We start from the raw sequence: 72,089 nt of genomic DNA, 5'->3' as shown, positions 1-72,089 counted from the left end.
CCTTTAGTCGAGCAAATCGACCCCGGGACTTATTCTTTGTAAGCCCAGTACTTATTCTATCAGTCTCTTTTGCCGAACTGCTAAGTGACGGGGACGTAAACACACCAGCATCGGTTGTCAAGCAATGCTAGGGGGACAAACACAGACACACACTTATATATATATACGACAGGCTTCTTTCAGTTTCCGTCTACCAAATCCACTCACAAGGCATTGGTCGGCCCGGAGCTATAGCAGAAGACACTTGCCCAAGATGCCACGCAGTGGGACTGAACCCAGAACCATGTGGTTGGTTAGCAAGCTACTTACCACACAGCCACTTCTGCGCCTATAAGAACAATTGTTTTAACATACGTACTCCAATGCCTCTTAATCTGTAGTGCACTTGAGATCCAACGAAAAATTCCTGGTACACTTTTGCATGGAATTAACACTAAATATTGAGGGGAAAAAATATATTAAAAATTATTTCTTACATTGTTTTATTAATCATACAAGTGTAGACGTGGCATTCCGTCGGTTACGATGACGAGGGTTCCAGTTGATCCGATCAACAGAACAGCCTGCTTGTGAAATTAACATGCAAGTGGCTGAGCACTCCACAGACACGTGTCCCCTTAACATGGTTCTCAAGGAGATTCAGCGTGATGCAGAGTGCGACAAGGCTGGCCCTCTTGAAATGCAAGTACAACAGAAACAGGAAGAAAGAGAGAAAGTTGTGGTGAAAGTGTACAGCAGGATTTACCATGAGCCCCCCCATCCTCCCTGCCAGAGCCTCATGGAGCTTTAAGTGTTTTGTGGTGACGTGGTGGCTTCTGTACCTCAATGATCCTGAGAGCTATGCTAGTAGTGTATAAGCTCCTAGCAGGGCCTCCCATATTGGATAGGTAAAAGGATAGAGACCAGACTAAGATGGACTGTCTCTTCCCAGAGGTCAAAACAGTTTGTATATGGCCAACATCAAGAAAGAAAAGCATTGATAACAATTCTAAACCAACAAGACCTGGAGAGGAAAAGACAGCCCAGAGTCAAAGACAGGGTTGTTGATGGGCTTTTACATCATAGGAAGTGAAGGACTTATGTATAATGAAGGAGATGGTTCCTAACTATGAAAGAAAGTGCCCTCAATGAAATTCGGAGGTCAACATCTGTATAAATCACCTGCTAAATTTTCAAATGTCTTGTGTATTTTCATTGCTCAGCTTATAGATACAATTTCTTGAATATGTGCAAGATGAACTTTTCATTTACTTGTAAAAATCTAATTTTGAAGATTGTTTTTAATGTAAGAAAATATATCTATGTAAGTATCTATGTATGAACATATAAATATAAACAATTGCAGCGTGAAAGTGTTTATAAGCCATTTAAGAAACACACAAAAACCATTAGATTCACTTCAACATTTAAATTTAATCTGTCAAAATATTTTCGTCGCTTTAGACCGCGACCTGTTCACTGACAAAATTCTGTGCTCTCTCTCTCTCTATATATATATATATATTTACATAAATACAAACATACCTGCATATATACATATGCATGTATTGCTGATATATATGCAACCATTGCTGATACCACCACATGTAATTGATAATCTATATGCAGACACATGCGTGCATACCCACACACACACACATTTTGAGTTTTATCTGTCCTATTTGTACTATCAAACCAATATATACATATATACATATATACATATATATATATATATATATATATATATGCATGCATATGTATATATATATCTATATGAAGCAATGTGGTCGATGCTGGTGTTGTGTAACTGGTACCAAAGCACCTTTCAAGTGCTGGGCCTCATGGAGGCAATCACAAATGACCAAGACATTTGGCAATATAACATGCTTGAAAAGAAGCCCCATCAAGTCAAGTGAAATTGTAGGCATGGCAGATGGTGTCACACAACTGGTACCTGTGCAGGCAGCATGTAAAAGTACCCGTTACCCTCTTGGAGTGGTAGGTGTTAAGAGGGCATCCAGCTGTAGAAACCATGCCAAATCAGACTGGAGTCTGGTGCAGCTCTTCAGCTAACCAGCCCTGGTCAAATCGCCCAACCCATGGTCAACAGACGTTGAGTGATGATGATGATGATGATGATATATATATATATATATATATATATATATATATATATATATATATGCGTGGCTTAGTGGTTAGGGTGTCGGCATCATGATCCTAAGATTGTGGTTTCGATTCCTGGACCAAGCGACGCGTTGTGTTCTTGAGCAAAACACTTCATTTCACGTTGCTCCATTCCACTCAGCTGGCAAAAATGAGTAATGATGTGATGGACTGGCATCCCATCCAGCTGCAAAACACATACGCCATCGAAACCAGTAAACCAGGCCCATGAGCCTGGCTAGGTTTTAAAAGGGTGCATTTATTTTATTTATTTATATATATATATATATATATATATATATATATATATATCTATATATATATATATACACACAGTTTTAAAAAGCTAAAGCATGAAGTATACAGAAATGCACTGGACATGAGGTCCTATTCATGATGGGAAATGGGGAGCGTGGGGTGGAACAGTGAGGGTGGTGGCAGGAGGAATGGAAACTAAGTGGTTTCTGAACCAACAAATGGAACAAAAGAGAACTGATGAAAGGGTCAGAACAGATTAAGTGGCATTTTTTAGTTACCCTCCAAGCAATGTCTAGCGAAAAGAAGGGATTCACTGTCGCTGTTGGTTACGCCGAAAGCATAGTGTCGTGAGATTGCTAAGAAGCAGAAGGAATCTGTGAAAGGATGCAATGTATGGGGAAGAGAAGATGTATATGATGGGTGACTAAAGACATGAGCAAGAGAAAGAAGTATACCTACCTAAGTGTGCCTGCCACCCGACTTTGTACCCGCTTAACTTTCGGAAAAATGGATGTTTTTTAACAGAATTCCCTACAAATATCTTTCAGATGGTCTAGATACCAACCATATTAGAATTTAATGTGAGAAAAAAAAAGAAAGAAATTAGTGGGTGCTCATACATACACACACACACTAAATATATATATTCTTTTGTGACACCTTGGGCAAGTGTCTTCTACTACAGCCTCGGGTCGCCCAAAGCCTTGTGAGTGGATTTGGTAGACGGAAACTGAAAGAAGCCCGTCGTATATATGTATATATATATATATATGTGTGTGTGTTTGTTCCCCCAACATCACTTGACAACCAATACTGATTTGTTTAAGTCCCCGTAACTTAGCGGTTCGGCAAATTGAACCGATAGAATAAGTACTAGGCTTAGAAGGAATAAGCTCTGCGGTCGATTTGCTCGACAAAAGGCGGTACTCCAGCATGGCCTCAGTCACAATGACTGAAACAAGTATATATATATATATATATATATATATATTATATATATATATATAATATATATATATATACACACATACATACATACACACACACACACAGAGCAGAACCAAGGAGAGTAAAGGTGATGAAAGAGAAACAAATCTTACTTATGACTTAGATAACGGAATTGCTGTTTGTAACGAATCCATATATATATTTACACAACAGTAAATAACAAATAGGTGTCGTTTTCCTTCGATCAGGCAGTGTAACAACAAAAACGACGACGACGACGAAGAAGAAGAAGAAAATGTAGAGGGAGGGGAAAATAAATAGTTTTACCTATGTACAAGGCCACAGATTATTTGTTTTGCTTTGTATCTCAGAAAATAACAAAAAAATTAGAAATTTACGATATCATGACGTAGAAAGCGTTCACCAATGACACGAGCGACGCCGCAAGTGGAACGATTCTCACAAGGAATCGAAACCGGGTCCGCCTATCTCTATCTATCTACGTGCAAAACACACGTTACGTGAAAGGTACAGTCAGAAGATAAGGGAGTTTATTTATAAAGGTTCGATAGGTCATACACAAATTGAAGCTATGCATATACAGAAATACTATATATATATATATATATATATATATATATATATATAGTTTCTCTGGGAGTCCCTTTTTAAAGTAGAAGGAATAGCTAAGGTTTTTTGGCTACTATTTCTAAACTTCGGTATGTGGTAAAACAAATCTTTGCTGAACCCTATTTATTAAGTATTACTTAAGTTTACCGTGAAATGGTCCTTTTTTCATGCCGAATTCTACTTGGTGAAATTATTGATTACTTCTTAATTAATTAATTTTACTTTTTGTTATTATATATATATAATATATATATATATATATATATATATATATATACATATATATATAAAGGGCTTTGTATGATTGTGTATAGGGGGATATATATTATTCAAAGAAATTCCAACTCTGTTTTTTTTATGTTTTATTTATATTCTTTATAATATAAATGTAGAATATAGAATATATAGTATAAATAATATATATATATATATATATATATATATATATATATATATATATATATATATATATATATAGTAAAATGAAATGAAGTATTGATTGTCTTATTGAATAGATGAAATATTGAATATAAAATATTAAGGGTCTAGTATACTTTCTTGCATTAAAGCAGCCTTCAAGGTCCCAGGTTGTGACAGGACTGTCACATATATATTAGGACCTTACATATAATATTAGGTCGACTTCGCCTTTCATCCTTTCCGGGTCGATAAAATATAGATACGAATTAAGCAATGGGATGGATGTAACTAACTTACAGATTTCCACGAAATTACTATCCTTGGGCCAAAATCTGAAACGATTATTATTGATATAATAAAGACCATGGGTAACTGCATTTCATAAGGCTTTTTGTGATGAAACATCGCAGTGATTTGTGTTATAACAATATCCCTAGTCTTTCAATGATTGAGTGCTATACTACTTGTTGAAAACAATACCAGTTTATATATACATACATATATACACAGCTTATATATACATACATATATAGAGCTTATATATACATACACAGCTTATATATACATATATACACAGCTTATATATACATACATACATACACAGCTTATATATACATACATATATAGAGCTTATATATACATACATACATACATACACAGCTTATATATACATACAGCTTATATATACATACATAGTGTTTATATATACACACATACATATATATAGAGCTTATATATACATACATAGTTTATATATACACACAGTTTATATATACATACATAGTTTATATATACATACATACATACATATATATATAGAGCTTATATATACATACATATATATATACAGTTTATATATACATATATATATAATACACACGTACTTGTGTGTATATATATATATATATATATATATATATATATATATTGATACTTTACGTAATTTTTGATAGTAATAAACTAAAATTACAAGAGAATTCAATTTCCCCAAATTAAATGAACAATAACATCGTAAAACAAAAAATCATTAAAAAACAATGAGAATAGAACACACATACACACACACACGTGTACATACATATATATATATATATATATATATATATGTATATATATATATATATATATATATTGCAAATACAATACATCCACTTAAATTAAGTGTTTTTATATTTACCAATTAACTCTAAAGAACTGGAAATTGTAAAATCCCAAAATTCGACCGAAGTAAAAACGGGTTTTTTTTTTTACTTCCTTATTTTTCCTTTTTTTCTGTTTTTTTTTTTTGTCTTCGATGTTGTGAAACACAAAAAGAATTAATTAATCAACAAGATATATATTTAAGATTAGTGACAGACCTCAATAACGAAAGAAATCAATGTGACACTTGTGGTCTGTCAATGTACGCACCTATATATATATATATATATGTAAATATATATATATATATATACAGGCAGGCGTGTATGTTCTGTCTCGACACACAGACGTGTGTATATATATATATATATATATATATTATATATATATAGTATGTATGTATGTATATCCTTGTGTATACACAGAGACGACGCAGGTGCGTGTATAAAACTGCGTGAGATATATAGAAATTAGCGTCGTAACCGGATGTTCGAACTGAAACCATGTAACTTCCGTTATTTGTCACCACAATTCGCAGTTCTCTGCTCCTGCTTTTCTTTTCCTTTTCTTTTTTCCTTTTCTTGTTTCTTTTCAGCATATTTATAGATTGTGGAAGGAGCGTGGCTTAGTGGTTAGGGGTGTCAGAATCATGATCGTAAGATTGTGGTTTCGATTCCTGCACCAAGCGACGCGTTGCGTTCTTGAGCAAAACACTTTATTTCACGTTGCTCCAGTCCACTCAGCTGACAAAAATGAGTAACGCTGCGATGGACTTGCGTCCTGTCCAGCTGGGGAACACTTACGCCATAGAAACCGGGAAACCGGGCCCATGAGCCTGGCTAGGTTTTAAAAAGGGCGCATTTATTTTGTGGAGGCGCGTGGCTTAGTGGTTAGGGTGTCAGCATCATGATCATAAGATTGTGGTTTCGATTCCTGGACCGGGCGACACTTTGTGTTCTTGAGCAAAACACTTCATTTCACGTTGCTCCAGTCCACTCAGCTGGCAAAAATGAGTAATGCTGTGATGGACTGGCGTCCCGTCCAGCTGGGAACACTTACGCCATAGAAACCGGGAAACCGGGTCCATGAGCCTGGCTAGGCTTTAAAAGGGCGCATTTATTTATTATATTATATTTATAGATTAGTTGCAGCAAATAGCTGAGTGTAATTATGCAGGGACGCCATCCTCATGAAACAATAGTTAAGCTATTGCTGGTATTCTTAATGCAACGAACTCTAAGATAGAAGTTTCTTTTTTTTTTTATAGTTCAAAGAATTTACATACATTCTTTTATGCATTTCAGTCCAAAGGCTGTGGCCATGGTGGGCACTACCAGTATTACTAACTTTTCAATGGCCATTCTCTTGTGATTTCATCATCATCATCGTTTAACGTCCGTTTTCCATGCTAACATGGTTTGGACGGTTCAACTGGGGTCTGGGAAGCCAGAAGGCTGCGCCAGGCCCAGTCTGATCTGACAGTGTTTCTACACTCTGTGAGTGTAGTGGGTGCTTTTTATGTGCCACCTGCACAAGTGCCAGACGAGGCTGGCAACGGCCACAATTGGATGGTGCTTTTTTACGTGCCACCAGCACGGAGGCCAGTCGGGGCGGCGCTGGCAACGGCCACATTCGGATGATTCTCTTACGTGCCACCGGCACTGGTATCACAGCTACAATTTCCATTGATGTTGATCGATTTCGATTTTAGTTTTAATTTTTGATTTTTGATTTGTATTATAAAAATATCCTTTTGGTGAAGGAGTAAGTTTGATATTATCTCCCTCTCAAGTTCACCTGGGATTTTGGACTTCAGAAGGACAAGTTGTTTCTTGAAAATATCTACCCACACTCCATGTAGACCTCTCAGATTTTTTGGCAAACTAATAAATAGTTGCAGGCCTTTGAATCCCAAGCTATTGAAGTCCCTTGTCCTCACTCTAGATGGGATGGGTGGGACCTTTGGAGCAGTGCAGTGACGTCCAGTTTGGGGAGCCAACATAACTCTCAGAGCCAAAGTTTGGTGCCAACCCCTCTAGAATCTTCCATATGTATACCTCTACATATCTCTATTGTCTTTGCTCCAGAGAGTAGTATCATAGGTGTTGCAGTTTTTCCCAGTAGTTCAGCTGTTCTTATTTCTTTATTGCCCACAAGGGGCTAAACATAGTGGAGACAAACAAGGACAGACAAAGGGATTAAGTCAATTGCATCAACCTCAGTGCATAACTGGTACTTATTTAATCGACCCCGAAAGGATGAATGGCAAAGTCGACCTCGGTGGAATTTGAACTCAGAATGTAGCAGCAGATGAAATACTGCGAAGCATTTCGCCTGTCATCCTAACATTTCTGTCTGATGCAATGCTCCTAGTGAAGCACTGCTGAACAGCCTCAAGTTCCATTATTAGTTTCACACTGTTGGGTGACCACAGTTGAGAGCAGTGGTCCAGACAGCTGAGGACAAATGTCCTCCATAGGACCAGCTTAGTTTCCTAGTCCCATGTTCTGAAATTCTAATATTCTAATATTCTAATGTTCTAATACACTTTGCTCTTTATTCTGAAAGAATGCCCTTTGTTATTAACATAGATAATGTACCCTCAATATTTTCTCCACATTGTTCTCTCAGTAGCTTATTGATTTTGGTATGCCTTAATAGTTAACTAGGTCATTTCTTTCATAGTAAACCAGATTTTCTCTTCTTTCCTACTTGCTAGCACTTTAGTTTTTGCTAAATTTATTTTAAAGCTTCTCAATTCTAAGCTTTGCTTCCATGCTTGAAATTTCTTCTCTAAATCTTGAACAGGTTCAACTATAAACACTAGATCACGGTGAAAAGACAAACAACCAACTTTCCTATTTTCAGGCCCAAGGACACACACACACACACACACACACACACACACACACACACACACCACACACACACACACACACACACACACACACACACACAAACACACATACAAACACACAAGGTTTGTTTATGTGTGACACTTTGTTTTAAGTAATAATTAAGATAAGACACAAAAACAGATAAGAACAATTATTTATAAACACCAAATCAACAAAATTTTTAATTTCACACAACATAAACTGCATTTGACAGCATTTTTTCTTGAATATATATTTCACAGTGTTTCAGAAACTCACTCAAACATAAAAAAATACTTGAATCATGTAATTTGGGATATATATTTGTGAATTTCCAACTGAAGCCCCTCATGTGATACCTTGATAAATGTTTGCTTTGACATGTGACCAAGGCCAGAGATCACAGACAGTTAATTCTAATGATCCTTCCAGGAATGCTTTTCCTGAAAGCCAGATCGACCAATTCAGCCAATCAGACTCTTGTTTCTCATGAAATAAGTTAAAAGTGGTTTCTACTTTTTCGACCATGGAAAACAGATATTTTGAAATACGGTCGAATATCAAATTTTTGGTAAAACTCGAATGGAAAGGAACACAGATCATTGAGGCTGTGGAAAAAGTTTATGGAACTCATGCTCCAAAAAAGACTACAGTCTACAAGTGGATTCTGCAATTCAAAGAAGGAAGAGACGACTTTGAAGACGACCCTCATTCAGGAAGACCAACCTCAAAAAATTATGAAAACATCGAGGCTGCTCGAAATTTAATTGAAGAAGATCAGCGAATAACTGTCAATCAGATAGCTATGTCCCTAGACATTTCCTATGGGTTGGCAAATTCAATTCTTCATGATAATTTGGGACTGAGCAAGCTTTCAGCACGGTGGGTCCCAAAAGCATTGAGGCCTGATCAACAGAATCTTCGAAGTGATCTCTCCTTAACATTATTGAACAAAATTGAAGCAGACGAAGAGCAATTATCACCGGAGATGAAACTTGGATTTACCAGTATGATCCTGAGTCCAAAAAACAGTCAAAGCAATGGCTCTCACACGGATCTTCAGGACCCATCAAGTTCAAATCTCAAAAGTCAGCTCAAAAAGTGATGGCCACGGTTTTCTGGGATTCAGAGGGTGTGATACTAATAGATTACCTTGAAAATCAAAGAACAGTTACAGGAGTTTAGGGTGAGCTGGCAGAAGCATTAGCACACCGGGCAAAATGCTTAGCGGTATTTCGTCTGCCGTTACATTCTGAGATCAAATTCTGCCAAGGTCAACTTTGCCTTTCATCCTTTCGGGGTCGCTAAATTAAGTACCAGTTATGCACTTGAGAGGCCCACTTCAAATAGTATCAAATCCTTAACTCTAGTAGAATATCTCCAGGTATTTATATAATATTTTCTATTTCTTTACTACCCACAAGGGGCTAAACACATAGAGGATAAACAAAGACAGACAAACGGATTAAGTCGATTACATCGACCCCAGTGTGTAACTGGTACTTATTTGATTGACCCAGAAAGGATGAAAGGCAAAGTCGACCTCGGTGGAATTTGAACTCTGAACATAAAGACTGACGAAATACCTATTTCTTTACTACTCGCAAGGGGCTAAGCACAGAAAGGACAAACAAGGACAGACAAATGGATTAAGTCAATTGTATCGACCCCAGTGTGTAACTGGTACTTAATTTATCGACCCAGAAAGGATGAAAGGCAAAGTCGACTTCGGCGGAATTTGAACTCTGAACATAAAGACTGACGAAATACCTATTTCTTTACTACCCACAAGGGGCTAAACACAGAGGGGACAAACAAGGACAGACACACGGATTAAGTCGATTATATCGACCCCAGTGTGTAACTGGTACTTATTTAATCGACCCAGAAAGGATGACAGGTAAAGTCGACCTTGGCGGAATTTGAACTCAGAATGTAGCGGCAGACAAGATACCACTGAGCATTTCGTCCGGTGTGCTAATGATTCTGCCAGCTCACTGCCTTGTTTTTATATAATATTTTGTGGTGCTGTCATCAACTCAGCATGTAAACCATGGTTTTCCCAGTGCAACTGTCTCTTTTTTTTTCTTAAGTCGATTACATCGACCCCCAGTAGGAAACTGGTACTTAATTTATCGACCCCGAAAGGATGAAAGGTAAAGTCGACCTCGGCGGAATTTGAACTCAGAACGTAACGGCAGACGAAATACGGCTACGCATTTCACCCGGCGTGCTAACGTTTCTGCCAGCTTGTAGTAGCTTAACATAATGTTACTGAGAGAATACGTTTCTCCAAGTAGTTGAGATGGTGCAGACCCATAATGGCGCCGCAGGAACTAAATCTTCAAAGCTCTCCACTTATCTTAGCATCTGTCATCAATCTTATAAGATATACATCAGTATCAATTTGCCGCATAAATCTGTGTATAGGAGTTTGTGTTTTGTCGTCCCACAGATAAAAGTCAACCAAAAACAAAAAAAGCACTCTCTTCACATGAAAGCGTGAAGTGGTCTTCAAACAGAAAATTAATGTAACAGAAACAATAGGTCAAGCTTTATACAAGAATATTGAAAGATATAATGGTTTTATATTCTTTGATATGGATGCCTAAGCATTTGTATATATGACTGTGTGGGTGTGTACTTGTTTGCTCATGCACACACACACACATAGACATGTGTGTGTGTGTGTTCCTATTGTTGTTTTTCTTACTCTGTTAATCAAGCAACTCAACCCCAGGACTTATTCTTTGTAAGCCTAGTATTTATTCTATCAGTCTCTTTTGCCAAACTGCTAAGTTATGGGCATTTAAACACACCAGCATCGGTTGTCAAGCGATGTTGGGGCGGCAAGACAAACACAGACACACAAACATACACACACACACACACACACACATATTTATATACATATATATGACGGGCTTCTTTCAGTTTCCATCTACCAAATCATATCACAAGTGTCTTCTACTACAGCCACTCCAAGGCTATAGTAGAAGACACTTGCCCAAGGTGCCACACAGTGGGGCTGAACCCAGAACTATGTGGTTGGTAAGCAAGCTACTTACCACATAGCCACTCCTACACCTTTTCATCTTCTTTCTTCCTTTCTTTTCTCTCTGTTTCTTCCCTCTTTCTCCTTCTTTCTCTCCTTGTTTTTATTTTTCTTCTTCTCTTGCCACTTGTATTTTTTCTCATTTTTCTATTTTTCTTCTCCTCTCACCTCTTGGAGTTTTTCCCCTCGCACCTTTAGAATTTCTTTTGAGCCTCTAAACTCCATATGTCATTATTTTGCCTTTCCCCCTTTTTCCTCCTTTTTCACTCATGCCCAATTACAAATCTTTCCTTCTCCACCTTCACCACTGCCTAAAGAACACCTTTCCCCCCTCCCTTTCCATTGCTTCCACTCTTCTATTAATCTTTCCCTTCTAATTTTCAAAAACAAACATGCTTCTCTAGCCACATTTCATTTCTCAGTCGCTGCCTCCATCAACACCTCATCCCCAAAGCTTTCCGTCTCCATTTCCACCCCACTCTCCACTATGCTTCAGCCATCCTACCCATACTCCGTACTACTTCCTCCTGCCTTATGTGTGCCACCATTCATTCTAATCTCTTCAAAATACACACCATTGACCACCTTCTCCCTCTCGCTTATTCCATCCCCTTCTCCTCTCAGTCACCCTCCCTCCCATACACACTCTGCTTTATGTTACATAATCCATTTAAATCATCTCTTTCATGAATTACTCGCTCACACTAAACAACATAAACTCCATTCAATCACACCAGATGCCACTATCCGAACTCCTCCACCACTCCCTCCCTCCCTGATATGCTCCTCTTCATCCTCACTCCAACCCCCCACACACACATCCTCCTCCCAGCCTCCAACTATCTCACTACCCATCTCACATCTGACACATCCACCCCTTCTCCAGTTCAGCCTGTTGTTATCATTCCTCCTGATCTTCCCCCCTCTGAAGTGGAGTGCTCCTTCCTCAGTAGGGGGTCTGCATTTTATCCCTCTTCACTTCATCTAGTAACGAATTTCAGACTCGTGCTGATATCCACAGCTTTGTGTGCCATATCAGGCTGCGTGCACTATTCCATGACACTCCACCTGCATCTAATGAGGAGGACTGCTTCACCGACCTGGGCTGCTGACCATCCCACTAAATGCTAGCTCCTGGCCAGTTCCAAGCAGTCGATCATCGGCATTTTGATACCTGGCACAAATCGTTAGAATACAGGTAACTCTTTCCCAATATTAAGATGCCTTCCACTCTTCCATGTCAGCTACCTTCCTCTTAACTACAACTTCAATCTCCATGCTCTCCAAAGCCATTATCTGTTCACCAATACATCTAGCTGTTCCAGAAAAAATTCACAGATTTACCCCAAAAATCCTGTAAGTTGTTAGCTTGTTCTACTCCCCATTTAACCCCCTCACCATGAGGACATCAATCTCAGTCTAGCTGCAACCAAAATTCCTAGCTGTTCACCTAAAATCCTAATTTATGCAGGACACGCAGCAGATGTTCAATCAGAGACAGTCAAAAAAACTGAATAAATAAATTATTTGCATGTATTAAATTGCATATTATGGCCAGCTGTCACAATCCATATTATGCTCTTTTAGCCAGGCTTGGTTTTTTTTTAATTCCAATACAGGATTTGTAAAGGCGGCGAGCTGGCAGAATTGTTAGCACGCCGGGCAAAATGCTTAGTGGTATTTCGTCTGCCATTACTTTCTGAGTTCAAATTCTGCCGAGGTCGACTTTGCCTTTCATCCTTTCGGGGTCGATAAATTAAGTACCAGTTACGCACTGAGGTCGATGTAATCGACTTAATCCGTTTGTCTGTCCTTGTTTGTCCCCTGTATGTTTAGCCTCTTGTGGGTAGTAAAGAAATAGGTATTTCATCTGCCATTACGCTCTTAGTTCAAATTCCACTGAGATAGAGTTTGCTTTTCATCCTTTTGGGGTTGATAAATTAAGAACCAGTTGTGTACTGGTGTCAATCTAATCAACTGTCCCCATTGCCCCCCCCAAATTTCGGGCCTTGTGCCTAGAGTGGAAAAGAATATATTACTAAATCTGGGTGAAATGCTAAGCGGTATTTCGTCTGTCGCTATGTTCTGAGTTCAAATTCTGCAGAGGTCGACTTTGCCTTTCATCCTTTAGGGGTTGATAAATTAAGTACCAGCTACACACTGGAGTCGATGTAATCGACTTAATCCCTTTGTCTGTCCTTGTTTGTCCCCTCTATGTTTAGCTCCTTGTGGGCAATAAAGAAATAAGAAACGTTAGCATGAAATGCTTAGCGGTATTTCATTTGTCCTTACATTCTGAGTTTAAATTCTGCTGAGGTCAACTTTGCCTGTCATCCTTTCGGGGTTGATAAATTAAGTACCAGTTGTGTACTGGGGTCGATCTAATCAACTGTCCCCATTCCCCCAAAACTTCGGGCCTTGTGCCCAGAGTAGAAAAGAATATATTACAAAATCTGGGCGAAATGCTTAGCAGTATTTCATCTGTCTTTACGTTCTGAGTTCAAATTCTGCCGAGGTCGACTTTGCCTTTCATCCTTTCAGGGTCGATAAATTAAGTACCAGTTGTGTACTGGGGTCGATCTAATCAACTGTCCCCATTCCCCCAAAACTTCGGGCCTTGTGCCCAGAGTAGAAAAGAATATATTACAAAATCTGGGCGAAATGCTTAGCAGTATTTCATCTGTCTTTACGTTCTGAGTTCAAATTCTGCCGAGGTCGACTTTGCCTTTCATCCTTTCAGGGTCGATAAATTAAGTACCAGTTGCATGCCAGGGTCGATCTAATTGACTGCACCCCTACACACCCCCAAAAGTTTGGGCCTAGTGCCTAGAGTAGAAAAGAATATTGGTTTTGTAAAAATTAACAACTTCCCCCTTTTCATCTGGCATGAACCGTAAATCCTCAAGTAAAATCCACATTTTTTTCCCCAAAATTTAAAGGTCAAAATCCCTAGTGCGTATTATATACGAGGTTAGAAATAAAAATTATTTTCTAAGCAATGTCCGAGTCTCTATTTGCTGTCCGGCAATGTTTATTCAGACGCATTTTGTGATGTCGGGCACGAAAATACCTTAAGCTAAGCTTGAAAGCAATGAAATCATAAAAGAATCATCCATAACTTGCAATAACCAACATTTATTAAACGTTATTACTGTTATTTCTTTATTTTCTGCAAACAAAATGCACAAAAAAGCTACACGTTTGCATTATGTTATATATACAATAATAATAAAGGATGTTACCGTATACTTTATTACAAACCAAGGACGTTATATAGACCTCCTTGACTCAAGTTAGAGAACAGGTGTGTATTATACACAAGGTTTGGGTTTTTCAGAGGTACAGCCCCCTAAAAATCCCCTGCGTATTATACTCAAGGGCGGACTATACTCGAGGATTTACGGTATTAGCAAAATAGGTGATTATGCTCATTTTCCTTTACTAAATCAAAATAGATGAACATCAATGGAATTTGTATCCTTGTGGTACCAGTGCCGGTGGCACATAAGAAAGCCATCTGAATGGGACCGTAGCCAGTACCGCAAACACCGTCCGAGCGTGGCCGTTTGCCACCTGTGTCGGTGGCACATAAAAACACCATCCGAGCGTGGCCGTCTGCCAGCCTCGTCTGGCACCTGTGTCGGTGGCACATAAAAACACCATCCGAGCGTGGCCGTCTGCCAGCCTCGTCTGGCACCTGTGTCGGTGGCACATAAAAACACCATCCGAGCGTGGCCGTTCGCCAGCCTCGTCTGGCACCTGTGTCGGTGGCACATAAAAACACCATCCGAGTGTGGCCATTTGCCAGCCTCGTCTGGCACCTGTGTCGGTGGCACATAAAATCACCCACTACACTCTCGGAGTGGTTGGCATTAGGAAGGGCATCCAGCTGTAGAAACACTGCCAGATCTGACTGGCCTGGTGCAGCCTTCGGGCTCCCCAGACCCCAGTTGAACCGTCCAACCCATGCTAGCATGGAAAGCGGACGTTAAACGACGATGATGATGATGATGATGTGTATACCTACAACATTTACGTTTGCACTGTTTTGCTTAGTTTGTTTCTTATTGATTATCAGCTGCCTTGTGCATGTATTATAGTTAAAATAATAGATTCAATAAGAAATCATTATTTCTAATATATTCATACAGGGCTAACATGGCTTATGATTAAGACACCAGATGACTAATAGACATGATGACTAAGGCATGTGGTGACTAATACACCTGGTGACAAAAGTACCTATTGACTGAAATATCTGATGATTATGCCATATTAATTGTCTTTTATCTGAATTTATATGGCAAATTTCCTTATACCTGTTGGTAAATGTGAGTGTAGAGATCATGTAACATACACACACACATATATATTATACATGGGGGTTGTTGGAAAGATAATACAGAAGCAGGTATAACTTGTTTTATTAACCGAGATAGATTTTTCAAATTGCACAGGCCGGTTGAGCAAATCTTCCGCTACACAAAGATGTTACTTAAAATGTGGTAAGAAGCTTGCTTCCTAATCACATCATTCTAGGTTCAGTCCCACTGCGTGGCACCTTGGGCAAGTGTCTTCTACTATAGCCTCGGGCTGACCAAAGCCTTGTGAGTGGATTTGGTAGACAGAAACTGAAAGAAGCTTGTCGTATGACTGCGTGTGTACCGTTGGCGATTTTATTTCCTCTGTCTTCCCTTCTCTGGATCTTTCCTTCTCCTATATTTCTGACGAAGAGCTCCGCTCGAAATGTTAAACCCTCCTTCTTTTCTTCTTTCCTGAGCGTCCAATAATACTATATTTGTTCCACGTCCTCGCGTTGTTGTGTTTTTTTGTGCTTTCTTGTTTGGATTAACTATATATATATATATATATGGATGTATGTATGTGTGTGTGTATATATGTTAGTGTGTTTGCGTTTGTCCCCCCAACATTGATTGACAACCGATGCTGGTGTGTTTACGTCCCCCGTAACTTAGCGGTTCAGCAAAAGAGACCGATAGAATAAGTACTAGACTTACAAAGAATAAGTCCTGGGGTCGAGTTGCTTGACTAAAGGCGGTGCTCCAGTATGGCCACAGTCAAATGACTGAAACAAGTAAAAGAGAAACACAAAAGGCAAATTCATTGACTGTAAATTTTAGTGTTTATTTATAAGATGATAACATAATGATAATAACGATGATGATGATGATTATTATAAATCCTCATGAGTATTATTATTATTATTATCAACAACTATTAAAACTTGGGATAAAAATGTAAAAATCTCAACAATAAAAATACGAAACAAATTCCAAATTTTTTCAAAATTTGGCAGAAAAGTGAAAATGTCTTTACAAACGCTCAATATACATGCATACACACATGCATGTATATATATATGTGTGTGGGTGTGTGTGTATACATATTTATATTCTTTTATTCATTTCAGCCATGCGGCTGCGGTCATGCCAGAACACTATATATATATATAACACATACTTTCATATATATTTGTATACACAATGCACATGCTTACACAAACTCACATTCAAGTATGCACACACACACACGTCTATATATGTATGTATATATGTGTATGTATGTATGTATGTATGTATGTATATATATATATATATATATATATATATACATACATACACACACACACATACGTAGATATATACACACATACCCCCACACATATATACACACTTTTTTTTTTTTATAAATGCACAATCATACATAACAAACAACCAAATTTTGATTGAAAGAGCAATCAATGCATTTGAGGGGGGATATAAAATATCCTTCTACATGGAAAAGGTCGACAGTGTCTCTATAGCTTCACTGAGGTCAGGTTTCATTAAAATGTGTGCTGATATAAAGTCAGTCATCAGCAAAACTTTGAAAACACAGCCAACTCTCTTCCTTATGCATGCAATGAATGTATGTGTGTTCCTATATATATACATATATATATATATATATATACATATATATATATATATATATACATACACATATATGTATTACAGCCAAGGATTCTAGTCAACACACAAGACAGCCATTATGCTCCCCCCCCCACAAAACACCACCACGTGGACTCTCGAAACTAGAAAGAAACAATTATGAACTTTTTTTTATTATTACACTTCATTTTTAAAAATATTTTTGATAAGGTTCGTTTTTTCAAGAAGAACCGAAACATGTAAAATCTCTAAGAAAATTAAAATTTATTTTATATAGTGGCGTTTTCAAACTTCTTTTTAAATAAATATATATATATATATATATATAGGTATGTTGTGTATTCCTATATATATAAGAATTTTTTGCATAATAAGATAAAAAAACCAAGGCTGTGTAGATATTAGAGCATTTATAGATAGGTCTAATATCTACACAGCCTTGGCTTTTTATCTTATTACGCAAAAAATTCTTACATACACATGCTGACATAGAACCAACGTTGAACCCTTTATTCGCAATATTACCGAATCTGGAACTTAACTATGGTCTGTCTATAGCACTTATTCAGCATTACCTGACACCTTTGGGTCTCAGTGACACCATTATCTCTTTGTTTTATATATATATATATATAGGTATGTTGGTGCAAACAGGTAAAACAAAACTCAAAATAAGAGTACATGTATATTCTTATTAATATTTAGTAGAAGCAACAGAGTGACTCAAGGTCCGAGGGTTTCATGCGTTGGCAGTTATAAGTGCCAAAGCATAAAATTCTCAGACCTTCAGCCACTCTGCTACTTCTGCTAAACATTAATATATATATATATATATATACATATATATATTTACAGGGTGGCCCAAAAGTAGGTTTACAATTATTCAACTGTCTCTTTCGCATTCGTATATAAACAGTTTAGATCTTAATTATAATAAAGATATGAAACCATTATTCTATGCTAATTTAGTTAATTTTGTCAAGCTCATTTTTCAGTTTGTAAGACAGAAATTTATATGTAATAAAATATTTTAAAAGAAATTTAAAGTGTCTACGTGATAACTGTAACCCTGCTTTTGGGCCATCCTATATATGCACAAACACACAGGCACTGACACACATAGCAATACATACATATATATATATATATAGAGAGAGAGAGAGAGAGAGAGATATAGAGATGCAGTATATATATATATATGTATATATATATATGTATATTTGGGGCTACATCCACTAGGTGGATAACCATACGCTAGAAGAAGATCACATACGATCTAACTACAAAGAAAGAATGTTCTCCAGAGAAATTTCTCTGGAGAACATTCTTTCTTTGTAGTTAGATCGTATGTGATCTTCTTCTAGCATATGGTTATCCACCTAGTGGTTGTAGCCCCAAATATACAGATGTATTGAAATTCTTTCTGATTCTTCAAATTTTTTTTATATATGCTAGGCTACTGGTTTTAAATTGATATTAATTAAATTAATATTCAATTTATCTCCCTCATTATTTAAATTATATATATATATATATATTGTATTGCATTGCATTAAAACTAAGTTGTGTACATTTGTATTAAATATATTTGTGTTAATTTACAATAAAAAGTATTTTCATGTTTGAGTATACAAAATCAGACTGAATATAAATGTACACACTGTATTAGTGCACCTTTAATTAGATACACATAATACATATTATTTAACATATCATATATAAATACATATATACACATGTAAATGTCGGATATATACATATATACATGTAAATGTTGAACATATATATATAAATATATATATATATACACACACAAACATAAATGTTGAATATGTGTATGTGTATAAACACATGCACAGAAGGATTTCAGGTGATGTATGTAAAAGAAATATAAAGTATTGTTCATATGGTGTAGTGTACATGTGTACCTGTAGTGTGTGTATGTGAGTGAGTGTAGAGTTGAGTGTGTGTATGTGTGTGTGTGTGTGTGTGTAGTTTTATTCTACTTTCTGTTGTAGGACCTTTATGATACATATATGGATTCTTTGGTAAAATACCACTGAGATGGTCAACATTTGAGACACTGTCTCTTCCAACATTGACCAGTGACCAGATTTTATCTCATTAAATATAACAAATTTGAATAAATTGGTTTTTCTTCTTTTCCTCTTTTTTTTTCTTTTTTCTTTCATTTTTCTGGAACTTTCCAGGGAGCAACAAGATATGGGCTGCTAGGTTTTCTTCTTTTTTGACTTTTTTTTAAACAAGGACAAATTTTGGCTTCTGACCAGTGACCTAGTGGTTCTGGACAATGACCAGAGCCTTGATTGTACTAGACTCTGATACTGTCCTGATGATGCTAGCCACATATCTCTGGCCTGGAACTGCTGGATACAGACCAATATGATCTGCAAAGTGATTGCTGGTCAAGTGACCACCAGCAGGTACTGGTCACTGACCAGTGTTCAGTAGGCAGTACACGTCAAACAAGTGTTTTATGACATTTGACAATAAACACTTATCACTGACACTGAGAGCAATCAATCGGTCAGTGGAAACTACCTTGGCTCAAATTTACCATTCAAAAGGCTGACAGCCAGCAACCAGAAGATGGTACTGTCGGTGGCCAGTTGAGGGTACTTCCAGTGGTCCGTGGTTAAACAGAGAGCCATATATAAACTGAACAGTAGATATGACAGAGAGCGTCATGGGAATAAAAATTTAATAGTTGTAGTTGATGTCGCTGGAGTGCGACAGAAGCAAGTTCTGACAGTCATCGTGTTTGATGGAGATCAGCTTGGTGTCGTTGTTGAGGTGATTGAGTGCCGGATTGTAGTCGACCTTCTTTGAGCTTGGCAAATTACTGAGGCTGATGTTCATGTCTTTGAAAGCGTTGAGTAGGAAGATTCCGGCAATGATCGTCATGAAGCCGCACATGTTGCCAATAATGTCCAACAGGTCCATATTGACCCACTCCTTGAAGAGGATCAGCGAGGCGACCATCACTGAAGATGTGAACAGGACATAGTAAATAGGAGTGACCACTGCTGTGTTGAATGTATCTAATGATCGGTTGAGGTAGTTCAGCTGCAACACTATACAAGTGGCGACCACTATCACCAATAACCATGACAACCAGTTCAGCAAGATGTTCATCTCTCCAGACGCGGTCTGCTTCATTGCCACACCCAGCCCTTTGCAGCCCATCACGGTGAAAGTGCCAAGCAGTGAGCAGATTCCAATGTAGAGAAAGACGTTTTTGTTACCATACTGAGGCACGTAGTAGATAATGAGAATAGTTGTGGTAAATGCCACCAAGGTCGCATAGATGAGAAACACTGAAAATAAAAAAAATGAAAAGAGAAAAATAGAGTGGAGAAATCATACAGAATTAGGGGTGCAAATACACATAAATAAGTAGTTCCTGACTGCATGACTCAATTTGTTCCTAATTAACATTTATTAATTGTTTGCTAAAATTATAAACAAGAGCCTCAAATTCTTGTTAGGTTCATTAGTCTTGGAGTGTCTTTCACTGATGAGATACAGCAGTGTTGAAATACTGGGTGTCTCAGAATCCCTTATGCTAATGAATCATCGTAAAGTTGTTCAGTGACAAAACACAACAACGATTAACATATTCAGATTCGTATGTGCAGGAAAGTATTGAGAACAAATAAGCAAATAACCAAACAGGGAATTTGGAAAACTAAAAGTATTTAAGACAAAGAAATGAGTCACAAATAAAAACAGTCAAAGATGTCTTGTTAACATTTACTTGCTGGCAATAGAATGGTACACTGAACTGATGCAGATAAGATGGTGCCAAGCAAAGGAGGCTAGAATTTGTTGACTCTCAATAATGTAATTTGGCCTTCAGCTCAATTAGGACATTCTTTTGAGGCAGGCAGTTTTAAGTTATTAAGCAAATTTTTCCAAAATTATAAAAGATAAATTTTATATTTTTACTACAAAATAATTCTCATGAAAATACACATATAAATAAAAAAAAAAAACCGGAGAACAACAACCAACATAAACTAGGAAATATTTTTTCCATCCGATCGTGGCCATTTGCCAGCCTCCTCTGGCACCTGTGCCGGTGGCATGTAAAAAGCACCCACTACACTCATGGAGTGGTTGGCGTTAGGAAGGACATCCAGCTGTAGAAACACTGCCAGATCAGACTGGAGCCTGGTGCAGCCTCCTGGCTTCCCGGACCCCAGCTGAACCATCCAACCCATGCTAGCATGGAAAGCGGACGTATGATGATGATGATGATTCCCAGGCCGATTCTCATGGCTTCTGAGGTTAACTGATTGGAAGTGTTATCATGTACATTGTTTTGCTTTGGTATAAAAGATGGGCTACAGCAAATATTCTGCTCAATACCAAGAGATTTGCTTGTCAGTTGATTGACCATAACCAGTTGACCAAGTCCCTTAGTGGCAGACGATATGTGCATTTCTGATCACAAGCAGAAGTAGTTGGAGAGTATCATAGCCATGTGTTGAGAGGAATTCTTAGGGGTTTGAATAATTCACCTCTAAAAATATGGGCGTTTTGTTCAACATCCTTAAACAACCCTTATTCAGGTACATTTTGAGCGAGATGAGCTACATGACCTGAAGAAAATTCTGACTGGACCCCCACCTGCAAGGTTATGTGTGGTTTATCTTGATACATCACCATGTCACACACATATGGTTGTGAAGCATGTGCCGTTATACCCTTATTAGATGGGTAGTCATGATGGGTATACTGGGCTTTGTATATTTGCACCCCAGTGTCACTTTGATGGCATGCGCTGCTCTCTCGCTTAATAATAATCCTTTCTACTATAGGGACAAGGCTTGAAATTTTGGCGGATGGCAGCTAATAGATTTAAATGACTTCAGTTACTGAGTGGTATTTATTTATCGACCCTGAAAAGATGAGAAGCAAAGTTGACCTTGATGGCATTTAAACACAGAATAGAAAGGCAGAAGAAATGTCATTGATTAACAATAATAATAATAATACCGATCATGCTTCAAGAACCATGTGGAGGACTCTTGCAGTTCAAAGAAATAATGATGAATTTTTTGTTTTTTTGATGGAACACCAACAAAATCCATCATTGCCTGGAACTGCAAGAGTCCTCCTCCTTCTCTTCCTCTGAAGGAAGACAGAAACTAACTTACCTGGTTGTCTGAGTTTTTCTTCTAATTCTTCCATGCTAGCCACTTCCTGCTCTTTAGGTGAATGAATAACCATTATAGTGGAACCAAGAATTGCCAAAGTACATCCAATCTTCCCCAATAGATTCAGGTGTTCCTTCAAGACCCTAGATGCCAGCAACGCACTGTCAAATAAACAGAAATAGACAATCAACGTACAATAAATAAAATCTGAAATATATATAAGTACAAACACACACACACACATATCATCATCATCATCATTTAGCGTCTGTTTTCCATGCTAGCATGGGTTAGACGGTTCAACTGGGGTCTGTGAAGCCGGAAGGCTGCATCAGGCCCAGTCAGATCTGGCAGTGTTTCTACGGCTGGATGCCCTTCCTAACGCCAACCACTCCGTGAGTGTAGTGGGTGCTTTTTACGTGCCACCTGCACAGGTGCCAGATGGAGCTGGCAAACGGCCATGAACGGATGGTGCTTTTACGTGCCACTGGCATGGGGGCCAGGCGAGGCTAGCAGCGAATACAAGCGGATGGTGCTTTTACGTGCCATATATATGCACATATATATATTCAGCATGTTGACCATTTCGACACATCCTGCATCCGTCCCACAGGATGTTGTACATTGGGTTGCACTGAATCAATCTGTGCAGGCTCTGTCACTTCAGGTTCTTGGTGTATAAAAACATCCCACTAGATATACTGTGATCTCCTTGGTGTGTTGTTCTGGCGAGTTGTACATGGATATACTTAAAGCGTACAAACATACAGGTGCAGGAGTGGCTGTGTGGTAAGTAGCTTGCTTACTAACCACATGGTTCCAGGTTCAGTCCCACTGCATGGCACCTTGGGCAAGTGTCTTCTACTATAGCCGCGGGCCGACCAAAGCCTTGTGAGTGGTTTTGGTAGACGGAAACTGAAAGAAGCCCGTCGTATATATGTATGTATATATATATATATATATGTGTGTGTGTATATGTTTGAGTGTTTATGTGTTTGTGTTTGTCCCCCAACATCACTTGACAACCAATGCTAGTGTGTTTACGTCCCCGTAACTTAGCGATTCAGCAAAAGAGACCGATAGAATAAGTACTAGGTTTACAAAGAATAAGTCGTGGGGTTGATTTGCTCGACTAAAGGCTGTGCTCCAGCATGGCCACAGTCAAATGACTGAAACAAGTAAAAGAGTATACACTGTAACTGTACCACAATGTACACTGTAAGTGCACCAATGTACAACGAACCAGAACAACATACCAAGGAGATCACAGTATATCTAGGGGGATAGTTTTCTACACCCAAGCACCTGAAGTGACACAGCTTGCACTGAGTGAAGTAATGCAACCTGATGCACAATATCCTGTGGGAGAGATACAAGATGTGTCGAAACGATTGTTGTGCTGAGTAAAGACTTGTTACTAAATCCATCTTCCATTTCTTTATCAACAATAAACTCAACAGACCTTGCAGATTTCCTGACATAGATCCAGTGAAAATTATAGCATACCTGTAGATGACATCAGGTAGCCCAAACAGTGAATGTGCTTTATTTGACACACCAATAGACATACACCTTAAAGTCCAAATAGTTACATATACCCGTTACATATAGGCGCAGGAGTGGCTGTGTGGTAAGTAGCTTGTTTACCAACCACAAGATTCCGGGTTCAGTCCCACTGCGTGGCACCTTGGGCAAGTGCCTTCTACTATACCCTCGGGCCGACCAAAGCCTTGTGAGTGGATTTGGTAGATGGAAACTGAAAGAAGCCCGTCGTATATATATATATATATATATATATATATATATATATATGCGTGTGTGTGTTTGTGTGTCTGTGTTTGTCCCCCTAGTGTTGCTTGACAACCGATGCTGGTGTGCTTACGTCCCCGTTACTTAGCGGTTCGGCAAAAGAGACCGATAGAATAAGTACTGGGCTTACAAAAGAATAAGTCCCGGGGTCGAGTTGCTCGATTAAAGGCGGTGCTCCAGCATGGCCGCAGTCATATGACTGAAACAAGTAAAAGAGTAAAGAGTAAAAAGAGTATACCCATATATATATATACACACATAATATTGAGGTTATAAGAGATAATGGTGTCGTTGAGACCCAAAGGTGTCAGGTAATGCTGAATAAGTGCTATAGACAGACCCATACATATCTTACATCTATTTTCTTTCCTCCACCTCACTCTCTATTTTGTATCACATCTAAACTAACTATGACTTAATTTTCCTCTCACACCGTCTCTGATGAAGGGATATTATTAATTAATATTCTAGAAACAGCTGTAAGACCAATCTATAAATGCTCTAATATCTATACAGCCTTGGTTTTTTTTATCTTATTACGCACAAAAGTGTTATATATATACACATATAATATATGTATCATCATCATCATTTAACATCCGTTGTCTATGGCTTGATAAGGGCTGGTAAGCTGAAAAGCTGCACTAGATTCCAGTCTGATTTGGCATGGTTTCTACAGCTGGGTGCCCTTCCTAATGCCAACCACTCTGAGTGCAATGGGTGCTACATGAATATACAGTAAAATACTCTGTCTGCATCCATGTATCATCACAGAATCCCATCAAGTTCTTGGTCAATATTTTTATTGACTAAGGCGGTGAGCTGGCAGAAACATTAGCACGCCGGGTGAAATGCTTAGCGGTATTTCGTCTGTCTTTACATTCTAAGGTCAAATTCTGCCGAGGTCAACTTTGTTTTTCATCCTTTCGGGGTCGATTAAATAAGTACCAGTTATGCACTGGGTTCGATATAATCAACTTAATCCGTTTGTCTGTCCTTATATGTCCTCTGTGTTTAGCCCCTTGTGGGTAGTAAAGAAATAGGTATTTCGTCTGTCTTTACATTCTAAGTTCAAATTCTGCCGAGGTCAACTTTGTTTCTCATCCTTTCGGGGTTGATAAATTAAGTACCAGTTGCATACTGGGGTTGATCTAATTGACTGGCCTCCTCCCCAAAATTTCGGGCCTTGTGCCTAGAGTAGAAAAGAATAATTTTATTGACGTTTTGTGGCAACAAACAGATATGGCATGAATTTTCAGCTGGTGTCAGCCTGTGGTGGGTAACTTTTCCCACAAGACAACATGAACTAAACACTGAAACCTAACATATTAGCTAGTAATTTCTGCTGCTGTTTACAACCATGTTTTATTCCACAGTGTGGAACCTACAAACAGCTGATGAGTAGACTGGGTTGTTGTGACTTAGGGGTTAAATTTTAATCTTTTAGCATTTAAACAGACCATATCCATCCCAATTGTTCTAGGTGTTTTATGTTCAAACTGGCCATATCTGGCCTGTCACACCTACCTGACAATGTCATACAAACCATAAACAATGACATCAATGAAATCTCAAAGCTATGAGATAATGTGAGATTAATTTAAAACAATGAGAATAAACAAGCATTACATTTAAGAGAGTAATCTGAATGCTAAAGGGTTAAACCCTAACAGAAAAAGTGAATGTAGTCCCAAATTACTCTCTGACATGAATCATCATCATCATCGTTTAACATCCACTTTCCATGCTAGTATGGGTTGGACGATTTTGACTGAGGGCTGGCAAACCAGATGGTTGCACCAGGCTCCAATCTTGATCTTGCAGAGTTTCTACAGCTGGATGCCCTTCCTAACGCCAACCACTCCGAGAGTGTAGTGGGTGCTTTTTATGTGCCACCGGCACGGGGGCCAGTCAGGTGGTACTGGCAACAACCTCACTCGAATCTTTTTACACATGTCACTGGCACAAGTGCCAGTAAGGCGATGCTGGTAACGATCACACTCGAATGGTGCCTTTTAAGTGCCACTGGCATGGAAGCTGGTTAGCCACTCTGTCAACGATCACATTCTTTCAAGCAAGCAATATTTTTTCTTACCTCACAAGTACACTCAGAGCCCCAAGAGGGGTGACAAGTGTCGCAGGTGCAAAAGCATATGCTGCAAAGTTTGCTATTTCACCAAGGGACACTGAAACAAAAAAACAACAACATTAAAGTCAAGGTCGGGATTACATGCGTACACACACACACTGTAAAAATTCATGTTCACTAGGACCAAGTTTATCCAGCTACATGATATATGGTATGGTCTGGCCATGCTAAATAAGTCATCAGTTGAAATATGAAGTCCAACTCAAAGATAAATTTTCAATTTCTTTCTTTCTACTCTCTGCGTTGAGCACCCTCACTCCTACTATCAGTAAATATTCCATTACTATTCTTAAACTTTCCTTGACATAATAACCTCAATCTAACATGTATATATCTGAGAATGGAAACAAAGGAAAAGGTAAATAAAGACTACATATGTTTCAAAGCTAAACAATGTAGGTTACATAACCTGTAAAACACACGAAATCTGTTTAGTCAATCCTCAGATCTGATTACCTTTGATAGTGTTTCTACAGCTGGATGCCCTTCCTAATGCCAACCACTCTGTGAGTGTAGTGGGTGCTTTTTATGTGCCACTGACACAGGTGCCAGACGAGGCAATAATTATTATTAAAATTATAATTTAGGGTATCTAAGAGATACCTCAATGCTGGAAATAGCAGCCAAAACTTGACTCTAAAACCACATTAAATGTTCATACAGCACCTCTCTCCTGGTGCTGTATGAACTTTTAATGTGGTTTTAGAGTCAAGTTTTGACTGCTATTTCAAGTGTGGTGGTATCTCTTAGATACCCTAAATTATAATATATATATATATATAATATATATATATATATATATTATATATATATATATATATATATATATATATACACACACACATATTTGTGTGTGCATGTCTGTGTTTGTCTCCAACTACCACTTAACTGGTGTTGCTTTGTTTACATCCCTTTAACTTAACAGTTCTGCAAAAAAGGCTGACAGAATAATACCAGTTCTTAAAAAAAAAATTTTAATTATAAAAAAAACTACTGGATTAGATTAATTCAACTAAAACTCTTCAAAGCAGTACTCCAGTATGGCCACATTCAAATGACTGAAACAAGGAAAAGACAAAATATATTCTTTGTTATTCTTTTATCTTTTACTTGTTTCAGTCATGAAAATGTGGTCACACTGGGGCACCACCTTGGATTATTGTTTAATTGTTTTTATATTTCTCCAACACCACTAACACGACTGAATACCGCTATTCCCCACACTATTTCAAATACCTACCCCCACACCACCACCATCACCACCACCTCTTTACAAAGGCAAATTCTATTCGATTTTCCTTTCGACACAGAGCAAGCTGTGAGACAAAACCCTGAGTTTGTGTCCAACTTTGCAGCTGTTCCTACTTCATATTGAGTTCTTCACTAAGTTGAGTTTATTTCTTCCAAAAGAACAATACATTACACAGCTAGACATAATTACTTACATAATTGCATAATATACAGCATTGTGTTACAGAGTTGCTCAGGTGAGCTTTGCTCCAACAGACTAATGTCCAAACTGGCTCCAGCTGTTACCATCAAGTCTTTTACGTTATCATACAAAACACAACTATGAATTGTTGTATTTAGGAATGGTCATTTTACCAGTTTAGCCAATAAAAACACACGCACTATATATTTGGTGTTACTTTGCTTCAGCGTTATTTATTTTTTTTACATTAATCTTAATCTTATTTCGGCCAGAGTTCTTTCGTCACACTCCTGTGATCGCATCAGCGTTCTTTTTAGCTTTTCAGCTACACAAATACATAAACGTAACAACTATGAATTCTTTTTGAAGAAAATAATGTGTGTGTGTGTGTTTTTGGTCTGATTTGAAAGAAAATTGGCTGCAAGAATTACAATACTAAATTGACCTATATCCAGGCAGAATAACAACAGGAAACAAAAGTAACCACCCTACTCAATACCAGGACATCCTTTATTATAGATATCTAAGGTCAACAACAGCCAACCCATCCTCTAACACGATAGCAACTTCACACCATATAGAGTAATAATGACAACCATTCCAGCCGATATCAAAGTAGCTTTTTAAAATGACAAGTCAAAAGAGAACAGCAGCTACAGGAGACAAGTCTTGTATAACTGTTCTTGTGCATTGTTGCCACTTCTAGTTTATATCATGGTACAATCACCATCATCATCGTCGTTTTCCATGCTAGCATGGGTTGGACGGTTTGACTGGGGTCTGGAAAGCCAGGAGACCGCACCAAGCTCCAGTCTAATCTGGCAATGTTTCTACAGCTGGATGCCCTTCCTAATGCCAACCACTCCGTGAGTGTAGTGGGTGCTTTTTACATGCCACCAGCACAGGTGCCAGACTGGGCTGGAAATGGCCACAATCGGTTGGGGCTTTTTACGTGCCACCGGCACGGAAGCCAGTCAAGGCAGTGCTGGCATCGGCCACATTCGGATGGTGCTTTTTACGTGCCACCAGTACAGGTGACCACCAAAATAGTTTATAGCAGAATAGCTGCTTATAATGACATCAGGACACAATAATTGCCATCCAGTCCAATATAAAAGTGGCCACCATCATTGCTGGAGGAGCATGGCTTTGTAGTAAGGGTGTTGGACTTCATGATTGTAAGATTGTGGTTTCAATTCCTGGACTGGGCGATGTGTTCTGTTCTTGAGCAAAACAATTTCGGGGCAGGGATACATGCTTTCATTCGAAGGTGGAACAACGCTATTGAGAGAAGCGGTGACTATGTTGAGAAGTAGGGATGTGATCCACAGAGGACCAGCTTCATTTTGATGTATGATACATATTCCAGTGTTGGTAATTATACCTGTCCTAAACAAAATAGCATTACTTTTTGACTCTCCTCATACAATATTCTATATAAGGATAGCTACCAATAACACCTATTTATTTCTTTACTGCCCTCAAGGGGCTAAACATAGAGGGGACAAACAAGGACAGACAAAGGGATCAAGTCGATAATATCAACCCCAGTGCATAACTGGTACTTAATTTATCGACCCTGAAAGGATAAAAGACAAAGTCAACCTCAGTGGAATTTGAACTCAGAACGTAACGGCAGACGAAATACCGTCAAGCATTTCGCTCGGCGTGCTAACGTTTCTGCCAGCTCGCCGCCTAAATAACAGCTATTTAAGAATATTAGAGGGCATTTTACTCAGTACCATAAATATCCTCATATAGACAAAGGATATTTACTCAGTGTTGTAGAAGGGACCTTTGATCTTTAAATATGAATACTAAAGCTTTCTTGCTTAATATCTTATTAGTGTGTAGGATGGAATATGAGGGTGGCCAATGTATGAAATGAAAACTTTAGGAGCATCTGGTGTCAAAGCTACCCTCATATAGACTGGGGTGATAAGAAGAACCCTAAAAGTACTTACTCAGCGTCATGCCAGCCCACCAAAGCCATTCTCGTAGGTAACCATATCCGCCCTGACCTGAAATGACAAAAGATATTTACAGCTTGCTTTACGACAAATGGTACAAAATATTGGATCTGCTTGTGTGTGTGTGTATGTATGTGAGTATGTGTGCGTGTATGCCTTTCTCTAATTTTCTTTCCGTCTTTTGCTTGCTTTGTCTGTCTGTCTCACTTTTTCTGAGGTTCCCTGCTTGCCTGCCCATTTAAATATGTGTGTGTGTGTGTGTGTGTGTGTGTGTATGTGGAGGTGCAATGGCCCAGTGGTTACGGTAGCGGACTAGTGGTTGTAGGATTGCGGTTTCAATTCCCAGACCAGGCGTTGTGAGTGTTTATTGAGTGAAAACGAGGCTCTGGCAAGCGGGTGGGGGGGGTGACAAGCAAAGACTCAGAAATTAGTTTCTGGTTGCAGGCTTAGCTGGGTGGAGGTGCTTATCTCCCCCTTGTAAACATAAGGACACAGGAAATGTGTAAAGGCCGACAGGAAGTGTTGCTGCTTCCTAGGGCTAAATAGCAGTAGTGTGATTCTCTTCATGGGACTGTCACATCACGTTGACAGTATACAACTACTCTATCATACCACTACTGCATATATTGCTCTGAGATATTTAGAAATGTATTATATATATATATGTATGTAAAATCTATATTTGTGGCATGTTGTATTTTTTAATTTGTTTTAGTTGTGAGACTGCAGCCATGCTGGGGCAACGCCTTGAAGGATTTTAGTTGAATGAATTGACCTCAGTACTTTTTTTAGGGCCTGGTACAAACACGATTGGTCTATTTTGCTGAAGTGCTAGGTTATGGCACTTGTCAAGTGGTGGGTGGGAGACAAACACGGTACCAAGACACACATAGGTATACATATATCTACAGGGAGGGAGGGATAGATGGATGGATAGATAGATAGATATTATATATACACACATATATACACATATTGGTTATTGATTTACTTATTGAATTTATTTACAGATACTGTTATACATAGAGTAAATGTGTTTGAAAGTTGTGGTTTCTTTGGTATGCTTATTCCCAAACAACACTTATTTTAGTGCTGTTGATACCACCAGATTGAATGGTACTGCCCAGGTGTCAAAACCATAATGATATCCGTGGGGCAGCTGATGATGGCGGTATGTTGGATTGTTGGTATGGCTGTTTTTGAATGTGTGGAATATTATTATAACATCCTTTTGATATGTGTATTTTGGACTAATGGGTATATGTCAATTAGTGTGTTGAGTAAAGCATGTTCACAGTTTAGGCTACCTGGTGTCATTATATACACACACACACACATGATTAACGAGAGAGACAGAAGATGGAAGGTACAAGAATCACCAGAATTGTTTTGACCCATCAAGCATCAATCCCTCACAGGTGGGATACTTAACAACTGGTTTAGGAGTATCCATTGGTGTAGATGTGTCTCTTCAGGTGATTACAAAATGTATCTCTTTCAGTTTCCATCGACCAAATCTAATCACAAGGTTTTGGTCGGCATGAGTAAAAGTTGCCATATAGTGGGACTGAACCCGGAACCGTGTAGTTGAGAAGCAAGCTTCTTATCACACATCAATCTCCACAATAAAAATAAAACATAGGGAAACACAAACAAACAAACACATCCAATCTGTCCCCGAATCCACAATCAATAATAATGTCCTCTAACACAAGAATTTGTAACGGATAAAAGTCAAGGTATCTCACCTGCTCTGGCATGAGTGGCAAGACGCAGCAGTCCAAGTTTCTTGAAGATGAAGCTGCTTCCAATGAAGAGACTTGAAGAAATGGCAAGAGTGAGGCCGATATAGAAGTCTCGGAGGCTGGCATCATTTCCCCCAGCTAAAGAATGACCGATCTGTGTAACCATGGCAACAATGGAGCTGTGCTGCAGTGGGTGAGTCTGGTTTGGATTGTGTGAAGGATCAGGCTTAGAGACATTGGTTAGACTTGGTCGTTTGGTATTATGGACTTTAAGATGAGATGACAGCTTTGCAGTGACAACCTGCAAAGAAAATAAAAAGGCACAAAGTCATCATATGTGTTTTTGTTGTTGTTGTTGCTGTATAGCTCTGTGTCAGCTTTAACCCCTTCACAATGGTTGACACAAATATGCGATCACACTTTTGCTTGCCTACCCACGGTTAACGTAAATATACGATGTAGAGCTGCCCTACATCTATCACGGACGTTTTAGCGGCTGACATATGTTTACGTTCGCTATTGTGTACTTTATCTCTTGAGGTGCATGCGCTCACCGTTCCTTTGCATTATCTTAGCTATTTTAGGTTACGTTCAAGTCATGAGACTAGCAGTCGACCAATAACATGTGGATACTTTACATGCATATGCATTGGTACAGGAGGTATAAAAGTAACGGTCTCCAGCGAAAAAGCATCATAATTCAAAATGTCTTCAAATCAATTACAAGTTCTGCGTTTGCGCTTCGGTCCTCCATCAGTGAATTTACGCTCGTCATCGCGCCCAACACCTTTGTTTTAATGCATTTCTTATGTGACAGAACCTTAATATTTTTTGACATATCGTTAAAATTTAGATTACTTCTGCTTCTCCAATCATTCTATAATGTCCTGCCTGAAATTTATCAAGCTCGTTCTGTGTATTTAACCCCTTGGCAACGGTTGATGCAAATATGCGATCACACTTTTGCTTGCCTACCCACGGTTAACGTAAATATACGATGTAGAGCTGCCCTACATATATCATGGGCTTTTCAGCGGCTGACGTATGTTTATGTTTGCTATTGTGTACTTTATCTCTAGAGGTGCGTGCGCTCGCCGTTCCTTTGCATTATCTTAACTATTTTAGGTTACGTTCAAGCCATGACACTAGCAGTAGACCAATGACATGCGGATACTTTATATGCATAATACCGTGTTTTGAGTTGTACCACACGCAAGCTATTTTTTTTAACTTGAGCAGAATAACTCGTGCATATCATCATCATCGTTTAGTGTTGGCTTTCCATGCTAGCATGGGTTAGACGGTTTAACTGGGGTCTGGGAAGCCAGAAGGCTGCACCAGGCCCAGTCTAATCTGGAAATGTTTCTACGGCTGGATGCCCTTCCTAACGCCAACCACTCCGTGAGTGTAGTGAGTGCTTTTTACATGCCACCGGCACAGGTGTCAGACGAGGCTGGCAAATGGCCACGATCGGATGGTGCTTTTTACGTGCCACCAGCACGGAAACCAGACGAAGCTGGCAAACGGCCACGATCGGATGGTGCTTTTTATGTGCCACCGGCACGGAGGCCAGTCAGGGCGGCGCTGGCTACGGCCACTTTCAGATGGTTCTCTTACGTGCCATCGGCACTGGTATCACAGCTACAAATTCTATTGATGTTGATCGATTGCGATTTTGACTTTCACTTGCCTCAACAGGTCTTCACAAGTGGAGTTTTGTGTCCCAAGAAGGAAAGGAATGCATAAGTGGGCTGGCTACATCCCAGGTAGAGGCCACGGGATTATGGCCTCACTTGTCCTGCCGGGTCTTCTCACGCACAGCATACTTCCAAAGGTCTCGGTCACAAGTCATTTCCTCGGTGAGACCTAAAGTTCAAGGTCGTGTATGATAAATAGCTTCACATGGTTCATTTTCATAAACCGGTAGACGTAAATGCATGATGCTATGTTATTGTAACGGTGAACGTAAATAGACGCAAGTTCGTTAGCACTTGTGTGTTTGTGTGGCCTCATTAGATAAAAAAAAACCCGGAGCAGTGTCTCACATGCTTTGGGTAATACCGGCATCAAGGGGTTAAACACACCTTCCAATTACAGACATTCCAACCATGTCCGTCTCAGCATTTTTTCAGACACAATGTATCTAGGACTACAGAATTCAATGTTTCAAGTTTATCTTTTACCAGTTCCTCGTTTCAGTTATTGGATTGCAGCCACACTGGGGCAATACCTTAAATGGGCAGTGAGCTGGCAGAATCGTTAGCACACCAGGCGAACTGTTTAGTAGTATTTCATTTGCTGTAACATTCCGAGTTCAAATTCCACCGAGGTCAACTTTACCTTTCATCCTTTTGAGTTTGATAAATAAAGTACCAGTCGTGTGTCGATGTAATTGGCTTAATCCCTTTGTCTGTCCTTGTTTGTCCCCTCTGTGGGCAAAAAAGAAATAAATACCTTAAGTGGTAGTAGTCAATCAAATCACCCACCAGGACTTATTTTTTAAAAATCTTGTATTTACTTTCCATTGTTTTCTTTTTTGCTGAACCACTAGGTTGTAGGGACATAAACAAACCAATACTGGTTGACAAGCAGTCGAATAGAGGACAAACACAACAAAGACGCACACACATACATATGTATGCATGCGTATATATATATATATTATATATATATATATATATATATATATGTATGTATGTGTGTGTGTGAATATATATATATATTATATATATATATATATATATATATGCGCCTTCACTTCAGTGGTTAGAGCGTCGAGCTTACGATCGTGAGGTTGTGAGCTCGAATCCCGGACTGGGCTGCGTGTTGTGTTCTTGAGCAAGACACTTTATTTCCTGTTGCTCCAGTTCACTCAGCTGTAGAAATGAGTTGCGACATCACAGGTGCCAAGCTGTATCAGCCCCTTTGCTTTTCCCTTGGATAACACTGGTGGCATGGATAGCGGAGGCCGGTATGCATGGGCGACTGCTGGTCTTCCATAAACAACCTTGCCCAGACTTGTGACTACGAGGGTAACTTTCTAGGAGCAATTCCATGGTCAGTGTCGTGACCGAAGGGGGTCCCGACCTGACCCAATATATATATATACATATATATATTTGTAACTGAGCATTGGATGTTCCAAATGCCTTTGAATGCCTAACTGCAGAGAATCATCAGGGGGAGCACTTTATTGCATTCTGCTACAGAGATACTGGTAGCATGTAATAGTACCCATTACACTCTCAGAGTGGTTGGCGTTAGGAAGGGCATCCAGCCATAGAAAACCATGCCAAATCAGACTGGATCCTGGCACAGCCTACCAGCATGCCTGAACCAGTCAAACCGTCCAACCCATGCCAGCATGGACAACGGATGTTAAATGATGATGATAATGATGATATATGATGGGCTTCTGTACAGTTTCCATCAACTAAATTCGGTTTGCTTGCAAGGCTTTGATCAACCTGAGCTATAATCAAAGACACTTGCCCATGGTGCCATGCAGTGGGACCAAACCTGAAGCTACATGGTTGCAAAGTGAACTACCCCATTTTTCATCACCAGTCACAAGTCTATCCAAAAAGGGTGAAAGGAATTTGCGAGAATGGAGAGAAGAGCAGATGTCAACTCGGGGTTTGCGGTTGCTTTCAGACAATTCATGAGGCACCCATTTTCCAAGTTTAGAAACCTTTCCAAGTTGTTGAAGATGACAATGAACAGTTGTATGGTTTGAACTAAGCTTTATTCCCAATTCTTCAACTGATAATGCAGGATTTTCTTCAAGTAATGCCTCAAGGAACTTATCATCAAACTCAACTGGACGTCCTGCTTGATCTTCATCTTCAAGGCTGAAATCTCCACTTCTGAATTTTGCAAACCATCTTCTGCAAGTTCTTTCATTCAAGCATTTCCCCCCATAAACTGAGTGTATATTTTGAGTCGCTTCAGCTGCAGAGTTTCCTTTTTTGTACTCATAAAATATTATATGCCTCAAATGCTCTTTAGGTACTTCCATGTTAGAAAGGGTTTTAATCAAAGAAATGTTAATTCTATTATTCTGTAAAATAATATTTAATTCCATTAGACATTCTAAAATACTATTAAATTTCATTCAATTTTAAGAAAAGGTAAAATCGTACAGAACTTATGGGATGACCAGATAATATATATGAATATGGTATAGAGGTTTAATAACTCTATACCGATTTATTACACAAGGTTTTCAAATTTAAACTATCTACAATTGTATCTCTTTGACACAAATAGTTTTCATATTTTTCTTCTTACAGTTATATATATCTGTGACATATAAGAGATTTCAAATTAACAAAAAAAAAAAAAAAAAAACTTGCCAAGCAAATACTACTGACTTGTTCACACAGAAATTCTAAAGAGAGAAAGTCAAGGATATTTGTGGATGGATTGTTGTGCAATTAACATATTGCTACTAAGACCACCAAAACTAGTATTAACACAAGCAACTGCAGTAGTAATAAAACTTGTTTTGGTGGAATTTCATTGAGATATGAGAACCTTTGTTAGTGAACTGACAATAGAGGCACAGGCATGGATGACTGTGTGATTAAGGAAAATTGCTTTACAACCACATGGTTTCGGGTTCGGTCCAATTGTTCAGCGCTTTGAAAACGTGTCTTCTACTATAAACCTAAATAAATCAATTGCCTTGTGAGTGAATATGTTAGACAGAAAGCATGTATGCGCCTACACACATATAATACATACATTCACACACACACACAGACTCATATACATGCACACACACATATCTATATGCACACACATACAAATATATATATATATATATATATACGGCGGGCTTCTTTCAGTTTCCCCTTACCAAATCCACCCGCAAGAGTTTAGTCAGCCCAAGCTATAGTAAAAGACACTTGTCCAAGGTGCCATGCAGTGGGACTGAACCCTTTTGGGTTCAGTTGGTAAGCATACATGCATTGGTTGAATAAGCTATTCAGTTACACTTCGATCTTAGTCAAATTAAACTTCACAATACAACTTTTCCTCTGAATACTGAGTAATCTCTCTCTATATAAAGCTGAAGTTGTCTGTGTATGGCAGGTTTGGTAGCCTTCAACTAACACTATCTCCCCTGGGACCCTGCGGTGCAAGTTGACCAAAATTGAGAGTATGATAGAAGAAGGCTTGCTCTTCCTTCCATAGAAGAAAAAATTCAAATCGGACCAAAAATTATTTACATCAAAAAGGTACTTTTTTTCTATGAAAATCCCTATTTTTTACAATTTTTTTTTACTGCTGTGTCGCCATTTTTCGGTGTATTTCAACCAGGAAAATGTTCACTTAAAGAGAATAACAAGCTACATAATGCAAAATTTTTACTTTTCAATAATTCCAATTCTAAAAGGTTGAAACAAACCCGAGCAGTGCCGGGCGATACTGCTAGTTGTAAATATTCTGTGGTTATTTTCAACCCTGCCATGTTGTCTTTCCATAATGGTAGGAACAGCTTGAATGCCATCCTTTGCCAAAGTTGCCACCAAACCAGTAAAGGACAACACGTGTAGAGACAGAAGATAAAATACTAAAATTAGACACAGGATCATGTTGCAGATTTGTATTCAAGTGTGTGACTCATTGTTAATGGTGTCATCACCCCACCCCATTACTGTTGTTTACTTTCTGTTTTTAATCGAAAAAAACACACCCTGGATTTTGTGACGAAATGAGTGTGTGATGAATCAAGCACGTTGACTTGTAAACGAGCAAGGCGGAGAGTCTTTGCAGTTGAGGAAATTACTTAGAAATATGGTAGTTGAGAGAAAGGCATGTGGTTGTTGTTCTCCTGGACTCTTTTGTGATTCTGTCCATTAGTTTGCCTGCAGTCAATATTCTTGAGTTTTATATGCAACTATTTACTTCTTTGCTCAGGAGCTAAATGCCGTCTTCCACACATACAAGCTTGTCCCTTCAGGTGCTGGTGCCACGTAAAAACCACTGGTGCTGGTGCCACGTAAAAACCACTGGTGCTGGTGCCACATAAAAACCACTGGTGATGGTGCCACATAAAAACCACTGGTGCTGGTGCCACATAAAAACCACTGGTTCTGGTGCCACATAAAAACCACTGGTGCTGGTGTCACATAAAAACCACTGGTTCTGGTGCCACATAAAAACCACTGGTTCTGGTGCCACATAAAAACCACTGGTGCTGGTGTCACATAAAAACCACTGGTTCTGGTGCCACATAAAAACCACTGGTTCTGGTGCCACATAAAAAGCACTGGTTCTGGTGCCACGTAAAAACCACTGGTTCTGGTGTCACATAAAAACCACTGGTTCTGGTGCCACATAAAAACCACTGGTGCTGGTGTCACATAAAAACCACTGGTTCTGGTGCCACGTAAAAACCACTGGTTCTGGTGCCACATAAAAACCACTGGTTCTGGTGTCACATAAAAACCACTGGTTCTGGTGCCACATAAAAAGCACTGGTTCTGGTGTCACATAAAAACCACTGGTTCTGGTGTCACATAAAAACCACTGGTTCTGGTGCCACATAAAAACCACTGGTTCTGGTGCCACGTAAAAACCACTGGTTCTGGTGCCACATAAAAACCACTGGTTCTGGTGTCACATAAAAACCACTGGTTCTGGTGCCACATAAAAACCACTGGTGCTGGTGTCACATAAAAACCACTGGTTCTGGTGCCACGTAAAAACCACTGGTTCTGGTGCCACATAAAAACCACTGGTTCTGGTGTCACATAAAAACCACTGGTTCTGGTGCCACATAAAAAGCACTGGTTCTGGTGCCACATAAAAACCACTGGTTCTGGTGCCACATAAAAACCACTGGTTCTGGTGCCACATAAAAACCACTGGTTCTGGTGCCACATAAAAAGCACTGGTTCTGGTGCCACATAAAAACCACTGGTTCTGGTGCCACATAAAAACCACTGGTTCTGGTGCCACATAAAAACCACTGGTTCTGGTGCCACAAAAAACCACTGGTTCTGGTGCCACATAAAAACCACTGGTTCTGGTGCCACATAAAAACCACTGGTTCTGGTGCCACATAAAAACCACTGGTTCTGGTGTCACATAAAAACCACTGGTGCTGGTGTCACATAAAAACCACTGGTTCTGGTGCCACAAAAAACCACTGGTGCTGGTGCCACATAAAAAGCACTGGTTCTGGTGCCACATAAAAAGCACTGGTTCTGGTGCCACATAAAAACCACTGGTTCTGGTGCCACATAAAAACCACTGGTTCTGGTGCCACATAAAAACCACTGGTTCTGGTGCCACATAAAAACCACTGGTTCTGGTGCCACATAAAAACCACTGGTTCTGGTGCCACATAAAAACCACTGGTGATGGTGCCACATAAAAACCACTGGTTCTGGTGTCACATAAAAACCACTGGTTCTGGTGCCACATAAAAAGCACTGGTTCTGGTGCCACATAAAAACCACTGGTTCTGGTGCCACATAAAAACCACTGGTTCTGGTGCCACATAAAAACCACTGGTTCTGGTGCCACATAAAAAGCACTGGTTCTGGTGCCACATAAAAACCACTGGTTCTGGTGCCACATAAAAACCACTGGTTCTGGTGCCACATAAAAACCACTGGTTCTGGTGCCACATAAAAACCACTGGTTCTGGTGCCACATAAAAACCACTGGTTCTGGTGCCACATAAAAACCACTGGTTCTGGTGCCACATAAAAACCACTGGTTCTGGTGTCACATAAAAACCACTGGTGCTGGTGTCACATAAAAACCACTGGTTCTGGTGCCACATAAAAACCACTGGTGCTGGTGCCACATAAAAAGCACTGGTTCTGGTGCCACATAAAAAGCACTGGTTCTGGTGCCACATAAAAACCACTGGTTCTGGTGCCACATAAAAACCACTGGTTCTGGTGCCACATAAAAACCACTGGTTCTGGTGCCACATAAAAACCACTGGTTCTGGTGCCACATAAAAACCACTGGTTCTGGTGCCACATAAAAACCACTGGTGATGGTGCCACATAAAAACCACTGGTTCTGGTGCCACATAAAAACCACTGGTTCTGGTGCCACATAAAAACCACTGGTGCTGGTGCCACGTAAAAACCACTGATAAAGTGACATGTAAAAATCACAGGTGATGGTGCCATGTAAAAAGCACCCAGGAAATGCTGTAAAGTGGTTGGTATTGGGATGGGCATCAAGCTGTAGAAACCATGCGGAAACAGACTGTGGAACCTGGTGCAGCCCCTGTGAAACCATCCAACCATGCCAATATGGAAAATGAATGCTAAATAACAATGATGATGATGATGATGATGATGATCTGGTCCTTGAGTGTCTAAGGCAGATCTACCCTGTTGCAAGAACTCAGATCAAGTCTCATGTCTAAAGATGACCTGTACCAGTTTCAGAAACTCTGGGAGGGATCACAGATATAACGCTTCATCCTCTGACAAAGCTGTTAAACAAAATATCTTGGATATTTAAACCCCCCCCCCCCCGTCAAACAATAAAAACTACAATGAATGATGAATCCTTTACTCAATCGCTTGACATGCTACAAATAGCAGCCAAATATCCTCCAGATCACACTTTAAAAATGTGAAAGATATGTTGAGTAATGTAGTCCAACATATACTGAGTATAACAGGAACAGAAGCAAAAAGTGGGATCAGTAAGCTTGGAATGATCTCATGCTCAAAGGTGTCCCCTATAAGGGAGCTAAGCAGTAGCAAAACAACAAAAGTCAACGGGGGAACTTCTACAGGGTTTCTCAACCATTTATCATCTACGGACCCCTTTGAACCTGGTTTTACTCGGATGGGCCCTTAAAGTCATTTAATGTTTGAAGAAATCCTGTTACATTTTTAGAATTAAATATTATTAGGAAACTGTATTAAAAAAAAAAAAATTTTTATATTTCGTGTATAGTGAGAAATAAAATCAATTTGCAGTACATAAATTTTAACAACAAAATCTTACATGGAGCTCCCAAAAAAATCCTACATGGACTCCAGTAGAGAACCACAGGTCACTGTTCTACATGATCACTAGACCTGTTAGAAATAGTAGCCAAATCTCTCTCAAATCACAGCCCCACTGCTGTCTTAAAAAAAAAGAAAAAGAAAAAGAGACAATAGGTAATCAAATATAAAAAAAATATAGAAGTGTCAAGGTTGGAATGTCTTTGATCATAAGGTCTGCCAGACCAGAGTTGACCAAGGGCTAAACAAAAACAAAATAAAAATATATAATAGAACTTACTGTTCCTGGTAAAACCATAATGCTTGATATACAGTAAGGCCACAAGTGTGTAGGTATAAATAAATATACATCCATGTATGTGTATATATATATATATATATATATAAATATATTGATACAGTAAGGAACGGGTAAAATGCACTGTGTGTGATAGAATAAAGGAAGTTGGATCTATAGTTATTTAATAAGAGGAAGAAAGTAGAGATAAGATCGATATGTCAGAGACTGACAACAGCTGGTTGGTCTGTGAAAATTATATTTTAGTACAAGGCATGCTATCAATTCAGAGTGACTGTCATTTGTTTACTTCTAGATATTTCAATTGTCCTACTTGTTACAATGTTTCGTCAGCATAATGTAGTTCTCACAACGAACTGGCCTCTGTTATATAGCTTCATGGACTATGACGAACTAAAGTGGACTGAAAACAACCTTCCTACCTGCACAGTGTATTAGTTGTACTCATTACGAATTTACACCTTAATATATAATAGAGAAACCATTCTTAACCCTTTCGATACCAACCCGGCTGAAACAGCTTCTAGCTCTGTAATACAAATAACTTGTTTTCATAAGTTTTGAATTAAAATCTTCCACAAAGCCTTAGTCACAATTTATGTTCCTAACACTAGCTGAATGATAACTAAGTTATTTTACTAAATTCTTAGTTATATTTAAAATTTATTGAAAGAAACACAGAGTATCTCAACAGAAATATGGTAACAAAAGGGTTTAAATATATAATAGAGAAACCATTCTTAACCCTTTCGATACCAACCCGGCTGAAACAGCTTCTGCCTCTGAGTACAAATGTTTTGTTTTCATAAGTTTTGAATTAAAATCTTCCACTAAACCTTAGCCACAATTTATGTTCCTAACACTAGCTGATTGATAACTAAGTTATTTTACTAAATTCTTTGTTATATTTAAAGTAATTGAAAGAAACAGAGCATCTCAAAATAAATATGGTAACAAAAGGGTTAAAATATATAATAGAGAAACCATTCTTAACCCTTTCGTTACCAACCTGGATGAAACCGCCTCTGGCTATGTAATTCAAATGTCTTGTTTTCATAAGTTTTGAATTAAAATCTTCCACCAAACCCTCATCACAATTTATGTTCCTAACACTAGCTGAATGATAACTAAGTTATTTTACTAAATTCTTTGTTATATTTGAAGTAATTGAAAGAAACACAGAACATCTCAAAATAAATACAGTAACGAAAGGGTTAAGCTAATTCTTTTCTTAATTGTGCCATAATTCTTCTTGTAACTTTCATGACCTGGTGCACCTTTTCTGTCTTTCAATACTATTCCCTCCGGTTGAGGGGGCTCTGTCCAGTAAGTTACTAGGTGAACTCTCTGCTGCTGGTGCCACATAAAAGGCACTCAGACCAAGTTGTATTCTTAAACAAGATACTTTATTTCATGTTGCTTCAGTTTGCTTAGGTTTAGAAATGAGTTGCAATGTCACTGGTGCCAAGCTGTATCGGCCCCTTTGCCTTCTCCTTGGATAATATCAGTGGCATGGAGAAGAGAGGCTGGTAAGCATGGGTGAATGCTCGTCTTGCATAAATAACCTTACCTCCGAGGAAAACTTTTTAGGTGCAATCTGCAAGCTGGCAGAAATGTTAGCACACCGGGCGAAATGCCTAGAGGTATTTCGTCTGTCATTACGTTCTGAGTTCAAATTCTGCCGAGGTCGACTTTGCCTTTCATCCTTTCGGGGTCAATTAAATAAGTACAAGTAAATCACTGGGTTCGATATAAATCGACTTAATCCCCTTGTCTGTCCTTGTTTGTCCCATCTATGTTTAGCCTCTTGTGGGCAATAAAGAAATAAATCCCATGGTCATTCATGACCAAAGAGGGTGGTCTTTGCATTTTGACCCTTTACGCTCTGCAAAGTGGCTGGCATATTAGAAAGGACATCCAGCCAGAGAAACCACACCAAAACAGACAGTGATGCTCAACACAATCATCTGGGTTGTCAGATCCTGTCAAGCCGCCCAACTCATGCCAGCAAGGAAGGCAGGCATTAAATGAAGCCAATAGGCTGGTTGAGCAGTAAGAAGCTTACTCCTCAACCATCTTGTGAGTGGATTTGATAGACGGAAACTGAAAGAACACAGTTGCACACAGGTATATATAATTATATATATATATATATTATATATATATATACTTAATAAATAGGGTTCAGCAAAGATTTGCCTTACCACATACCGAAGTTTAGAAATAGCAGTCAAAAATCTTAGCTATTTCTTCTACTTTAAAAAGGGACTCCTTTCAAGTATTTTGGTTTCTCTAGGAGTCCCTTTTTAAAGTAGAAGAAATAGCTAAGATTTTTGGCTGCTATTTCTAAACTTCGGTGTGTGGTAAAGCAAATCTTTGCTGAACCCTTTTATTAAATATTACTTAAGTTTACCGTGAAATGGTCCTTTTTTCATGCCGAATTCTACTTGGTGAAATTATTGATTACTTCTTAATTAATTTTACCCTTTGTTATTATTGATATATATATGTGCTTTTTATGTGACACCTGCACAGTAGCCAGTCCAGCGGCACTGGCAAAGACCTCACTCAAATGTTTTTTCATGTGCCACAAGCATAAGTGCTAGTAGGCGACGCAGGTAACAATCATGCTCGAATGGTGTTTTTAACGAGGCCAGCTTGTTGCTCTGGCCCCGATCTCATTCATATGGTTCTCTTAGCGCTCCACTAGCACGGTTGCCAGTCATCGATTTTGATTTCGATTGAACATTATTCTTATTTTCCAATTTATTTCATTAATAATTATTTCGATTTATTTTGAACTTTATCTGTCTTTTTGGGTGAGAATAAGTAAAACAAATATCTTATCTTTACATATTACAGTATTGTCAATAACTGTCAGGTGGATGAATTTGGACAATGATTCTCAACCTGTGTTTGGTCAAATCCCAGGGGTTCAGTGAGCCAAATCTAAGGGTTTGGCAGAAGATCATCATCGTTTAACATCCATTTTCCATGCTAGCATGGGTTGGACGGTTTGACTGGAGTCTGGGAAGCCAGGAGGCTGCACCAGGCTCCAGTCTGATCTGGCAGTGTTTCTACAGCTGGATGCCCTTCCTAAAGTCAAGCACTCCGTGAGTGTAGTGGGTGCTTTTTATGTGCAACAGGCACAGGTATCACAACTACAATTTCCATTTGATTTTTGATGTTGATGTACTTGACTCAATAGGTCTCCTCAAGCACAGCAGGTCGCCCTACGATCTAAGGTAAACACAGCAGGTTGTCCTGCGATCCAAGGTACTTTGGATGGGCTGGGGCTTCTATGTGAAGCTAGTGCAAGAGACAGCAATGAACTCATGTTATCTGTCGGGTCACTGACACAAATTTATGCATTCATTTTGGTATAAGTTGCGATGTAAGGGGTTTGGTAAGTGGTTGGTGAAACGGATAAGGGTTGGGTTAATGGTCCAAAAACGTTATAATCACTTACAAGAACCACTAGATAAGAGTCCATGTAAATTGGCATAAAGATAAGACTCCAGGTAAGTTGGGCAACAACAGGGAGAGGTTAAATTCGTTTGAAATCCTGGCTGCATGCAAGCTGTTGGAAAAATTCGAAATTTCTATAGCACAGACAAAATTTAACTCTTTAGGGACAGAAGGATTTATGTACCGGACAGGATTTATCCATCTTTCTCTACATTAATCTTTTCAAAGCAACATAAACTGGCTACTTATATCATATCAGTAGTGCTAATAAGAGGGGAATTCCAGTGGGCCCCGGATTTTGGGGGGGTATGCAAATGGGCCCCCAGAGAAAAAGTATGAGAACCACTCATCTACGCAATGGACCATAGAACAGGTTCAATTTCCCTGTGTGGAACCTTTAGATGGGGGTCTTCTACAACAGCTCTTGTTGTTTAGCCATAGGCTGTGACCATCCCATGCTTTCTTTCACACTCAGTGTATGTAGGTCTATATAAAATCCCATATATGACTCTCTAAATTTGCAGATGGTAGTGTGTGATTTGAAGAATTAGGAGTGGCTGTGAGGTAAATAGCTTGCTTACGAACCACAGAGTTCCGGGTTCAGTCCTACTGCATGGCACCTTGGGTGAGTGTTTTCTACTATAGCCTCGGGTCGACCAAAGCCTTGTGGATTTGGTAGACAGAAACTGAAAGAAGCCCGTTGTATATATGTATATAAATATATGTGTGTGTGTGTGTGTATGTGAGTATATGTTTGTGTGGTTTTTTTTTGTCTCCCAACATCGCTTGACAACCGATGCTGGTGTGTTTACGTCCCCGTAACTTAGCGGTTCGGCAAAAAAGGGAACGATAGAATAAGTACTAGGCCTACAAAGAATAAGTCCTGGGGTCGATTTGCTCGACTAAAGGCGGTGCTCCAGCATGGCCACAGTCAAATGACTGAAACAAGTAAAAGAGTATTTTCAGCAGGGTCAGTGAGGGCAGAGGTTCCTTCATTATCCCCCAATATTGTTTGTGCGCACGCACTGGCGAGTAGTAGTAGTAGTAGTGTGTGTGTGTGTGTGTGTGTGTGTGTGTGTGTGTGTGTGTGTGTGTGTGTGTGTGTGTGTGTGTGTGTGTGTGTGTGTGTGTGTGTATAAATGCGTGCATGTGTTGCAGAAGTGTTACATTTCTGAAAATCTATGTGTAATGTTGTGTCTGGGGAGAGTCTTTCTCTTTTTGTGCCTTATAATTTAACACACTCACCGGTAAAATTTCCACTCATTTACTTATTTTTATTTTCCTAAAATTTTCGTTTTATTAGGAAAATAAAAATAAGAAATAAGTGGAAATTTTACCGGTGAGTGTGTTACATTGTAAGGCACAAAAAGAAAATGACTCTCCCCAGACACAACAGAACATGCTTCAACACACGAACTCATATAAAGAATCTTGCAAACCAAATCCCAATACGAAATAAGTGTAACGTGGAATTCCAAAGCATGGAAAGTATTTTCCCATCGGCTTATCCGTTATGCAACAGAGAAACTGAAGAGAATAACAGACTTCGCAAACCAAAATTCCTGAATGCTTCAAGACTCCAGAACACGACCCTTACGTAACGAACGATGACAATGTGAGCGCGCGCGCACATTTGCGTGTGTGTGTCTGTAAAGTATCAGCGAGCTTTTACTCGCCTCTCTTCCCTCCTCATAGAAGCAAGTGCTAGAAGGTTCAGCAGAGTTATTTCCCTTCCTATTCTAATTTCTTTTCTTTTTTTTAATGCTAGGGGTTTTTCTAACGAAGGAACACACTTTAAATAATAAATTACTGAGGTTTATAATTATCGAGTGGTAATCATTAGCACACCGGGCAAAAAAATGCTTAGCGGCATTTCGTCCGTCTTTACGTTCTGAGTTCAAATTTCGCCGAGGTCGACTTTAGCTTTCATCTTTCTGGGGTCGACAAAATAAGTAACATTTAAACACTGGGGCGATGTAAATGACTTACCCCTTCCCACAAAATTCCCGACCCTGTGTCTGTAATAAAAAGGGATATTATTATTATTATTATTATGCTAAGATAAAGAATACGCACACCACACGTTTTCGAGGGTTAGGGTTATGCCGAAAACGGGTGGTGCACGTATTCTTTACCCCCCCCCCCGCCTATAATAATAATAATTATTGATGTTGTTTTTGTTGTTAAGTCTGCGAGCTGGCAGAAACGTTAGCACGCCGGGCGAAATGCTTCACGTTCCGAGTTTAAATTCCGCCGAGGTTGACTTCACTGTTTGTCCTATCGAGATCGATAAAATAAATACCAGTTGCGTACTGGGGTCAACATAATCGACTTCATCCGTTTGTCTGTCCTTGTTTGTCCCCTCTGTGTTTAGCTCGTTGTGGGTAATAAAGAATTAGGTATTTCGTCTGTCGCTACGTTCCGAGTTCAAATTCCGCCGAGGTCGACTTTGCCTTTCATCCTTTCGGGGTCGATACATTAAGTACCTTATAGTTGTTGTTTTCAAAATATCCCAGTTTCCTACTCATACTCGTGGACAACATTACACAATGTCTTAGTGATTCTCTTTGACAAGTATGCAGTGTAGTCTATGCTTTGTCTGAGGGTGTCATCAAAATAATTAAAATAATATTAATCATGGAACTAATGTTATCTCTTCCTCATGGCATATTTTTTCCAAACACGTTTTTGGATGCTCTCCGCATTAAATCCGTTGACACAAACTGTGTGGTTCCCAAGTTCACTTCACAACCCACAACTGCATGGTTTCAGATTCCGTCTCACTGTGTGACACTTTTGGTAAGATTCTTCAACTATAACCCCAGGATGACCAAAGCCTTGTGAGTGGGTTCCGTAGATGGAAACTGAAAGAAGCTGGTTTGTGTGTGTGTGAGGGACAGAGAGAGAGAGAAAGTCTAGCAATAGTTTTTGTTCACATCATCGTCTGTACGTTCATTTTTTCCATGCTTGTTTACATGTTAGATATTTAACTCCACTGGTCCTCATATGTTGGACTGCCACGTTATGGAACATGCAAGGTGGCCCAAAATAAGTTTACAGTTATCATGTAAGCACTTTAAATTTCTTTTAAAACGTTTTATTACATCTAAATTTCTGTCTTACAAACTGAAAAGGGACGCTGACAAAATTAAACTAAATTAGCATAGAATAATGGTTTCATATTTTTTTTATAATTAAGATCTAAATTGTTAATATATGAATGCGAAAGAGATAGTTGAATAACTACAAACCTACTTTTGGGCTACTCTGTACAATTTATGCGAGACAGACATTACTGTCATGAAAAGTGTCAATGTTGAAGCACAGAGATAGACAGACAGACAGACACACACACGTGCGCATGCAACTAGGCTTTTGTATAATTTCTACCAACCAGAATTCACTAACAAAATTTTTGTTTGTTCCTTCTCGAGCCATGCCTGGCTCATAAGGACCGGTTTCCCGGTTTCATTGGCGTATAGGTTCCCCACCTGGACGGGATGCCGGTCCGTCGAAGGTGAGCTGCAAAATGCAGGTGAGGAGGAAAGAGTGAGAGAAAGTTATGGCGAAAGAGTCAGCAGAAGTTCGCCATTACCTTCTGCCGGAACCACGTGGAGCTTAGGTGTATTGCTCATAAAAACACACATAGCCCGGTCTGAGATTCGAACCCACGATCCCTCGACCGTGAGTCCGCTGCTCTAACCACTAGGCTATGTGCCTCCACTAACAAAATTTTGGTCAATCTGAGACCATAGCAGAAAACAAGTTGTTCGACGTGCCATGCAGTGGAATTGAACCATAAACCACATGGTTGCAATATAAACTTCTTAAATCAAACAGCCATGGCAGCACCTTCAAAACAAGAATGAACTACTTCAGCTACAATAATAAGCTACCGGGCCTCCTCCCTTCCTCAACACAGATCAAGTGTGGTAGATGATGAAGTACTCGCTCGCAAAGCCGGGTTGGCATTTTAAAACACATTTGAAAAGTCGCTATCTCTGAAGCATGAGCAGCCTTCCAGTATGGAACACACTTGAACTTTGTATAGGGGTCAACAACTGATTGGAACTGAAGTAGTTTCTGCTTCGAAAGAAGTGGTGACATTTTGCAGTGTGTGCATGTGTGTGTGTGTGCGTACTTTGTAGCTGAGTCATTAAAGCAATTAGCTGTGTGGATTAGTGGTTAGGGTGGTGAACTCACGATCATAAAATTGTGGTTTCAAATCCCGGACTGGGTGATGCATTGTGTTCTCAAGCAAAACATTGCGTTTCACAGCGCTCCAGTAAAAATGAGTTATCTCATGATGGACTAGCGTCCCATCCAGGGGAAAAATATATACACATGAGAGAAAACAGGAAACAGGCCCTATGTTCCTTACAGACTAACGTGGACTAACCCTTAAAGTAACAGAGTGGAGGCACGAGGCTTAGTGTTTAGGGTGTTGGACTCATTACCATAAGATTATGGTATCTTACCTGGACCGGGCAACCCTTCATTTCATGATGTTCCAGTCCAGTCAGCTGGGAAATATGAGTAATCCTGTGATAGACTGGTGTCCTGTCCAGGTGGGAAATTTATACTGGGAAACCAGCCCTTATTAGTCAACATGATTCGCGAAGGTAACTTGACCTTTACTTAAAGTAACAGGTTAAATGACTTGGCTAGACTTACTCTGATGCTCTATGCACTGAATTTCGATCTTACTTTGGTCAAATTTGTCCTTTCACCAACCCAGAGCCAGACCATCTGGTTCATTGCATTCTGATGACAAGCTTGCAATGGCACTGGTTTCAAGCTGTGCTGCTTCTTGCCAACTTTTTACATTGGTGGCATAGACAAGGGAGACATCATCATCATCATTTAACGTCCACTTTCCATGCTGGCATGGGATGGACGGTTTGACTGAGGACTGGCGAACCAGTAGGCAGCACCAGGCCCCAATCTGATCTGGCAAGGTTTCTACAGCTGGATGCCCTTCTTAATGCCAACTACTCCGAGAGTCTAGCAGGTGTATTTTTAGGTGCCACCGGCATGGGAGCCAATCAGGAGGCACCAGCATTGACCATGTTCAGATGGCGCTTTTTATGTGCCATTTTACATATATATACATATATACATTATGAACATCATCATCAATGTCCACTTTTCCATGTTTGCATGGGTGAGTGACAATTTGCTGAGGCAGATTTTATGTTGGCAGGTGCTCTTCCTATCACCAACCTTCGTTTATTTCCAAGCAAGGTGATATTTCTCTTATGGCCAGACATGCTTTTCATGAAAGGCTATATCATCATCATCATCATCGTTTAACATCCGCTTTCCATGCTAGCATGGGTTGGACGGTTCAACTGGGGTCTGGGGAGCCCGAAGGCTGCACCAGGCCAGTCAGATCTGGCGGTGTTTCTACAGCTGGATGTCCTTCCTAACGCCAACCACTCTGAGAGTGTAGTGGGTGATTTTATGTGCCACCGACACAGGTGCCAGACGAGGCTGGCAGACGGCCACGCTCGGATGGTGTTTTTTATGTGCCACCGACACAGGTGCCAGACGAGGCTGGCCAACAGCCACGATCGGATGGTGTTTGTTATGTGCCCACAGCACGGAGGCCAGTCGATGCGGTACTGGCTACGGCCATGTTCGGATGGCTTTCTTATATGCCATCGGCACTGGTACCACAAACATACAAATTCCATTGATGTTCATCTATTTTGATTTGGTTATATATATATATATATATATATATATAGGGGGATAATTCACAAAAAAGAAAAAAAGGACGAAGAGAGGTGGTGTAGACAACAAACAGATGTATTAGTATAACGCTTGGGAAGTGAAGTCTTTAACGTTTTGAGCCTATGCTCTTCCACGGAAAGGAACACAGAAAGAAACAAGGAGAGAAAATAAAGAATGTGTAGTGGCTAGCGATCTATCATATATATATATATATATATATATATATATGCTAGCATGGAAAACGTATGTTAAACGATGATGATATATATATGTATATATGTATATATATATATATATATATACGACAGGCTTCTTTCAGTTTCCATTTACCAAATCCACTCACAAGGCTTTGGTTGGCCTTAGGCTATAGTAGAAGACACTTACCTAAGGTACCACACAGTGGGACTGAACCTGGAACCATGTGGTTGGTAAGCAAAGATCAACAAAAATAAGTACTACATCCAGTGAACCACAAATATCACTGAATATACACTGTATTACAATAAGAGCTATTTAATATTTTCTTGCCATTGAGATATGTGGTTAGTCAGGTTTTATAATGCACCCTGTGACTCCAAGCAATTTTCAAGATCAAGATTGCCTGATGGCTGTAAGCATGTTATAAAAAAACTACTTAACCATGTGTCTTAACAGCGAGAGAATATTAGTAGCCTTTAGTTCACTCTGTAATGTGGTTGGTTGGCATCAGGAAGAGCATCCAGCTGTAAAAATTATGCCAAAAGAGACAGTGGAGTTTGGGGTAGTCCTCTAGATTGCCAGCTCGTGTCAATCCATCTAACCCATGCCAACATGAAAGATGAACATTTAATGATGATGATGATGATATACTGTATTTCAACATGTTTAAGGAACACATTTTTGTCAAAAATTTGGTAAAAAAAATATGGGCGTTTCTTATACATGGATAGTATCATATTACGGAGATGTACTTGCATAGCAAGTGATTTGATCTGAGATCGTGCGCTGAAACGAAAACAATTGCAGCGTGGGAGGTGTTTGTAAGCCATTTAAGAAACACACAAAAGCCGTTCGATTCACTTCAACATTTAAGTTTAATTTGTCAAAATATTTTCGTCGCTTTAAGACCGCGACCTGTTCACAGACAAAAATGCAGCACAGATTTTTGTCAGTGAACAGGTCACGGTCTTAAAGCGACGAAAATATTTCGACAAATTAAACTTAAATGTTGAAGTGAATCGAACAGCTTTTGATAGTATCATAATCCCTTACAAAACCTTTTTTTTCCAAATATAACCATTTTGTTACTAACCCGGCCAAAACCGGCTCTGGCTCTGTGGTAAAATGTCTTGTTTTCATAAGTTCTGAATTAAAATCTTCCACTAAACCTTAGTCACAATTTATGTTCCTAACACCAGCTGAAAGATAACTAAGTTATTTTACTAAATTCTTTGTCATATTTAAAATAATTGAAAGAAACACAGAGCATCTCAAAATAAATACAGTAACGAAAGGGTTAAGCCAAAAAAATTAGGGGGCACTTTATAACATTAAAATACAGTATATCTTGGGTGTACAGACAAGTGTACAACTGCTACTGTTGAGTTTAGAGATCGATGTGGATCACTGCACAGCTTACTGCCAGTGCAGTGGTTTGGTTAGTACTCGGTAGCACTACTAGTTATGAAACGCAAAGTAAAAGTAGGGGGGAAATCAGGATAAACAAGTTTATGTTTTTTGTTCCCAGTGATATAAACAAGTGAATATAAACTTGCTTTGCTCATAATTTCTCATGTGTGGGTCTGTATAAATGCATATGACACAGATAGTTGTGATTTACAGAAAAATAAAAGACGAAGACAGGTGTGTAAACAGCAAACAGGTGCATTAGTTTAACGTTCAGAAAGGTGAGGAAGTCTTTTATGTTTCAATCCTACGCTCTTCAACAGGAAGGGACACGGGAAAATAAACAGAAAGAGAATTAAAAAAAAAAAAAAAATATATATATATATATATATATACATATACAATATATATACATACATACACAATATATATACATACATACACAATATATATACATACATACACAATATATATACATACATACATATATATATATATATATATATACACACACACACACACATACATACATAGTCTTTCTTTTATTCTTTTACTTGTTTCAGTCGTTTGACTGTGGCCATGCTGGAGCACCACCTTTAGTCGAACAAATCGACCCCAGAACTGATTCTTTGTAAGCTTAGTATTTATTCTATCAGTTTCTTTTGCCAAACTGCTAAGTTTACGGAGACATAAATACACCAACATCAGTTGTCAAGCGATGGGGGGAGGGACAAACACAAACACACAATACATGAATACATACATACATATATATATATACACACACATACACATATATATATACATATATATATATACGATGGGCTTCTTTCAGTTTCCGTCTACCAAATCCATTCACAAGGCTTTGGTCAGCCTGAGGCTATAGAAGACACAAGTCCAAGGTGCCACGCAGTGGAACTGAACCCAGAACGATATGGTTGGGAAGCAAGCTTCTTACCACACAGCCACTCCTGCACCTATATATATATATATATCTATATATATAAAACTCTAGTTGTGTGAGTGTCTGTCCCCTTCGATTTAGATTCCTAACTACTCCCACATTTTGCGGTGCAGTTTAACCAAATTCGGGTATCTTATAGTCGTGATTCATATCGAGCCCGTCTGACTATTAGCGCGCGTCTACGATGAGTCTACGATTTTAAAAATAATTTAACATCATTTTTTATTCCATTTTAATGCATAAAATGCATCGTATGTCAATGGCGGCGGAGTTGGCGTCCACGCTCACAGCTGCACCTGTTTGCTTCTCCCCCTTCCCTCCCTCGTGAAGCTGTGGGGAAGGGAGTGTAAAGAAATCAACGTCGTAATGCGTTGTGAAGGAACCAGCGTTCTTTTAGAACAACGACTTCATGGCTTGAAGACACCAAAACAAAAGAAAGCCCAAATTTATAAGGGAAGTAACTCTCTAAAAATGCTTATATAGTTATTTCCCTTACAAACCCGAGCAACGCCGGGCGATACTGCTAGTATATATATATATATATATATATATATATATATATTACATAGTTTCTGTTACTTAGGTGACTACGTAAGTAGTGGAGGTGGTTGTTCTGAAAGCGTAGCTACCAGAACAGAGGTCGCCAAACTTTTTTAACCATTGACCCTCTTCAGCCACTTCTTCTTCTGCATCAACCATCCTCCTCATTTAAAACATCTAAATACCCTAATCTAGCATACCATATCTTAAATACTGATGCTCGCGATTAAAATGTTAGCTAAAATACACATATACAACAAATATTAAGAAATTCTATTGAAAATGACACTTTACATGTAAAACTACTTGTACGAGTATACAAGGTGTAGGAGTGGCTGTGTGGTAAGTAGCTTGCTTACCAACCACATGGTTCCGGGTTCAGTCCCACTGTGTGGCACCTTGGGCTGACCAAAGCCTTGTGAGTGGATTTGGTAGACGGAAACTGGAAGACGCCCGTTGTATATATGTATATATATATATTTATATGTATGTGTGTGTGTGTTTGTCTTTGTCTCCCTCAAAATCGCTTGACCACCGATGCTAGTGTGCTTACGTCCCTGTAACTTAGCAGTTCGGCAAAAGAGACCGATAGAAAAGTACTAGGCTTACAAAGAATAAGTCCTGGGATCGATTTGGTCGACTAAAGGCGGTGCTCCAGCATGGCCACAGTCAAATGACTGAAACAAGTTAAAGAGAGTAAAAGAGTATACAGTATTAAAGTTTCAATTTTTATGAAATTCTTTCCACGGTTAGAAAATGTAAAAAATGCATCAAATTGCTGGAATATCTTTTACTGGAATTGGCAACATCAATGCGAGGGATGAGCTTGGCGCTAAGTATTTCAAGTAGATCATCTGGGTGAGCTGGCCTTTTGTACGCCTACCCCACAGTCAACACTTTGGCTATCATCGACTCCCTTTAATTCCTCACTGACCCTTAGGGGGCCCCTTTGATCCCCTTTGGTGACCCCTAGACTAGAATAGGAAAAAGCTGGGCGGAGTTCAGAGGGCTGCTACCTTTGTCTTTGTCTTCTTTGTCTTTCTGTTTTACGTCCGCTTTCCATGCTAGCATGGGTTGGACGGTTCGACTGGGGTCTGTGAAGCCAGGTGGCTGCACCAGGCTCCAGTCTGATCTGGCAGTGTTTCTACAGCCTTTCCTAACGCCAACTACTCCGTGAGTGTAGTGGGTGCTTTTTATGTGCCAACACCTTTGTTAGTAACAAAGGGCCTCTCCCTCAGAGTGAAAGGCAGTTTGTATGGCGCCTGTGTACAGAGAGCTATGCTACATGGCTGTGAGACATGGGCTGTGAGTACTGAGGACATGCTTCACTGGATGGCTAATGTCAGTATGCATATACAACAGGGTGTAAGTGATTTGAGAAAAAAACTGGGTATATGTAGCATTAGATGTAGTGTGCAAACGAGAAAACTGCACTGGTTTGGCCATGTAATGCAAATGAATGAAGACAGCTGCATCAAGATGTGGTAAGTAGCTTGCTTACGAACCACATGGTTCCGGGTTCAGTCCCACTATGTGGCACCTTGGGCAAGTGTCTTCTACTATAGCCTCAGGCCAACCAATGCCTTGTCAGTGGATTTGGTAGACGGAAACTGAAAGAAGCCTGTCGTATATATGTATATATATATATATGTACATGTATAACGGTAGATGGAAACTGAAAGAAGCCCATTGTGTGTATGTATATATATATATGTGTGTGTGTGTGTGTGTGTGTAGAGGGAATGTGTGGAAGGGGTAGGCCCCGGAAGATGTAAGACAAAGTGGTGAGAAAGGATCTACAAATGTTGGGACTCACAGACGGGATGACAGGCGATTAGGACTCCTGGCAGTTTGCTGTGCTTGAAAGGACATGTCAAGCTAGGTAAAAGCTTGGCTGCCCTTGAACAGAAGCTCATCCCTTGCAACCCACTCCAGCTGAGCATCCCTAATCTTGTGGGATCGTAAGTGCTGGGGCCACATAAAAAGCACCCATACTGGTGTTGTGTAAAAGCACCCAGCACCCTCTGTAAAGTGGTTGGCATTAGGAAGGGCATCCAACCATAGAAACCATGCCAAAATAGACATGAATCTTGGTCAGCATTCTGTCAACCTGTCCAACCCATGCCAGCATGGAAAACAGACATTAAATCATCATCATCATCATCATTTAACGTCCGTTTTCCATGCTAGCATGGGTTAGATGATTTGACTGAGGGCTGCACCAGGCTCCAGTCTGATCTGGCAGAGTTTCTACAGCTGGATGCCCTTCCTAACGCCAACCACTCTGAGAGTGTAGTGGGTGCTTTTACTTGCCACCGGCACGAGGGCCAGGCAGGCAGTACTGACAGCGGCCATGCTCAAATGGTGCTTTTTATGTGCCACCTGCACTGGAGCCAGTCCAGCGGCACTAGCAACGACCTTGCTTGAATGTTTTTTTTACGTGCCAGTAAAGCGATGCAGGTAATGATCACGTTCGAATGGAGCTTTTTACGTTCCACCAGCACATTAAAAACGCCATTCGAGCGTGATCATTACCTGTGTCATCTACTGGCACTTGTGCTGGCACATGAAAAAACATTTGAGTGAGGTCATTGCCAATGCCGCTGGACTGGCTCCTGAGCAGGTGGCACATAAAAAGCACAATTTGAGAGTGGCCATTGCCAGTACCGCCTGACTGGCCCCCGTGCCGGTGGCGCGTAAAAGCACCCACTACACTCTCGGAGTGGTTAGCGTTAGTAAAGGCATCCAGCTGTAGAAACTCTGCCAGATCAAGACTGGAGCTTGGTGCAGCCATCTGGTTCGCCAGACCTCAATAAATTTCAAATTATTCAATAAATACTGTTTAGTACATTATTAATTGTTATGCAAATTAGGCTTTAGTACATTATTAATTGTTATGCAAATTAGGCTTGATGTTTCAGTCGAGTCCTGGTTTCAGTTTGATATAAATGATGCTATCACTCATCCTGTGGCTAGAATATTCAGGTTCGCTAACGAGTCACCAAACAGTGATGAAACTGGCTAGGATAATCACCAGTGTTTCTGCTCACAGAGACATATTTGTTTACAATTCGCTGATAATAAAACTTGTAGGTGTGCCTAACATCAAAGTTCAGATTATTGAATAAACGCAGAGTAATGCATCATTAATTAATTGACATACGTCTATGCATACGCTTTGAGCAATTTCGTCTGCCAGTCCCTCATAAAAGAAAATAAAAAAAAAAGGATGAAATATATAAGTTAGTGATGATAGAGGCGGCGAGCTGGTAGAAACGTTAGCACGCCGGACGAAATGCTTTGTGGTATTTCGTCCGCCGTTGCGTTCTGAGTTCAAATTCCGCCGAGGTCGACTTTGCCTTTCATCCTTTCGGGGTCGATAAATTAAGCACCAGTTACGCACAGGCGTCGATGTCATCGACTTAATCCCTTTGTCTGTCCCCTCTGTGTTTAGCCCCTTGTGGGTAGTAAAGAAATATATATAAGTTAGTGATGATCAAAGCGTGTGTGATGAATGTACAGATAGGGGAGAAGTAAAAAGAAACAAAAAACGGAAATGATGGTGAGTCAGGAACAATAGTTTCGGTAATTATAAAGTTATGTGTATGTATATGAGTGTATAAATGTGAGTGTAGGTGTGAGTAGAGAACATGTTTGCCAGTGAACAATTGTGAGATGAAAAGAAAGTTGTGTTAGAGAGGACGTTTATGGAGTGAGAGAAATGAAGGGGTAGTTTTCAGGGGACACGACGTTCTTGTCTGTACTTTTCGGCTTACGAAGGTGTGGATAACGGTTAAGAGTGTGTAGTCCAGCCTCTCGGAAGTTATGATAGTGATGGTTCCTGATGCCCATTTCAATCGCTGGAAATTTATATATATATATATATATATATATATATATATATATATATATTAGGGAGTGCCTATATATGGGTGAGATCAATGCTAAATGATTAAGTCGATTAACAGCAGAATAAATAGAGAGAGAGTGAGAGAGAGGGGCGAAGAAAAGGATAAAGGTATGTTAAATATTGAGTGCGCGCGCACAGACATGGTTGAATGGGTATTTAGATATCTATGTGAACATAAGTTTCTATACATGCCGATGACTGTTTAGTTTATTCTAGCGATCACGAGTAAGGCCATGCTGAAGCAACATACATATGTACGTACGTACAAATACACATGTGTACGTACGTACATATACAAACATTTATGTACGTACGTACAAATACACACCAGTGTCTATATAAATATATATATATATATATATATATATATATACTGATATATAAGAGTGATGGTCTCTATGTATGAATGTATATGAATGTGGCATCTATTGTTTTAACAAAGGGATATCACATACACACACACACAAACTACCAATAACATATGAAATTAAAATAAGAGAGAGAAAGAGAAGAATAGTTTGAGAGAAAAAAAGACAAAACGATTATGAAACAATGAGAATAATAGAGAGGGTAATAATGATAATCATAATAATAATTGTTCTCTACTTACATTGTTTGGTCGACATCTGTCAGAACTTTCAATGTGAGGAATATGATGGGTTTTTCAAAAAATTGCTTTACTGCCGATGTTGCTGGGCGGGTCTGGTTGAAGTCACAAAAACAAGAGGTTATTAGAATAAATGTGTGTCATGTGCACGGACAGAGGATGTGAGATCTGATTGTTACCAGGCTGAGGATGGGTGTTTGTGACACTTGGTGAATGTGTGTGTGTAATGATGTGAACGAGTGTATATATTTTGTATCTGGGTGTGTGTGTGTGTGTATGCGTGAATGTGGATGTGTGGGTGGGGGGGCGAATGTGGAGCGACTAAAGCCGGTGCGCTATTAATGATGTCATTCTTGGTGATTCGGTGTTCAATGAAATAATGTACCTTGTATGTTCCCCCCTTTTCGTAGTTTCAATTCGTTAGGGAAGGCAAAACGGATATAAATACGGACGTAGATAGATAGATCGACAAAGAAACAGATATATAAATAGACAGCAAATTATACACATACATATATATATATATGCATATGTATATATATATATCTAAACAGAAGGTAGGTAGACACGATCGGGTAGTCGGATAGATACACAATGATTGTCAGATACACAAACAGGTAGTTAAACTGTTAGCTAGCTTAATCGAATAGATGGATAAATGTATAGATACGGTGGACAGATAATTAAATAGTATTTAATATTATAATCATATAATATAATACAATACATCAAAGATGACCTTGTGAAGTTTATATAGGATAAACTTCTTTGTATACTTTTTATTTCAATCAATATTCTTGGCAAGTCGACAAAGAAACGTTGATATACTTGTTATCTACGTTTAGAAACGGTGTATATGTATTCTATAGTCACTAATGCGTGTGTATATTCACACTCATATACGCAAGTACACACACACAAACACACAAGACTTTAATTAGTAACTAAGCATCAATACAAACATATTATCATCATCATCACAACCTCGCTGTCGACATTCTGCATTACACAGAAACACTCCAGTCCTTGGCCCCACAGTCATGCTGTCTCAGCGCTTTCTATTACTACTGTTCCTCGGGGTTGTATAGCTTTAGTACTTTCTGCGCTCGTACGGCACTCTTCCTTTCCTTACGCAATTTTTGTCCGATTTCCAGAGCAGAACACCACTCCACCCAGTCCTTCTATATCCGTCACCTCCTTCCCGAACGTCGGTCCTCCGGAATCTCCTACTCGTTAATATCCTTACTGCAGTTGTTGACTTGCAACTGTTTAAACAAAATATTAATGACATTATTCTCATAAGTACCTAAGGACCTCTAAAAGCCATAAGCATTTGCTCCTTACTCAAGACACATACTCTTTCACTCTTACTTATTTCAGTCATTTGACTGCGGCCATGCTGGAGCACCGCCTTTAATCGAGCAACTCGACGCCAGGACTTATTCTTTTGTAAGCCCAGTACTTATTCTATCGGTCTCTTTTGCCGAACCGCTAAGAAACGGGGACATAAACACACCAGCATCGGTTGTCAATCGATGTTGGGGGGACAAACACAGACACACAAACATATACACACACATACATATATATACATATATACGACGGGCTTCTTTCAGTTTCCGTCTACCAAATCCACTCACAAGGCTTTGATCGGCCCGAGGCTATAGTAGAAGACACTTACCTAAGGTGCCACGCAGTGGGACTGAATCCGGAACCATGTGGTTGGTAAACAAGCTACTTACCACACAGCCACTCAAAAAAAAGTGCAACGTCCCCTTTTCTATCCTTTCATGAATTGGATGGCTCTTCTCCAGTTCAGTGTCTTGACTAGTAACGGATTTAGGGTTGATGAAATCCTGGTGGTGTAGCTTGAATGTGTGCAACCCAAGATAGTTCTTGAATTCACCATTCTCCTTCTCAGATTCTGAAGCCTAGACAGGCATATGCAGCAGACCCGAAATGCCCATAAAAGTCCCACCACCCAGAGCACGTCGCCACCCTCCTCTCCCAGGTTATGCTACTGTGAGCTTCTAAGCTATATAAACCTTGAAGGCCCCCATGTGTAAAACTTAATGCGAGTCTCACAAAAATTGGTAACTCTTTTACTTGTTTCAGTCATTCTTTGTAAGCCTGGTACTTATTTTATCGGTCACTTTTGCCAAACCGCTAAGTTACGGGGATATAAACACACCAGCATCGGTTATCAAGCGATGTTGGGGGAGGGGACAAACACAGACACACAAACGTATACACACACACATAAATACATATATATATATATATATATGTATATATGGCTCGCGCACGCACGCGCTTGCGCCGGTTCGCGTACGCATACGCTCCGCAGGCACCTCGCTCTTGGAACCGACAAGACCTCCCGCCCGTTCCTGGGACCGTCGCGTGTCGTTGGGTTTTCCCACGCCCTCCTCCGCGGGACCACTCTTCCATCTTCCCCTCAGCTGGAGTCCTTTTCCTTAACCCCCCCCCTTTTTCGTTACACACACGCGCACACATATACACACATTGCTTAATATATACATTACTCTTACACACATTCAATCTACTCGCCATTTATACCACCACGACACTGGACACACACACACAGTACTACTCAACAAACGCTGGCACGCTACATACGCCCCCACCCCTTCCCCTCCCTCCCTTCCTCCTTCCTTCTTTTTCTTACTACTGACCTTTGTCTGCTAAGCTGACCACTATCTCGCCCTACCTCACACGCCTACACACAGACGCACACACTAACACACACATATATATTTTTTTGTTTTTTCATCTCGCCTCACACACACACATACACACACGCACACGCACACACTCACACATACACACACATCTGTTGCGTTACCAACCTTGTCTCCACTCTTTTGCCTTTAAAAACCCACTTTGCTCTGTTTTCGTAAACATCCGCCTTTCACCATGTGCAACTCGTAAACACCAGTCGTCTTTTTTCTCTTTCCCTGTTGCCCGCTCTGGGATCTTTCTTTCCTCTCTCTTCTTCTTTATGTTTCCGACGAAGAGCTCCGCTCGAAACGTCATACCTCCCTGCTTCCTTTTCCTGAGCGCCTATTAATAATAATACTGTAATTGTTCCATTGTTGTTGTTTTTTTGTTTCCCGTTTGGATTAAAATTATATGTATATATATATATATAAATGTACGTAGATTTTTTCAATGTGTACAAATAACATGGAAAAAATAAATAGTTACCAGGGTAGCAAAAAATTCACATAAGTACCAAGGATGTTACAGCCTACTTAAAAGATAGAAATTCCAGGGTTTAGTGAAATGAGTTTGTGTAACAGGTAAATAAAGAAATGGGGTTAAACGCAGGTGTTATTGAAATTTCTATACTTCCAACATATGTTTCGATGAAAACATTGGTATTATTCCAGAAGGAATAAAATGATATTAAACAATGCAATCTTCTCATCAGGAAAAAAAAAAGAGAAACAACATCAATAAGCAATTTTAACCAAATGTGATGACTGCTTATATGATGAAGGGAACACTGGCAAGTTATTTAAAGAAGAAAAACAAACTGTTAATAGATTCAATGTCAAATGCAATTTAGAGAAAGAGAAGGAGGAGAAAGAAGGAAAATAGCAGAAAGCCAAGAGTGAAGAAAGGTAGTGCGATAGACGAATGGGAATAAAGTTTAAAGGCATGGAAATCTATTAATGGAATGCTGTAGAAACTCTGCCAGTTCAGATTGGAGTCTGGAGCAGCCATCTGGTTCGCCAGACCTCAGTCAAATCGTCCAACCCATGCTAGCATGGAAAGCGGACGTTAAATGATAATGATGATGATGATGATGATGACAACTTGCCAGCATTCTCTTCATCATATACATAGTCGTCACATTCGTTTAAAATGGCTTGACTGGCTCCCCATGCTGGTGACATGTAAAAGGCACAATCTGAATGTGGTCGATGCCAGCCCCCTCTTCCCCACCCCGACTGGCTCCTGTGCTGGTAGCATGTAAAAAAGCACCATCTGAATGTGACCGATGCCAGTGCTATCTGACGACTGCCATGCCGGTGGCACGTAAAACACACCCTCTACACTCTCGGAGTGGCTCTGCATTGTGAAGGGCATCCAGCTGTAGAAACACTGCCCGATCAGAGTGGAGCCTGGTGCAACCTCCTGGCTTGCTAGCTCCCAGTCAAACCGTCCAACTCATGCCAGCATGGAAATCAGATGTTAAACGATGATGATGATGATATATAATTAGAGGTATTGATATCCACAAGACCAAAGTTGGTAGGTAAGGCCGTGTAAGTGCTATGTAAGGACTGTAGTTAAACGCTTGGTTCCATGATGATACGAGTGAGGAGTCTAATACAGGTCTTGTATAAGCATCATCATCATCATCATCATCGTTTAACATCTGCTTTCCATGCTAGCATGAGTTGGACGATTTGACTGCGGTCTAGCGAACCAGATGGCTGCACCAGACCCCAATCTGATCTGGCAGAGTTTCTACAGCTGGATGCCCTTCCTAGCGCCAACCACTCCGAGAGTGTAGTGGGTGCTTTTATGTGCCACTGGCATGAGGGCCAGTCAGGTAGTACTGCTTGTATATGTTAACCCTTTAGTGTTTGCATTATTCTGCCAAAATTAATGCTTCTTCATCCACATTGTTTTGAATTGATCATGCATTATCTTGTAGCTATGAGATTTTGATGAGGTAGCTGTTCATTTTTAAAATGATATTGTAGGGTTGGTGTGAGAGACCAGATCTGGCCAGTTTTAACATAAAACAGGCAGAATACTTTTGGCTGGATATGGTCGGTTTAAATGCTAAAGGGTTAAATAAAATGAGACAACAAAGCCAAGGCTGTATGGGATTTTCAGAACATTTATAAATGGAAAGTTTGTCTTACAGCTGTTTCTGGGATATTACGGATATCCCTTCATCAAAGACAATGTGAGATGGTTGAATAGAGGGAAGTATTAGAGTTCAATATAAGGAGTTATTTTGGAAAAGGAAGGAAATATGGAGTATGTAGGGAAATAGAAAAATGAATGTAGAAATAAAGATAAAAATAAGAATATGTAAAGATGTTATAACTGCAGTTCCATTATCCAAGGAAAGTGGTGGGTAGAAGTGGTAGAAATGCTTCCTGTTTGTATATACAAGAATAATGGAATGAAGTAGAAAAGATCCGGGTTACATATATTTTCCCCATCACCAAAAATGTTTCCTCCCCCTCTCTCCTCCAATTTATCTTTTCTTCAAGTACCAATCCCACTTCTAAATTCTGTGAGTCAGCCAAAATTAATATATTATGTACTACCAATAAACTGACCTCACCCAATTCCTCCTTCCTCTCACTTCCTTATACTTTTTTCCTTCTTTCTTCCTATCTTCTAATAGTTATTTCTCCCTACATTTATACACCCCTCTCATACTGCGCTCTCCATATATTCCAATTGAATCTTCTTTGCATCAACATACACCTCCTTGCAACAATATAGCCTTTAATCTAAACAAGATATCTTTGGCCTGAAAAGTAGCTGGGGGTATACACCCCACTTGGATTTTACCACTTCTAAGGTTCCATTCAATATGAAACATATGTAACCCGGATTTTCCCTACTCCAATCTGTAATTCCTGTAATCTTTTTCGCACACCCAATAACCCTAGTTGCCTACCATGGAATATGAAAAGAAATTTTCTGCTCATCATTCCATTCTTCTTCTTCTTCTTCTTCTTCTTCTTCTTCTTCTTCTTCTTCTTCTTCTTCTTCTTCTTCTTCTTCTTCATCATCATCATCATCATCATCATCATCATCGTTTAACGTCCATTTTCCATGCTTGCATGGGTTGGGCGGATCATCATCATCATCATCGTTTAACGTCCATTTTCCATGCTTGCATGGGTTGGGCGGTTCAACCGAGGTCTGGGAGGCCCGGAGGCTGCACCAGGCTCCAATCTTGATCTGGCAGTGTTTCTACAGCCGGATGCCCTTCCTAATGCCAACCACTCCATGAGTGTAGTGGATGCTTTTTTTTACATGCCACCAGCACAGGAGACAGATGAGGCCGGCAAACGGCCACGATCGGTTGGTGCTTTTATGCGGAAAAATAATCTGCAGCCTTCTGTCTCAATAAACCACTGTTGTTCTTGTACATTGTCTTTTTTTATATTTACTATGAATTGCTCAAAGTTAACTTTCTTCAAATATCTCAATCCCTGGATAATACAATAAAATACTGTTGTGAATAGGGTAAATGTGTTTGAAAGTTGTGGTTTCTTTGGTATGTTTGCTCTCAAACAACACTTATTTTAGTGCTGTTGAGACTGTTGGATTGAATGGTACTGCCCAGGTGTCAAAACCATAATGAAATCCGTGGGGCAGCTGATGATGGGGATATGTTGGATTGTTGGTATGGCTGGTTTTGTATATGTGGAATAGTATTAAAACATATCCTTATGATATATACATACATACATACATAATATATATATATATATATATATACTCTTTTACTCTTTTACTTGTTTCAGTCATTTGACTGTGGCCATGCTGGAGCACTGCCTTTAGTCAAGCAAATCGACCCCAGGACTTATTCTTTGTAAGCCTAGTACTTATTCTATCGGTCTCTTTGCCGAACCGCTAAGTTACGGGGACGTAAACACACCAGCATCGGTTGTCAAGCGATGATGTTGGGGGGGACAAACACAGACACACAAACACACACACATATATATATACATATACATATATATGACAGGCTTCTTTCAGTTTCCGTCTACCAAATCCACTCACAAGGCTTTGGTCGGCCCGAGGCTATAGTAGAAGACACTTGCCCAAGGTGCCACGCAGTGGGATTGAAACCTGGAACCATGTGGTTGGTAAGCAAGCTACTTACCACACAGCCACTCCTACGCCTATTTTATATATATATATATATTCAGATAAAGATAGTTACCTGTAGTTTTGTGTCCATAAAGCACTTGGTTTTACATGTGTCTCATCAAACCCTAATGGCTGGGGCCCTAAAACCTCTCTTCCAAGTGGAGAGAGAAAAAGCCTTGTGGTTAGTTTTTTGAACCCACAAAGGTCAAGCACAGGGGATTGTCTCCCTTAGACTGCTATCTAGAACCCACCCAGTCAGCTTGTGGGTCCCAGGATTTCAGTAAGAATCACCTGAAGTGTAAGCAGGATGTGTTTGTGAGTATGTATATAACACACACACACACACACACAATCTCTCACAGTGAGAAAGTATCAGGGACAGAGGAAGAAGGAGGAGGATGTGGGATGATGGAGGAGGAGAATATTGAAAAACAAGAAAAAGAAGATGAGTGGAGGAAGAGGGGGATTTTAAGGAGAACAAGGGAAGAGGAAGGCAGAAGAGGATGATACAAAGATGAAGGGGGAGGGAATGACAGATAAGTTGGCTGTAATTGAAAACAGTAACTGCATAAATGCAATACTTATTATCTATTGTAATCAATATTTTCCTTTGATTCTTTTTAAGTAAGCTGTTCGTTAGCTAAGTAAATTTGTATCTTTGTTTGTTTTTTGTGTGTATTAATAACGGGAATATTCACTAACATAAGAATTTATAGCAACCTGTTCCAAACTAGTCTGTCAATACTGTTATTACAATAATATTGATACACTTCAAAGGTGGTGAGCTGGCAGAAACGTTAGCATGTCGGGCGAAATGCTTAGCAGTATTTCGTCTGCTGTTGCATTCTGAGTTCAAATTCCGCTGAGGTCGACTTTGCCTTTCATCCTTTCGGGGTCGATTCAATAAGTACCAGTTATGCACTGCGGTCAATGTAATCAACTTAATCCGTTTGTCTGTCCTTGTTTGTCCTCTCTGTGTTTAGCCCCTTGTGGGTAGTAAAGAAATAGGTATTTTGTCTGCCGTTACGTTCTGAGTTCAAATTCCGCCGAGATCAACTTTGCCTTTCATCCTTACGGGGTCGATTAAATAAGTACCAGTTATGCACTGCGGTCGATATAATCGATTTAATCCCTTCGTCTTCCCTTGTTTGTCCTCTCTGTGTTTAGCCCCTTGTGGGTAGTAAAGAAATAGGCATTTTGTCTGCAGCTACGTTCTGAGTTCAAATTCCACCCACTCCCCCAAAATTACAGGCTTTGTGCCTAGAGTAGAAAAGAATATTTGAAGGGTGGCAAGATGGCAGGAATCTTAGCACACTGGGTGAAATGCTTAGCAGTATTTCGCTTGTCTTTATGCTCTGAGTTCAAATTCCACCAAAGTCGACTTTGCTCTTCATCCTTTCGGGGTCAATAAATTAAGTGCTAGTTGTGTACTGGGGTCAATCTAATCAACTGGCCCCTTCCCCCAAAATTTCGGGCCTTGTGTCTAGAGTAGAAAAGAATATTGATACACTTCAAAGGTGGCAAGCTAGCAGAAGCATCACTGAGCTGGGTTCAATACATAGCAGCACTCCGTCTGCCTTTACATTCTGAGTTCAAATTCTGCTGAGGTCAACTTTGTTTTTTCATCCTTTCGGGGTCAATGAAATAAGCACCAGTTGAGCACCTGGGTCGATATAATCGACTAGTCCCCACCCCTCAAATAGCTGGTCTTCTGTCAAAATTTGAAACCAATATTATGACTAAGGTGGCAAGCTGGCAGAACCATTTGCACCCTGGGAAAAATACTTTGTGGTATTTTATCCATCCTTACATTCTGAGTTCAAATTCCTTTTAGGATTGATAAAATAAGTACCAGTTGTGCACTGGGGTTGATGTAACTGACTAGCCCCCATCCCTGAAATTACTGGCCTTGTGCCAAAATTTGAAATCTATGTATATAATATATATAAAAAAAATAATGGTTATTATTAGGCACAGGCATGGCTGTGTGGTATGAATCTTGCTTCCCACCCTCATGGTTTCGAGTTCAGTCCCACTGTGTGGCATCTTGGGCAAGAGTCTTTTACTATAGCACTGAGTCTTTTACCAAAGCCTTGTGAGCGGATTTGGTTGACAGAACACACACATATATATATATATATATATATATATATATATACTAGCAGTATCGCCCGGCGTTGCTCAGGTTTGTAAGGGAAATAACTATAAAGCATTTTTAGAGAGTTATAGCCAAAAAATAGCAAAAAAATGGAAAAAAAATGATGGTAAATTTTTTTGAGAGTTAAAAAAGGTGGAGTTGCGTCCCCTAGACGGTCTGCGGTTTGGGTTTCTGATTCTCGACCCCATGTCGAATTTATCGATTTTTTTCAGAACTGGGGGAACTTTTCAAAATTTTCGCTGCGTTAGTTTTGAATTATGACATTGGGCTATGTGTGTGTCAAGTTTCATCAGAATCGGTTGAAAGCCGTGGTCAGAGTGAGGGTACGAGAAAACAGACACACAGAAAATGCACAGACAAACTGCCGTTTATATATAGAGAGATATATTTGTATGTGTGTATGTGTGAGTGTGTGTCTGACACCCCTGCCCCTATCGCTCGACAACTGATGCTGGTGTGTTTACATCCCTGTAACTTAGTGGTTCAGCAAAAGTGACCGATAGAATAAGTACTAGGCTTACAAAGAATAAGTCCTGGGGTTGAATTCTTTGACTAAAAAAGTCCTTCAAGGCGGGTGCTCCAGCATGGCTGCAGTCGAGAGACTGAAATAAGTAAAAAAAAAAAAAGAACGTATCTTTTTTCCTTTCTTTTTCTTTTAATTCTTTCAGTCATTTGACTGTGGCCATGCTGGAGCACCGCCTTGAGGAATATCTTGTCAAAAGAATTGCTCCCCACACACATACGCATACACACACTGTACTTATTACCTTTGCCTTAGCGAAGGCAGAGGTATTGTTTTCAGTTGTGTTTGTCTGTTTGCTTGTCCATGGACAAGATATCTCAAGAACTGCTGGATGGATTCAGATGAAACTTTCAGGGATGTTTGGCTTCATGACTAGTATGAGATGATTAGATTTTGGGATCGATCCAGTACTGGACAAGGATTCTGGATTATTTTTCCATTTTTTGTTTTTTTACTTAATTTTTGAGAGTGGTCGGGTTCATTTTTTTAGTATTCTTGTTTGTGAGAGCAGTTGAGTTTATTTCCGATATTCTCATTTTAAAAATCATCTCCAGCCAATTGTTGAGAGGACGTTGGGATTGTCTTGGCGGAAGTTTACATTTTCTGAGTGCACTTGTTTATTATTTAAACACGGTACTTATTCTATAAATGTCTTTTGTCGACATCGTTATGGCGACATAAATGCACCAGCATCAGTGGTTAAGCAGTGATGGGAGACAAACACACACACACATGCACATACACACACACACATGCACATACACACACACACATGCACATACACACACACACATGCACACATGCATACACAAATTTGATGGTTGAGCCATTACATCAAACTAAAAGCAATCATAGAGTGAATGTGTTGATGCTTTTTAACGGCTGAGATGACACAAAAAGTATGGCTTGTATCAACTTAGTCCAGTATTTCAATTATAATTATAGTAATTACAATGGTTGGGCGGGTTATGCTTAAGCTTTATTTTGTAGTTTTATAATTTAATTTGTGCAGAAAACCATTGTTGTAGTATAATAGTTATCTTATACAGGATTTATATATGTATATATACAGGGTGGCCTAAAAGTAGGTTTACAATTATTCAATTATCTCTTTTGTGTTCATATATTAACAGTTTAGATCTTAATTATAAAAACATATGAGACCATTATTCTATGCTAATTTAGTTAATTGTAAGATAGAAAATTAAAATGTAATAAAATGTTTTAAAAGAAATTTCAAGTGTCTACGTGATAAATGTAAATCTACTTTTGGCCCACCCTGTATATATATATATTTATGAGCAAAACACACCCCTCCCCATCCAATGGACAGTGCTGAGTTGTCAAACATTTAAACCAAATTTTATCAAAACAACTTGTCCAACTGTCCCATAGGCAGTTTAACCTAAATTTGAGACACCAGCAAAAGAAGAAATAAAGATACACTTTTTTTCTATTCCAAAGAAAAATGCACCTTCCCACGGCTTTATCGATCACATTCTCACCTGGAATCGATTTTTGTAATTTTTTCAAGACTTATACATGCCCTGATACCGTTGGTATCTACATATCAAACTTGAGCGCAATCAGATGGAGGATGCCCGAGATCCTAGAAGACACACACACAGACAGACAAAACGGATTTTATATAATAGATATGTATATCCTCCTCCTCCTCCGCCTCCTCTTCCTCCCTTTCTCCCCCTCCCCCTGCCATCACCATGTGGGCAAAGTGTAAATGTTTCTTCCTTTACATTAAATGCATTCACTGGTAAGGTCAGTATATATAACTTCTCTGTTAAACATAGATTGCATCATCTGCCGCTCTCTCTTTCTGTTTGTTAGCTTTAGCATTCATAGTGTAGTTTATTGGTAGATTGATATCCTCAATCTACTTTAAAAAAACGTACAAACTTAGAAAGTGATGTAACCTTACACTTGCTTTTTGTCTTGGAGAGAAACTGCGGCTGTATGTATCTTTCCTTAAATGTGTTTCTCAAAAATCTTTTTGGTGCTGTTTCAATTGAATATGTTGGTTCTAGATACAAATTCTTTCACAAGGCATTTCTTGTCTAGAGGAGATTTTTGATGAATCTGTTGAGTGTCACTTGGATTTATTTTTATTTGCAAGAGAGGCCTGTAAAAATTTGTGAACCATTGTTTGGATAGCAATTAATATTTCAGAAAGTGAGTATTAATTAGTATAATGAAAAATCTAGCAATATTTGTTGCCACATTCATTCTAAACGGTGGATTGAACCACAGGATTTTTCTCCATACCAATGTCTTTTAGGTTTGATTGGGTAGATTCAATGTAGTTGATGCTTTCACTGAAGTTGAACCCCTTTTGCATGATACACACACACTCACACACACACATACACACACACACACACTTGCATGCACGCACACACTATACCAAAAAAGTTTGATAAAAAGTAGCAAGGGATGAGAACATAGTCACACATGCATATATGCACACTATCACTACATCCTGTCTTTGTCTCTGTCTCTGTCTATCTCTTTCACTTACTCTCTCTCTCTTTGAAACTATATTAAGTCTCTAGGAGTGTCTGTAAAATTATGGTATTGTTTTTTTAGCTCCAAATCAATCCTGATCAAGCAAATCTTTAATCAAATACCTTATTGCCATGTTCATTTCATTTTCCCTATATACTGTATACTGTAAACCAGGGAGCACCTTATCTAACCTGCCAAGATTTAAGATAGAAGGGCACAATTTGAGGGAGACTTGACTGCTGTTTCTTGCAGGTTGAGCAGCCACTAAGGTGCCTCCTCATTAACTCTTTCATGCAAGGTTATGTATGTATGTGTATATGTGTGTATGTGTGTCTATATGTTTTTATGCATGCATATCTATGCGTGAACATGTACGTGTTTGCAAATATGCATATCTATGTGTATATGTACAACTCTGTAAGTATGTAATGTGAGTGTATGCATATCTTGGTACTCATAGGATAAAGACAGGATGGTCACATCTGGAATGACTTTGACAATAGGTCTACTCAATTAAGCTTGACAACAACAACAATGATAAGACCTTGCACTTAGAGACATAGAGATGTAAAATAGTTACAGAGAGAGATATAGGCATAGGAGTGGCTGTGTGGTAAGTAGCTTGCTTACCAACCACATGCTTCCTGGTTCAGTCCCATTGTGTGGCACCTTGGGCAAGTGTCTTTTATCATAGCCTCGGGCTGACCAAAGCCTTGTGAGTGGATTTGGTTGACAGAAACTGAAAGAAGCCCGTCGTATATATATATATATATATATATATATATATATATCATGATGATGATATATATATATATATATATATACATGTATGTGTGTATATATTTTTGTGTGTCTGTTTTTGTCACCCACCAACCGATGCTTGTGTGTTTACATCCCCATAACTTAGCAGTTCGGCAAAAGAGACCAATAGAATAAGTACAAGGGTTACAAAGAATAAGTCCCGGGGTCGATTTGCTAGACTAAAAGGCGGTGCTCCAGCATGGCCACAGTCAAATGACTAAAACAAGTAAAAGAGTCAAAAAGTAGAGAGAAATAGACAGATAAATAAATAGATAAAGAGATTGATAGACAGATAGATAGAGAGAAAGAGAGAGAGAGAGAGAGAGAGAGAGAGAGAGGATGAGAAAGTCAGAGGGGGAAGTGGTTTCATACATGGTGGTGATGTTGGCGATGGTGTTGGGGTAAGTTTGTTACTGGTGATGGTGGTGGTTAAGGTGATAGCATCATTGTGTGTGTGGTGGTGTGGAGGTGGCTGTAGTGATGGTGGTGGTGGTGGTGTTGGTAGTGGAGGAGCTAGTGGTGGTGGCAGCGATGTCAGTGGTAGTGGTGATAGTAGTGTGTGTGTGTGTGTGGTGCGTGTGTGTGTGTGCGTGTGTGTGTGCAAGCTGGTGGTGGTGGTGTTTGTAGTGGAGGAGCCAGTGGTGGTGGTGGCGATGTTGGTGGTAGTGGTGATAGTAGTGTGTGTGTGTGTATGTGTGTGTGTGTGTGTGTGCGTGCGTATGTGAGCTGGTGGTGGTGGTGGTGGCGATGTTGATGGTAGTGGTGATAGTAGTGTGTGTGTGTATGTGTGTGTGTGTGTGCGTGCGTATGTGAGCTGGTGGTGGTGGTGGTGGTAGTGGAGGAGTCAGTGGTGGTGGTAGCGATGTTGGTGGTAGTGGTGATAGTAGTGTCTGTGTGTGTATGTGTGTGTGTGTGTGTGTGTGTGTGTGTGCGTATGCGTGTGTGTGTGCGTGTGTGTGTGAGCTGGTGGTGGTGTGGTGGTGGAGGAGAAGGCAATAGGAGTTCTACATGAGAGTGCGGATGTGTGATAACAAAGCTGGATTGCGGACAGAAGAGAATGTGTGTGTGTATGTGTGTGTGTGTGTGTATGTGTGTAAGTGTGTGTTGGAGAAAGAGAAAGAGAGAAGGAGAGCTGTACACACACACACACATACACACACTCACACACACACACATACACACACTCACACACACACACACACACATACACACACTCACACTCACACACACACACATACACGCACATGCACGCAGAGACACACAGAGGAAAACTTGAGATATAAGTAATGAGAGTAGGAGGGAAAGAGATAAATTGCAAGAGTGGCGGTGGCAGTAGTGATCGCAGAGGGCTGTGTGATGTGGTT

The 72,089-nt window shown here is 39.5% G+C and overlaps 3 protein-coding genes and 1 long non-coding RNA gene across 6 annotated transcripts in view; 2 read left to right on the top strand and 2 right to left on the bottom strand.

Annotated features, from left to right (window-relative positions):
* The window catches only part of LOC115218396 (sodium-dependent glucose transporter 1), a 21,954-nt gene extending 16,158 nt beyond the window's left edge, over positions 1-5,796 (bottom strand). The window contains exon 1 of one of the 2 annotated variants that reach the window (XM_029788183.2): positions 5,582-5,796. The gene's annotated coding sequence lies outside the window, so the exon portion shown is untranslated. Of the gene's footprint in view, positions 1-3,506; positions 3,631-5,581 lie in introns of those variants that run through there. The other variant, XM_036508423.1, reaches the window with a different exon arrangement.
* Positions 5,797-8,946: 3,150 nt separating this feature from the next.
* Positions 8,947-9,525, top strand: LOC115218312 (protein GVQW3-like). The gene has a single exon (XM_029788062.1). The coding sequence runs from the start codon at positions 8,947-8,949 to the stop codon at positions 9,523-9,525; it is 579 nt and encodes a 192-aa protein (XP_029643922.1).
* Positions 9,526-19,545: 10,020 nt separating this feature from the next.
* On the bottom strand, positions 19,546-58,223 carry LOC115218513 (magnesium transporter NIPA2). Of its 2 annotated transcripts, none has more exons than XM_029788375.2 (6): positions 57,845-58,223; positions 31,718-32,015; positions 29,964-30,020; positions 26,514-26,604; positions 22,610-22,770; positions 19,546-20,764 (listed from the first exon to the last, which is right to left on the bottom strand). In XM_029788375.2, exons 2-6 carry the CDS (start codon positions 31,878-31,880, stop codon positions 20,148-20,150), a joined length of 1,089 nt encoding a protein of 362 aa, XP_029644235.1. In that variant the 5' UTR covers positions 31,881-32,015; positions 57,845-58,223; the 3' UTR covers positions 19,546-20,147. The 2 variants fall into 2 exon arrangements, with proteins under 2 accessions (XP_029644235.1, XP_029644234.2); XM_029788374.2 differs by lacking the exon at positions 57,845-58,223 and adding an exon at positions 40,994-41,136.
* Positions 58,224-71,963: 13,740 nt separating this feature from the next.
* LOC118765831 overlaps positions 71,964-72,089 on the top strand; it is a 7,193-nt gene continuing 7,067 nt past the window's right edge. The window contains exon 1 of the long non-coding RNA XR_005001722.1: positions 71,964-72,089. This exon is cut by the window's right edge and continues 130 nt beyond it. This is a non-coding gene — a long non-coding RNA (uncharacterized LOC118765831).

This window comes from Octopus sinensis, linkage group LG13 (genome assembly GCF_006345805.1).
Source record: "Octopus sinensis linkage group LG13, ASM634580v1, whole genome shotgun sequence".
NCBI lineage: Eukaryota > Metazoa > Mollusca > Cephalopoda > Octopoda > Octopodidae > Octopus > Octopus sinensis.
The sequence above is the reverse complement of the archived record's forward strand: the minus strand, read 5'-3'. Positions and strand labels throughout refer to the sequence as shown.

What these genes read in the sequence shown, in the direction of transcription:
- LOC115218312 (XM_029788062.1), top strand. Translation starts at nt 8,947, where the DNA reads ATGGAAAACAGATATTTTGAAATACGGTCGAATATCAAATTTTTGGTA.
- LOC115218513 (XM_029788374.2), bottom strand. Translation starts at nt 41,068, where the DNA reads ATGGATGTATATTTATTTATACCTACACACTTGTGGCCTTACTGTATA. An exon ending in GTGGGCTGGCATGACGCTGA is followed by an intron (nt 26,605 to 29,963) that starts GTAAGTACTTTT and finishes TTTTTGTTTCAG; the next exon opens with TGTCCCTTGGTGAAATAGCA. An exon ending in AGAAAAACTCAGACAACCAG is followed by an intron (nt 20,765 to 22,609) that starts GTAAGTTAGTTT and finishes TTTTATTTTCAG; the next exon opens with TGTTTCTCATCTATGCGACC.